Source organism: Pristiophorus japonicus, chromosome 19 (assembly GCF_044704955.1).
Source record: "Pristiophorus japonicus isolate sPriJap1 chromosome 19, sPriJap1.hap1, whole genome shotgun sequence".
NCBI classification, from domain to species: domain Eukaryota; kingdom Metazoa; phylum Chordata; class Chondrichthyes; family Pristiophoridae; genus Pristiophorus; species Pristiophorus japonicus.
In genome coordinates, this window is record NC_091995.1 from 87,085,377 (window position 1) to 87,157,465 (window position 72,089).

The following is a 72,089-nucleotide window of genomic DNA, read 5'->3' on the forward strand; positions in this document are numbered from 1 at the left end:
AATCCATTTGGAGTACACATCTACAACCACTAAGAATATTTTTCCCAAGAATAGTCGACATGGACCCTGGATCACGGTTTGGAGGGCCAGGACCATAAACTTACTGGCGCCTCCCTGGGTGCATTGCTTAACTGTGAACATGTATTACATTTGTGCACACAGGACTCTAAGTCCGCATCGATACTTGGCCACCACACGTGGGGTCTGGCTATTGCTTTCATCATTACAATGCCTGGGTGGGTGCTGTGGAGTTCACTAATGAAAGTGTCACTACCCTTTTTTGTCACCACTACCCGATTACCCCATAGGAGGCAGTCTGCCTGTATAGACATTTCATCTTTGCGCCGTTGGTACAGCTTTATTTCTTCCTGCATCTCTAACGGGACACTAGACCAGCTCCCATGGAGCACACAGTTTTTTACTAAGGACAGTAAGGGGTCCTGGCTCATCCAGGTTCTAATCTGTCGGGCGGTAACGGGTGATTGCTCACTCTCCAATGCTTCCATTACCATGACTAAATCTGCGGGCTGTGCCTTCTCCACCCCCGTGGTGGGCAATGGCAGCCTGCTGAGAGCAGCGGCACAGTTTTCTGTGCCTGGCCTGTGGCGGATAGCGTAGTTGTATGTGGATAACGTGAGCGCCCATCTCTGGATGCGGGCCGATGCATTCGTATTTATCCCCTTGCTTTCAGAAAAGAGGGATATAAGCGGCTTAAGGTCGGTTTCCAATTCAAATTTGAGCCCGAACAGATATTGATGCGTTTTCTTTATCCCATAAAAACACGCTAATGCTTCTTTTTCGATCATACTGTAGGTCCTCTCGGCCTTAGACAGACTTCTGGATGCATAAGCAACCGGTTGCAATTTCCCAAATTCATTGGCTTGTTGCAATACACACCCGACCCCGTACGACGACGCATCGGAGGTGGGAGCTCGAGGTGCGTGGTGAGGCCTATAAAGGCCCAGCGGCTGCGAGAGGCAGCGGCAGATCGGAGGTGGGAGCTCGAGGTGCGTGGTGAGGCCTATAAAGGCCCAGCGGCTGCGAGAGGCAGCGGCAGATCGGAGGTGGGAGCTCGAGGTTTGTGGTGAGGCCTATAAAGGCGGAGCTTGTGCAGCTCCAGCCGGGAGAAAAAGCAAAAAAGAAGTAGAAAGGAATCAAAAGGTGACGTCACAGCCATAGGGGTAAGTGATTGGCTGGTGATTGGTGAGTAGCTTTTCTTTTTCTTTTTTATATCAGTAAGTAACCTGTTAACATTGTTGTCGCCAAATTAAGTGTATCTAAGGGTTAAGTCATGGCAGGAGAGCTCGGTCACGTGATATGCTCCTCCTGTACCATGTGGGAACTCAGGGACACTTCTGGTGTCCCTGACGACTACGTGTGCAGGAAGTGTATCCGCCTCCAGCTCCTGACGGTCCGCGTCACGGAATTGGAGCTGAGGGTGGATTCACTCTGGAACATCCACGATGCTGAGAATGACGTGAGTAGACGTGTAGCGAGTTGGTCTTACCGCAGGAGAAGGGTCCACAGCCAGATAGGGAATGGAAGACCAGCAGGAAGAGCAGTGCAAGGAAAGTAGTGCAGGGGTCACCCTGCAAAACACAGATACACCGCTTTGAGTACTGTTGAGGGGGATGACTCATCAGTGGAGGGCAGCAGCAGCCAAGTTCATGGCACCGTGGCTGGCTCTGTTGCACAGGAGGGCAGGAAAAAGAGTGGGAGAGCGATAGTGATAGGGAATTCGATTGTAAGGGGAATAGATAGGCGTTTCTGCGGCCGCAACTGAGACTCCAGGATGGTATGTTGCCTCCCTGGTGCAAGGGTCAAGGATGTCTAGGAGCGGGCGCAGGACATTCTGAAAAGGGAGGGAGAACAGCCAGTTGTCGTGGTGCACATTGGTACCAACGACATAGGTAAAAAAAAGGATGAGGTCCTACAAGACGAATTTAAGGAGCTAGGAGCTAAATTAAAAAGTAGGACCTCAAAAGTAGTAATCTCGGGATTGCTACCAGTGCCACGTGCTAGTCAGAGTAGGAATCGCAGGATAGCGCAGATGAATACGTGGCTTGAGCGGTGGTGCAGCAGGGAGGGATTCAAATTCCTGGGGCATTGGAACCGGTTCTGGGGGAGGTGGGACCAGTACAAACTGGACGGTCTGCACCTGGGCAGGACCGGAACCAATGTCCTAGGGGGAGTGTTTGCTAGTGCTGTTGGGGAGGAGTTAAACTAATATGGCAGGGGGATGGGAAACAATGCAGGGAGACATAGGGAAACAAATTGGAGACAGAAGCAAAAGACAGAAAGGAGATGAGTAAAAGTGGAGGGCAGAGAAACCCAAGGCAAAAAACAAAAAGGGCCAATGTACAGCAAAATTTTAAAGGGTCAAAGTGTAATAAAAAGGCAAGCCTGAAAGCTCGGTGCCTCAATGCGAGGAGTATTCGGAACCCAGGAGAGGGCTCTGAGCTAGTTAGAGTGAGTGAGAGTGCAGATGAACAGGACCCCAAGAAAGAATGCAAAAGGCAGGAGGCAACAGAACAGAGTAGCACTGGGGTAAGTGTGAACCACAAGGTGATAGGAAGGGGCTGCAGGAGGGGTCAAAACTAAAAATCATGGTTTAAAAACTAGTATTAAAACACTCTACCTAAACGCACGCAGCATTCGAAATAAAGTAAATGAGTTGACGGCACAAATCATTACAAATGGGTAAGATTTGGTGGCCATTACAGAAACGTGGTTGCAGTGTGGCCAAGACTGGGAATTAAACATACAGGGGTATCTGACAATTCGGAAGGATAGACAAGAAGGGAAAGGAGGTGGGGTAGCTCTGTTAATAAAGGAAGATATCAGGGCAGTTGTGAGAGAAGATATTGGCTCGAATGAACAAAATGTTGAATCGTGGTGGGTGGAGATTAGAGATAGTAAGGGGAAAAAGTCACTGGTGGGCGTAGTTTATAGGCCCCCAAATAATAACTTCACGGTGGGGCGGACAATAATCAAGGGAATAATAGAGGCCAGTGAAAAAGGAACGGCAGTAATCAAGGGGGATTTTAACCTACATATTGATTGGTCAAATCAAATCGCACAGGGTAGCCTTGAGGAGGAATTCATAGAATGCATACGGGATTGTTTCTTAGAACAGTATGTTACAGAACCGACAAGGGAGCAAGCTATCTTAGATCTGGTCCTGTAAAATGAGACAGGAATAATAAACGATCTCCTAGTAAAAGATCCTCTCGGAATGAGTGATCACAGTATGGTTGAATTTGTAATACAGATTGAGGGTGAGGAAGTAGTGTCTCAAGCGAGCATACTATGCTTAAACAAAGGGGACTACAGTGGGATGAGGGCAGAGTTAGCTAAAGTAGACTGGGAACACAGACTAAACGGTGGCACAATTGAAGAACAGTGGAGGACTTTTAAGGAGCTCTTTCATAGTGCTCAACACAAATATATTCCAGTGAAAAAGAAGGGCGGTAAGAGAAGGGATAACCAGCCGTGGATAACCAAGGAAATAAAGGAGAGTATCAAATTAAAAACCAATGTGTATAAGGTGGCCAAGGTTAGTGGAAAACTAGAAGATTGAAAAAATTTTAAACGACAGCAAAGAATGACTAAGAAAGCAATAAAGAAAGGAAAGATAGATTACGAAAAATATAAAAGCAGATAGTAAAAGCTTTTACCGATATATAAAACGGAAGAGAGTGACTAAAGTAAATGTTGATCCCTTAGAAGATGAGAAGGGGGATTTAATAATAGGAAATGTGAAAATGGCTGAGACCTTAAACAATTATTTTGCTTCGGTCTTCACAGTGGAAGACATAAAAACCATGCCAAAAATTGCTGGTCACGGGAATGTGGGCAGGGAGGACCTTGAGACAATCACTATCACTAGGGAGGTAGTGCTGGACAGGCTAATGGGACTGAAGGTAGACAAGTCCCCTGGTCCTGATGAAATGCATCCCAGGGTATTAAAAGAAATGGCGGAAGTTATAGCAGATGCATTCGTTATAGTCTACCAAAATTCTCTAGACTCTGGGGAGGTACCAGTGGAATGGAAAGCAGCTAATGTAACGCCTCTGTTTAAAAAAGGGGGCAGACAAAAGGCAGGCAACTATAGGCCGGTTAGTTTAACATCTGTAGTGGGGAAAATGCTTGAAGCTATCATTAAGGAAGAAATAGCGGGACATCTAGATAGGAATAGTGCAATCAAGCAGACGCAACATGGATTCATGAAGGAGAAATCATGTGTAACTAATTTACTGGAATTCTTTGAGGATATAACGAGTATGGTGGATAGAGGTGTACCGATGGATGTGGTGTATTTATATTTCCAAAAGGCATTCGATAAGGTGCCACACAAAAGGCTACTGCAGAAGATAAAGATACGTGGAGTCAGAGGAAATGTATTAGCATGGATCAAGAATTGGCTGGCTAACAGAAAGCAGAGAGTCGGGATAAATGGGTCCTTTTCAAGTTGGAAATCTGTGGTTAGTGGTGTGCCACAGGGATCGGTGCTGGGACCACAACTGTTTACAATATATATAGATGACCTGGAAGAGGGAACAGAGTGTAGTGTAACAAAATTTGCAGATGACACAAAGATTAATGGGAAAGCGGGTTGTGTAGAGGACACAGAGAGGCTGCAAAGAGATTTGGATAGGTTAAGCAAATGGGCTAAGGTTTGGCAGATGGAATACAATGTCGGAAAATGTGAGGTCATCCACCTTGGAAAAAAAAACAGTAAAAGGGAATATTATGTGAATGGGGAGAAATTACAACATGCTGCGGTGCAGAGGGACCTGGGGGATCCTTGTGCATGAATCCCAAAAAGTTAGTTTGCAGGTGCAGCAGGTAATCAGGAAGGCGAATGGAATGTTGGCCTTCATTGCGAGAGGGATGGAGTACAAAAGCAGGGAGGTCCTGCTGCAACTGTACAGGGTATTGGTGAGGCCGCACCTGGAGTACTGCGTGCAGTTTTGGTCACCTTACTTAAGGAAGGATATACTAGCCTTGGAGTGGGTACAGAGACGATTCACTAGGCTGATTCCGGAGATGAGGGGGTTACATTATGATGATAGATTGAGTAGACTGGGTCTTTACTCGTTGGAGTTCAGAAGGATGAGGGGTGATCTTATAGAAACATTTAAAATAATGAAAGGGATAGACAAGATCGAGGCAGAGAGGTTGTTTCCACTGGTCGGGGAGACTAGAACTAGGGGGCACAGCCTCAAAATACGGGGGAGCCAATTTAAAACCGAGTTGAGAAGGAATTTCTTCTCCCAGAGGGTTGTGAATCTGTGGAATTCTCTGCCCAAGGAAGCAGTTGAGGCTAGCTCATTGAATGTATTCAAATCACAGATAGATAGATTTTTAACCAATAAGGGAATTAAGGGTGACGGGGAGCGGGCGGGTAAGTGGAGCTGAGTCCACGGCCAGATCAGCCATGATCTTGTTGAATCAGGCTCGAGGGGCTAGATGGCCTACACCTGTTCCTAATTCTTATGTTCTTATGTTCTTATGTTCTTATCACATGCTAGTACCAAACACTTACATGGATCATACAACACATGCAATTTGTTTGAACATAACAGCTTCCTAGCTTTGTCAAAGGCATTTTCTTGGCTTTTACCATGTAAAGTCCTTACTCTACAGCATGAAACCACACGAGGCCTCTCTGTGACCTTATCTCTTTATTACAGGACTCCAGAAGTGATGACCCTACGTGGGACCTCCCTTTATATACCTGTGTGATCAGGTAAGGAGTGTCTCCCACAAGTTCACCCCCTGTGGTCAAGGTGTGCATCTAAGTTGAGTGTATACAGTAATACAGTGGTGTTACATTGTAGTTACAAACATGAAATCACCTCCCCCCCTCACCCCCCCCCCCCCAAAGTCTTACTGGGATCATAGGTTCAGTCTTTCAGGTGGTCTACACTCCCTCGTGGAGGGCCACAGTTGGGGCTCTGGTTGTTGGACACTGACGTGGGTGTCTGTCACCTGTGGTGATTCCGGCGTGTCTGGACTAACCTCAGGGACTGTGCATTCCTCTGATTGCTTTTGTTGCTCGTTCGCTGGTGGTAGTGTGAGCTCCATCTCATGGTCTTCTTCAGGTTCCTCCGTGTCCATGCTGAACCTTTTTTTTACTTGGTCCAGATGCTTACGGCATATCTGGCCATTGTTGAGTTTTATCACGATGATCCTATTCCCCTCTTTGCCAATTACAGTGCCCTCAAGCCATTTGGGCCCCATGGTGTGATTGAGGACGAATACAGGATCATTTATTTCTATACATCTCCCCCTTGAATTTCGGTCATGGTACTCGTTTTGTGACTTGCGCTTGCCCTCAACTATGTCGGTCAGGACTGGGTGGATGAGGGACAACCGAGTTTTGAGTGTCCATTTCATGAGTAGCTCTGCGGGCGGGACCCCCGTGAGCAAGTGCGGCCGGGATCTATAGGCCAACAGGAGGTGCGATAGGTGGCATTATAGGGAGGGTCCTTGAATCCTGAGCATACCTTGCTTAATGATTTGGACTGCCCGTTCCGCCTGGCAATTGGAGGCCGGCTTGAACAGCGCAGTCCTGACGTGGTTGATGCTATTGCCCGACATAAACTCCCGGAATTCATAGCTCGTGAAACACGGGCCATTGTCACTAAGCAGGATGTCCGGCAAGCCATGGGTTGCAAAGATCACATGCAGGCTTTCCACGGTGGTGGATGATGTGCATGAATTCAGGATGATGCACTCGATCCATTTCGAGTACGCATCTACTATAATGAGGAATATCTTCCCCATGAACGGGCCCGCGTAGTCAATGTGAATGCGTGACCATGGTTTGGTGGGCCAGGACCACGGGCAGAGCGGGGCCTCCCTGGGGGCATTACCCAGCTGGGCACAGGACGTGCACCTGCGAACACAGTGTTCCAGATCTGAATCAATTCCAGGCCACCAAACGTGTGACCGGGCAATGGCCTTCATCATCACAATGCCTGGGTGCTCGCTGTGGAGTTCCCTGATGAATGCCTCCCTACCCTTCTGGGGCATGGCTACCCGGCTGCCCCATAGTAGGCAGTCGGCTTGGATGGAGAGATCATCCATCCGCCTGTGGAATGGTCTGACCTCCTCGGGGCATGCTCCGTGTGCGGACGCCCAATCCCCAGTCAGGACACATTTCTTAATCAAGGATAGGAGGGGATCTCTGTTGGTCCAGATTTTGATCTGGCGGGCTGTGATGGGGGAGCCTGTACTGTCAAAGGCATCGACAGCCATGACCATCTCAGCGCTTTGCTCCGCTGCCCCCTTGGTGGTGGCCAGTGGGAGCCTGCTGAGCGCGTCAGCGCAATTTTCAGTGCCGGGCTGATGCCGGATGGAGTAGTCATAAGCAGCTAGCATGAGGGCCCATCGCTGTATGCGAGCTGATGTGTTGGCATTGACAGCCTTGCTGTCTGACAACAGTGATGTGAGTGGCTTGTGGTCCATCTCGAATTCAAACTTCCTACCGAAGAGATACTGATGCATTTTTTTTTACACCATAGACACATGCAAGCGCTTCCTTCTCGACCATGCCATATCCCCGTTCTGCTTGAGAGAGCGACCTGGAGGCATAAGCCACAGGTTGTAGCTGACCCTCAGCATTACCCTACGCACCCAACCCCATAGGACGATGCATCACATGTCAGAACTAAATGTTTACATGGGTCGTACAGGGTCAACAATTTGTTTGAACAAAGTAGGTTTCGTGCCCGATCAAAAGCCCGTTCCTGACAGTCCCCCAAAACCAATCGTAACCCTTACGCAGAAGCACGTGTAGCGGCTCCAACAACGTGCTCAAGTTCGGCAGAAAGTTCCCGAAATAGTTCAACAGTCCCAGGAATGAACGCAACTCTGATGTAATGCAGGGCCTGGGTGTTTTGGATTCGCTGGGCCGAATCCCATCTGCAGCAACCCTCCTGCCCAGAAACTCAACCTCAGGAGCTAAAAACACACATTTAGACTTCTTGAGTCGCAGGTCTACCCGGTCCAGTCAGCGTAGCACCTCCTCCAGATTGTGGATGTGTTCCTCGGTGTCTCGACTGTGATGAGGATGTCGTCCTGGAATACGATCGTTCCCGGAATGGATTTAAGCAGGCTTTCCATGTTACGTTGAAAAATCGCGGCCGCTGATCGAATGTCAAATGGCACCTGTTATACGCAAACAGTTCCTTGTGCGTGGTGATGGTGGTCAGTAGTTTGGATTCGTCGGCCAGTTCCTGGGTCATGTAGGCTGAAGTGAGGTTTAACTTGGTGAACAGCTTGCCGCCTGCCAGCGTGGCGAAAAGGTCCTCCGCTCTCGGGAGTGGGTATTGATCTTGTTGGGACACCCGATTGATGGTGGCCTTGTAGTCGCCACAGATCCTGACAGAGCCATCCGCTTTTAGAACGGGAACGATGGGGCTCGCCCAGTCGCTGAATTCAACAGGCGAGTTGATGCCCTCTCGCAACAGCCGGTCTAATTCGCTCTCGATTTTTTCCCACATCACATACGGCACTGCTCTGGCTTTGTGGTGCACTGACCTGGCATCCAGGGTGATGTGTATCACTACTTTAGTGCCTTTGAAAGTCCCGATGCCCGGTTGAAATAGTGACTCGAACTGTTGTAGGACTTGTGAGCACGAACTTCGCTCCACCGAGGACATTGCGTGAACATCCCCCCATTTCCAGTTCATCTCGGCTAACCAGCTCCTCCCCAATAGACCGGGACCATTGCCCGAGACAATCCAGAGTGGCAGCCGGTTCACTGATCCATTGTGTGTGACAGCCATCAATGCACTGCCTAGCACCGGAATGATTTCCTTGGTGTAAGTCCATAATTGTGTCTCAAGACGTTCTAATTTGGGTCTACTGGCTTTGAGTGGCCATAGCTTCTCGAATTGTTGAACGCCCATGAGTGACTGGCTGGCCCCAGTGTCCAGCTCCATGTGTACTGGGATGCCGTTCAATAAAACCCTCATCATCATTGGTGGCGTTTTGGTGTATGAACTGTGAATATTCGCCACATGGACCCGCTGAACCTCGGCGTCCATCGATTTGCCCCAACAGTTATCCTGCCTCACAGAACCCTCTTCTGGTCCCTCTATCTCATATATCAGTCTGGTTGCAGGTTTTCTACACATTCAAGCTAAATGGCCACTGAGATGGCAGTTTCTGCAGACAAAATGTTGGAATCTGCAAGATCTGGCTGAGTGTTTTCCCCCACACCTCCAGCATGAGTTAAAGTTTCCATTGTTGGGGACAAAGGGACTATGGCCAGGAATTCCGTGCTGACTGTCCCTTTGACTGCTCTTAAGTACCCTATTAGTGGGTGTCAATGGCCCTATCCCGGGCCGCATTGTCCACTGTGATGGCGTGAATGTCCGTTCAGCCTGCCATTGTCTCTGTTGAGATCCTGCTCTGGGATCTGTTGCTGCCTGGTAAATGTCGGACTGCCCCTGCCTGCCTGCGGGGCTCTGAGTAGCATTGAGGACGTTGACTCCCTGATCCATCGCTGCGTTAGAGACAGAATTGCGCGCGTAAATCATTTTTGTCTCTTCCTCCCCCGCCATGAAAGTCTGAGCTAACAACGCTGCCACTTCCAAGGTCAAGTCCTTGGTCTCAATTAACTTGCGGAAAATTACCGCATGACCGATACCCTTGATGAAGAAGTCCCTTAGCATCTCCCCCCTGCAGGCATCTGTGAACTTACAGAGGCTGGCCTGAGGACCGCTACAAAGTCCGGTATGCTCTGACCTTCACGACGTCGGTGGGTGTAGAATCTGTGTCGAGCCATGTGTATGCTGCTCGCCGGTTTGAGGTGCTCCCTGATTAATTTGCTGAGCTCTTCAAAGGTTTTGTCCGCCAGCTTTTCGGGTGCCAGTAAGTCCTTCATGAGTGCGTAAGTCTTTGGCCCGCAGCTGGTCAGGACACGAGCCCGTCGCTGGTCGGCCGCTGCATCCCCCAGCCAGTCTTTAGTTACGAAGTTTTGCTGAAGCCTCTCGACAAAATCGTCCCAGTCTTCCCCAACACAATACCGTTCCTCTGTGCTACCGGTGGCCATTCTCGTGGGTCATGAATTCCCGTTTCTCGTCGCCAATGTAAAGTCCTTACTCTACAGCATGAAACCACACGAGGCACATTCCAGGGACAAGGCCACTCTGTAACATTAGCTCTTTATTACAGCACTCCAGAAGTGATGACCCTGCGTGGGACCTCCCTTTATATACCTGTGTGATCAGGTAAGGAGTGTCTCCCACAAGTTCACCCCCTGTGGTCAAGGTTTGCATCTAAGTTGAGTGTATACAGTAATACAGTGGTGTTACATTGTAGTTACAAACATGACATACCCCATACCCATTCATCTCCTTTATGCAGTAAAGAGTGCAGGGGTTCTAACAATGTGCTAAGACCCGATAAGAAGTTACCAAAATAGTTCAGGAGTCCTAGAAACGATTGTAGCTCCGTCACGTTCTGTGGTCTCGGTGCGTTCTCGATTGCCTCCGTCTTCGACTCGGAGGAACTGATGCCGTCCGCCGCGATTCTTCTCCCCAGGAACTCCACTTCAGGCGCCAGGAAAACGCACTTCGAGCGTTTTAGCCTGAGCCCCACATGATTAAGCCGACTAAGAACCTCCTCCAGGTTCTGCGGGTGCTCGACGGTGTCCCGACCTGTAACCAAGACGTCGTCCTGGAAGACCACGGTGTGCGGGACCGACTTCAGCAAGCTTTCCATGTTCCTCTGGAATATCGCCGCGGATGATTGAATCCCAAACCGGCATCTGTTGTAAATGAAGATCCCTTTGTGCGTGTTGATGCAGGTGAGGCCTTTCGATGATTCCTCCAGCTCCTGCGTCATGTAGGCCGAGGTCAAGTCCAGCTTTGTGAACATTTTCTCTCCCGCCAGCATCGCAAATTGGTCGTCTGCCTTTGGTAGCGGGTATTGATCCTGCAGCGAGAAACGATTGATAGTTACTTTGTAATCACCACAGATTCTGACGGTGCCGTCTCCCTTGAGGACTGGAACAATCGCACTCATTGAATTCGATCGGCGAAATGATGCCCTCTCATTGCAGCCTGTCCAGCTCGATCTCCACCCTCTCTCTCATCACGTAAGGTACCGCTCTCGCCTTGTGATGGATGGGTCGTGCCCCCGGAATCAAATGGATCTGCACTTTTGCTCCTTGGAACTTTCCGATGCCTGGTTCGAATAGCGAGGGGAACTTGTTTAGGACCTGGGCACATGAGATGTCGTCGACGGACGAAAGCGCTCAGATGTTGTCCCAGTTCCAGCGTATCTTTCCCAGCCAGCTCCTGCCAAACAGCGTGGGGTCATCGCCCAGTATCACCCAGAGTGGTAACTCGTGCACCGCTCCGTCGGAGGAGATCTTTACTGTAGCACTGCCGATTACAGGAATCAGTTCCTTTGTATACGTTCTCAGTTTATTACGAATGGGAGTCAGGACTGGCCTTGAGGCCTTGCTGCACCACAACTTATCGAAAGTCTTTTTGCTCATTATGGACTGGCTTGCGCCCGTGCCCAGCTCCATGGACACCGGGAGTCCATTTAATTCAACCTTCAGCATTATCGGGGGACACTCTGTGGTAAATGTGTGCACCCCATATACCTCTGCCTCCTTGGTCTGAGGCTCTGGTTCGTCATGATCCACCATGGATCTGTCCTCCTCTGCAACATGGTGGTTTGCAGGATTAGCAGGGTTTGTAGCTCGCCTGCACATACGTTGGAGGTGTCCCATTGTTCCACAGCCCTTGCAAACGTATCTTTTGCAGCGGCATGAATGGAAACGATGATCACCCCCGCAGCGCCAACAAGGTGTTAATGGCCTTGTATTCATCACCCTTGATGGTGGACTCGGAGTCATCTGCGGACGTGCAGCTGCAGGTATGTAGGTCCTGCCTGTACATTTCGATTCGAAAACAACATTACTTTGTTCACAGTACTTGCAGCAATGATTGTGTGCTGAGAAATTTGTTTGGTTTTGTCACTGGTGGCGATAAACGCCTGGGCTATCGCTATGGCTTTACTCAAGGTTGGGGTCTCTACAGACAAAAGTTTGCAAAGTATTACTTCATGGCCAATGCCAAGTACAAAGAAGTTCCTGAGCATGTGCTGCAAGTGTCCTTCAAATTCGCAATGTCCTTAGCTCGGCGACGTAGCTCGCCATTTCCTGGCCTTCAGACCTCTTGTACGTGTAGAACCCATATCTCGCCATCAGAACGCTATCCTTCCCGGACCAGTGTGCACAACTCATTGTACAACTTGTCTGTGGGTTTCGCTGGAGCGAGCAGATTTTTCATGAGGCCATACGCTGGTGCCTCGCAAATGGTGAGAAGGTTCGCCCTTCGTTTGGCAGTGTTCGCTTCTCCTTCCAGCTCGTTGGCCACGAAGTATTGGTCGAGTCGCTCCACAAAGGTTTCCCAATCATCTCCCTCTGAAAATTTCTCCAGGATGCCCACGGTTCTCTGCATTGTTGCGGTGGGTTTCGTCATTTGTATCTCGTCGCCAGTTGTTAGGTCTTGAATGAAGAGTCAGACTAGATACTGCGAGCTCAAAGTAAGGTGTGACCATAGTCCTTTATTACAGATCTCAGAGTGCCTCTCCAGCCTGTGAGGCCTCCTTATATACAGGTGCTCCCAAGGATTGTGGCTAGACATGGTATTTACACGTTTACATATATAACACAAATGGTATGTTGGCCTTTATTACAAGAAGATTTGAATATAAGAGTAAAGCTGTTTTACTGCAATTATACAGGGCCCTGGTGACACCACACCTGGAGCAGTGTGCACAGTTCTGGTCTCCTTTCCTAAGGAAGGATATACTTGTCATAGAGAGAGTGCAACGAAGGTTCACCAGACTGATTCCTGGGATGGGGAGATTGTCCTATGAGGAGAGATTGAGCAGACTAGGCTGATATTCTCTAGAGTTTAGAAGAATGAGAGGTGATCTCACTGAAGCATGTAAAATTCTTACAGGGCTTGACAGGGTAGATGCAGGGAGGATGTTTCCCCCGGGCTGGGGAGTCTAGAACCAGGGGTCACAGTCTCAGGATAAGGAGTTGGCCATTTAGGACTGAGATGAGGAGAAATTTCTTCACTCAGAGGGTGGTGAATCTTTGCAATTCTCTACCCAGAGGGCTGTAGAGGCTCAGTCTTTGAGTACGTTCAAGACAGAGATCGATAGATTTTGGATATTAAGGGAATCAAGGGATATGGGGATAGGGAAGGAAATAAATTACTTTTGAACTGTTGGAAACGTGCGCACAGCAAGCTCCCACAAACAGCAAAGTGATAATGACCAGATAATTATGAAAGAAAGACTTACATTGTGTGGGTAAGGCTTGATGGACAGCTAGTCCTTTTGTGCCCCTCAATTTTGTATGTCATATAGAATTATAAAGCACCTTTCTCAACCTCAGAATGTGACAAAGCACTTAACATTGACTGAAGTACTTTTAAGTGTAGTCACAGTTATAACACAGCAGTCAAATTGCGCACAGCAAGCTCCCACAAACAGCAAAGTGATAATGACCAGATAATCTTTGTTATGATGATTGAGGGATAAATATTGGCCAGGACACTGGGGATAACTTCCCTGCTCTTCGAACTAGTGCCCAAGAGAACAGAAGGGGGCCTCGGTTTATCGTCTCATCTGAAAGACGACACCTCCAACAGTGCAGTACTCCCTCAGCACTGCACTGGTGTGTCAGCCTAGATTTTGTGCTCAAGTCTCTGGAGTGGATCTTCAACCCACAACCTTTTGGTTCAGAGACGAGAGTGCTGCCCACTGAGCCACGGTTGACAATGAATAAGTTAAATTCTGTTTTTATTAAAAAGGTTGGAAACATTCGGCAGATCACGCAATGACCACGCATGCACGGGAAACGAAATAGAATGACCTGTAAAGTGTGGAAGTGGAGAACATGATATGGTTAAATGCCAGGTGACTGACCCTGAAATGAGCTCTCGGCCACATATCCACAGCAGAACTAAGACCGCCGATTTCCACCTCGGTAACATCACCCGTCTCCGCCCCTGCCTCAGCTCATCCGCTGCTGAAGCCCTCATATGTGCCTTTGTTACCCCAAGACTTGAATATTCCAACGCACTCCTGGCCGGCCTCCCACATCCTACCCTACGTAAACTAGAGGTGATCCAAAACTCAGCAGCCCGTGTCCTAACTCGCTCCAAGTCCCGCTCACCCATCACCCCCTGTGCTCGCTGACCCGTTAAGCAACGCCTCGATTTCAAAATTCTCCCTCCATGGCCTCGCCCCTCCCTATCTCTGTAATCGCCTCCAGCCCCACAATCCCCCCATGTCTGCGCTCCTCTAATTCTGCCCTCTTGAGCATCCCTGATTATAATCGTTCAACCATCGGTGGCCGTGCCTTCTGTTGCCTGGTCCCCAAGCTCTGGAACTCCCTCCCTAAACCTCTCCGCCTCTCTGCCCTCCTTTAAGATGCTCCTTAAAACTATCTCTTTGACCAAGCTTTTGGTCACCAGCGCTAATATCTCCTTACATGGCTCGGTCTCAAATATCGTTTTATTACGCCCCTGTGAAGCGCCTTGGGATGTTATATAAAGAAGCTATATAAATGCAGGTTGCTGTTGAATCATTGACCTGCGACAGATGCTGCCTGAACTGCCGTGTGTTTGCAGCATTTTCTCTCCCCATGTCGAGTTTCCAGCGCCTGCAGCATTTTGCTTTTGATCCATTTTTATTAAAGCTGATTACGGGGTTTTCCAGGCTGCTTACCGTGTGTTTTAGAGATTGTATTCCTGGAATAGGTGCAACGTTTCCATATAATGCTGGAAAGACCCAGATCTCCCTCTCTGCACCACGACCCATCATCATAGGCAGTCCCTCGGAATCGAGGAAGACTTACTTCCACTCTAAACATGAGTCCGTAGGTGGCTGAACAGTCCAATACGAGAGCCACAGTCCCTGTCACAGGTGGGACAGACAGTGGTTGAGGGAAAGGGTGGGTGGGACTGGTTTGCCGCACGCTCTTTCCGCTGCCTGCGCTTGATTTCTGCATGCTCTCGGCGACGAGACTCGAGGTGCTCAGGGCCCTCCCGGATGCACTTCCTCCACTTAGGGCGGACTGGTCTTTGGCCAGGGACTCCCAGGTGTCGGTGGGGATGTTACACTTTATCAGGGAGGCTTTGAGGGTGTCCTTGTAATGTTTCCTCTGCCCACCTTTGGCTCGTTTGCCGTGAAGGAGCTCCGAGGTAGAGCGCTTGCTTTGGGTCTGGCATGCGGACAATGTGGCCCGCCCAGCACTATCCACAACCACCTCAGCTTGACATTAAATTGCGGCGTGAATATAAGACAATAAATATATTTGGCCCCCGCCAAAACTCCACTTCTTGCCACTGACTCCATCCCTCTTTTTAGTTGGTTTACTTGTCATCCCTCTTATTTGACCCATTGCTAACCTTTAAATCCCATAACCTTGCAACACCATGACCACTAATTTTCACCTCCATAACTTCACCCACCTCCTGCCTAAATCATCCTGCTTTTGTCCCTCCAGTCTTAATGCCTCCACTGCCTCCTCTCCACCCTAATCTCCACCCTAATTAAACTCTCAACGCACCCAAAACTCCTCTGCCTTTACCCTGTCTGGCACTAAACTCCATTTGCTCAACACCCTGCTCCTCACTGCTGAACACAGGCTCTCTCATCCCCAAAGTATAATCCTTGTCCACATCTGCAAATTATTCAACCTACCCACCTCGGCAAGGGTCTCTAATCTGTACATTCCTCTCCCTCGGGACAGAATAGACAGAGGGAAACGGTTCCCACTGGCGGACGGGTGGAGAACCAGAGGACACAGATTCAAGGCGACGGAAGAAGAAACGTGTTTCACGCAGCGAGTGTTTAGGATCTGGAATGCGCTGCCTGAGAGAGTGGTGGAGGCAGACTCAATCGCGGTTTTCAAAAGGGAGTTGGATAAGTAACTGAAGGGCTACGGGGAAAGGGCGGGGGGAGTAGGACTGGCTGAAGTGCTCTTGCAGAGAGCCGGCACGGGCTCGCCGGGCCGAATGGCCTCCTTCTGTGCTGTAACCGTTCTATGAACCTATGATTCTACTCTACCAATTACTGGCATAGCTTCCACACATCTCTACTCTCTGGATCTCCCTCCCTAAACCCCTCCGCCTTGCTATCTTTCAAAGTTTTTTTTTGAACCAACTTTTTTGATCATCTGTCTTTCGGCTGAGGCCCCCACCTGCCCTCTCAGACGGACGTAAACGATCCCACGGCACTATTTGGAAGAAGAGCAGGGGGAGTTATCCCCGGTGTCCTGGGGCCAATATTTATCCCTTAACATCACTAAACAGAACCCAGATTATCTGGTCGTTATCACGTTGCTGCTTGTGGGAGCTTGCTGTGCGTAAACTGGCTGCCGCGTATCCTACATCACCACAGTGACGACACTTCAAAAGTTCTTAATTGGCTGAGAAGCGCTTTGGGACGTCCTGAGGTTGTGAAAGGCGCTATATAAATGCAAGTCTTTCTTTGTTAACTCTCCTGCAAAGGCTCATTGTCCATTCACTTTCGTCCTGTGTTCAGTGTCTCGGGAGTTTTTATGGCAATAAAGGCTCTGTATAAATGCAACTTTGTCCTTGTGTATTGCAAGGCAGTAATCTCTGCCATACTTTCCCCTTCCCCCATCTTCATTGAACTGTCACCACCCTTCCTTTCATAGCATTATGACTCTCTCATGGCCAAGTTAGTTTCCTTCCTATTGCGTGACTATTGGTGGTGAAAGAGACATCCCCCCATGTGGGCATGATCCGAGATCCGATTTCCATTGATAGTCTAAAATCTGCAGAGTGACACTTGCTGTGATCAGCGACATGGGGTGAAGCAGTTCAGATGCAAGAAAGCCTAGGCAAAACCTTCTGCCCATGTTTTTACATGTGCAAAGTAGAAACATTTGCATTTATATAGGGCCTTTCATCATTTCAGGGCGTCCCAAAGCGTTTACAGCCAATGAAGTAGATTTGAAGTGTAGTCACTGTTGTAATGTGGGAAACGCAGCAGCCAATTTGCACACAGCAAGCTCCCACAAACAGCAATGTAATAATCTGTATTTTTTTTTGTGATGTTGATTGAGAGATGAATATTGGCCCAGGACACTGGGGATAACTCCCCCGCTCTTCTCCGAAAGATGGGATCTTTTACGTATATCTGAGCGGGCCTGGGTTTAACGTCTCATCCATCGAAAAATGGTGCTACCGACAGTGCAGCGCTCCTTCAGCATTGCACTGGAGTATCAGCCGGGATTCTCTGGAACGGGACTTGGACCCACAACCTTCTGACTCAGAGGCGAGAGTGCTGCCCACTGAGCCATGACAGGTTGAAACTTGATTGTAACTCTGCAAAATTGGACAGCTGTTGTTCAGTGCCATTCGCAACTCCTCAGAAACTGAAGCAGTCCATGCCCGCATTGGCGCCACACAAGTGCCAGGCAATGACCATCTCCAACAAGCGAGAGTCGAACCACCTCCCCTTGACATTCAACGGCATTACCATCGCCAATCCCTTCACCATCAACATTTCAACATTCTGGGGGTCACCATTGACCAGAAACTTAACTGGACCAGCCACATAAATACTGTGTCAACAAGAGCAGGTCAGAGGCTGGGTATTCTGCGGTGAGTGTTTCACCTCCTGACTCCCCAAAGCCTTCCCACCATCTACAAGGCACAAGTCACGGGTGTGATGGAATACTCTCCACTTGCCTGGATGAGTGCAGCTCCAACAACACTCAAGAAGCTCGACACCATCCAGGACAAAGCAGCCCGCTTGATCGGCCCCCCCATCCACCACCTTCAACATTCACTCCCTCCACCACCGGCGCCCCCTGGCTGCAGTGTGCACCATCTACAAGATGCAACACAGCATCTCCCAAACCACCGACCTCTACCCCCTAGAAGGACGAGGGCAGCAGGCGCATGGGAACACCACCACCTCCACGTTCCCCTCCAAGTCACACACCATCCCGACTTGGAAATATATCGTCCGTTCCTTCATCGTCGCTGGGTCAAAATCCAGGAACTCCCTCCCTAACAGCACTGTGGGAGCACCTTCACCACACGGACTGCAGCGGTTCAAGAAGGCGGCTCACCACCACCTTCTCAAGGGGCGATTAGGGATGGGCAATAAATGCCGGCCTTGCCAGCGACGCCCACATCCCAGAACGAATAAAAAAAATGTACAGAGCACAGGGTAACCGAGAGACTCGAACCTTTAATCACCAAGAATGCAATTTTGAATTGCATAGACATTATACATTATAAATTCCTACATCTGCGCTAATGATGATGCAAACTACCTGTATAAACCTGTCACACTGTAACTGCTCTCCCCTGCCAGTGGAGGTCCTGCAGCTCCACCACTGGTGGGAGGATGCAATTACCAAGGCTGCATTGAGGTCTGGAGCCAAGTGGATCGTGGTAGGGGGAGGGGAACCCAAACAGAGCATCGGTGAGCAGGTTATCGGTGAGTACGTGCCGCTTGATAGCACCGTTGATGATTCTTCGCATCACATTGGTGCTGATTGGGAGTAGGTAGTAATTGGCCAGGTTAGATTTGCGGATCAGCTGTGGCTCAGCGCACAACATGCTCACCTCTGAGTCAGAAGGTTATGAGTTCAAATCCCACTCTGGGGTCTTGAGTACAAAAGTCTAGGCTGACACTTCCAGTGCTGAGGGAGTGCTGCACTGTCGGAGGTACTGTCTTTTGGATGAGATGTTAAACTGAGGCCCTGTTTGCTCTCTCAGTTGGATGTAAAAGATCCCAAGGCCACTATTTCGAAGAAGAGCACGGGAGTTATGTCCTGGGGCCAATATTTATCCCTCAATCAACATAACAAAAACAGATTATCTGATCATATCACATTGTTGTTTGTGGGAGCTTGCTGCGTTTCCCACATTACAACAGTGACGATACTTCATTGGCTGTAAAGTGCTTTGGGACGTTTAGTGGTGGTGAAAGGCGCTATATAAATGCAAGTCATACATTTTGTCCTGCTTTTTTGTTGTGGACAGGACAGAGCTGGGCAGTCTTCCACATTGTCGGGTAGATGATGGATATCATTGCTGCGTGTCACCTGGGAGGGTGGTATAAAGGAATATGAAGGCAACAACACAAATTCACTTTATTTGAATAATCCTTAAATAGAAGTTTTAAAAAAATTACCCGGGACCTTCAATGCCAAACACAAATGATCAACAAAGAAACACATTCTCCGCTGAGGGGGTGAACCCTCAGAGCTTTGACTCTGAACTGAACGCTATTGTGAAATATTCATCCAGTGCTGCAGTTTGAGCCACTAGATGTCGCTAGCGAGTTGGTTCTGGACTCTTTGTAAGTGAGAAACCAAGATGAAAAGCCCATAGCACAGGACATAGCATAGTTCAGAGAAGGTTCACTCGGTTGATTCCGGAGATGAGGGGGTTGACTTATGAGGAAAGGTTGAGTAGGTTGGGCCCAGAGAGTGGTGAACCTGTGGAATTCTCTACCACAGAAAGTAGTTGAGGCCAATTCACTAAATATATTCAAAAGGGAGTTAGATGAAGTCCTTACTACTCGGGGGATCAAGGGTTATGGCGAGAAAGCAGGAAGGGGGTACTGAAGTTTCATGTTCAGCCATGAACTCATTGAATGGCGGTGCAGGCTAGAAGGGCTGAATGGCCTGCTCCTGCACCTATTTTCTATGTTTCTATGTTTCCACTCATTGGAATTCAGAAGAATGAGAGGCGATCTTATCGAAATGTAAAAGATTATGAGGGGGCTTGACAAGGTGGATGCAGGGAGGATGTTTCCACTGATGGGGGAGACTAGAACTAGGGGACATAATCTTAGAATAAGGGGCCGCCCATTTAAGACTGAGATGAGGAGGAATTTCTTCTCTCAGAAGGTTGTAAATCTGTGGAATTCACTAGCTCAGAGAGCTGTGGAAGCCAGGACATTGAATAAATTTAAGGCAGAAATAGACAGTTTCTTAACCGATAAGGGATTAAGGGGTTATGGGGAGGGAAGTGGACCTGAGTCCATGATTGGATCAGCCATGATCGTATTAAATGGCGGAGCAGGCTCGAGGGGCCATATGGCCTACTCCTGCTCCTATTTCTTATGTTCTTATGATCCCAGCAAGGTTCGAAAGAACTCGGGAGAGAAGATGGGAAAGATCAGGAAATAATGGTTAGGTGACAGAAGACTTTAAAAGCCTGTTGACTGAAGCGGAAGGGGAGTTTGAGGGTGTAATATATGCACCGTGTGAGTATGCTCACAGGTTTGTAGAGTTGTTGAAAGCCCGACTGCCTGCCTCTCTTCCGCGGTTACATTCACGCCAGGGTGTCCCTGGAGATGGAGCACGCGGTATCCACCGGTACGCTCACGGCCTTCCATGAGAGATGGGCACCGGAGAGACTGGAGTGCATCATCTCAACATAGAGCAAAAGTTTAATTTAATTTGACAAGGTTCCCTTTAATGGTTTATTGTTAATTTGTGGGTGTTTTGGTGCCCTTAAAAAAAAAGGGGCACGTGAATTAACATTATTTAAAAATAGTTGTAGAGCTGTTGAGTTGGGAGTGGCTTGGACAGTCACGTGACGTTCACAAGACTCAATAAAACCCCGGCCAGTTGGGTTCGGGGGATCCACGATGAGGTTGTGAGCCTGGTGGATGGACTGGTAATGTGCAGTGCGATTGTTAAACCTTTTGCTAATAAACCAACTAGTCCTCAACAGCAATGCGTTGCTATGAATTCTTGAGCCAATGAGATTGGGAGAATAGGAGGAACAAGAGAGGAAAGTTGAGGGGAGCACTGACTTGCCAATAAAGAATTCCTCTCCTTTCATTATCCATCAGTGTCGAGAACAGACAACGAGGAAATAGTTCCGCACATTACATTTTCTTTAAGAGGAAGTGGGATCATGGTTCTGGTTCTCATTCAAACGTGTAAATCCAAGATACAAAGGGCAACACACTAGTACAAAACAAGAATGTCTTTAATCAACATTTATGAAACCATGACAACAATCTTCATGCAAAAAAGGCCTGCTAACATGCTGCTCCAAAGCATAGTTTAAATGCAGGGTGGCCCATCAAGCAATCGCAAGCCAGGTACAGCAAGGGTTAGATGCAGAGTAAAGCTCCCTCTACGCTGCACTGATAAGGTGCCTTAACTCCCCTCAGAAGAGTAACAGAATGACGCTTCCATCTCCCATAGCAGCCATCTTCCAGGTTCCCTGAGCAAGCCCGACATTTAGTTATTTGAGGGCACTTTAAAAATGTGCGACGTTCATTATTCATTTCACTTAGCGGAAGATGTTCACACCTCTGGTCTAAGTTGGATTTAACTCCAGGTCCCAGAAGTGACAGCACTTCAAGCCACACTGACAGCTTTCATCTTCATTTTTTTTTCACTGTATCTGATTTGGAGCTTGGCACCATGCCAGAGTACCATGTGGCATTAGCGGTTAGGTACCCTCTTGGGCACTGTGCCACCCATGGTGACAGCCGTGGCTCAGTGGGCAGCACTCTTGCCTCTGAGGCAGAAAATTGTGGGTTCAAGTTCCACTCCAGGGACTTGAGTATATAAATCCAGGCTGACACTCCCAGTGCAGTGCTGAGGGAGCGCCGCACTGTCGGAGGTGCCGTCTTCGGGATGAGACGTTAAACCGAGGCTCCGTCTACTCTCTCGGGTGGACGTAAAAGATCCCGCGGGCACTATTTGGAGAAGAGCAAGGACGTTCTCCCCGGTGTCCTGGCCAATATTTATCCCTCAATCAAATAAATTGAGGCCCATCTGTCCTCTCAGGTGAATGGTAATGTTTGATGAATTATATTTTAAAGATGTGTCCACTCACAAAACTTTGTGTGCAGAGGGAAATGTGCCATTTTAATTATGCAGTTTTAATACAATCTTCTCTCCTTTTACCTCCTTCCTAGTTTCCGATCCTCAGCCCAGGATGGCAGGTTGCTACAGGCCTCCCGCGTATCTCCTGGCTCCCAGGCATTCCACTGCTTTGAGCTTCAAAGCTAAATTGAGCGTCGGGTGAGGTTGGACAATTGGAACCAGGGCCCTCCGAGTGAGAGGCTGGTACACCCCACCAATAGAGCTACTTGGCCCTCTGAACAACACCCTACTGTTGGAGCTACCCAAGACTGGGGACTGAACACTGGAGATACCAAGGCCTCTAAGTAAGAGCACGTCGTCTCATGCAATTGGTATTTGGCCATTACTCTACACACTTATCCCTATAAACCATGAGAAAACCCTTGTTGTAACAATCCAGCTCCATGACCTTTGATCTAACCTCTGACTGGGAGTCCACCATCTACTGCAACTGTTGGAACCTTCACATTGGAATGCAGTGCTCCACTTGTTAAAGACCTTAAAGGAGAGGCCGCTTATACAGACGCACCACCTAAAATCAGGCCCCACAATAAATAGTTCGGGCTTGGACCTTCCATTAGGAGACCAGAATTTGCCTATCAAGAGTTCCTCCAGACAGTTGTGGTCTTCTTTGTATTGAGTGGTCCTTTCCCTGCCTCTGCTCTACCCCAGTTACAGTGTTTCATATACGAGAGTTTGGCTGCTCAAACTTCACCCGTCGACCCTCAGTAGGAGAGTCCGCCCAAGGGCGATCTTTCCCTTCGCACCGTGATCCGCTTCACTCAGTCTAACCATTGCAGGAGATTCTAGACAAGATGGAGCCTGTGATCTAACCTAATGCTAAATGCAAATAACAGCATCGCTCTGATCATAAGAACATAAGAAATAGGAGCAGGAGTCGGCCATTCGGCCCCTCGAGCCTGCTCTGCCATTCAATAAGATCATGGCTGGTCTGATCTTGGGCTCAACTCTACTTCCCTGCCCGCTCCCCATAACCCTTGACTCCCTTATCGCTCAAAAATCTGTCTATCTCCACCTTAAATATATTCAATGACCCAGCCTCCACTGCTCTCTGAGTCGAGAATTCCAAAGATTCACGACCCTCTGAGAGAAGAAATTCCTCCTCATTTCCATTTTAAATGGGCGACCCCTTATTCTGAAACTATGCCCCCTAGTTCTAGATTCCCCCACGAGGGGAAACAACCTCTCTGCATCTACCCTGTCAAGCCCCCTCAGAATCTTATACGTTTCAATAAGATCACCTCTCATTCTTCTAAACTCCAATAAGTTTAGACCAAACCTGAACTTACACACATTGTCCAGGGATCCCTCAATAATAGACAAACCAGATACACCCCTCCCCCCCCACCCGCTGTATAAAAATGTAAGAAACAAGAAGAGGCCATTAGCCCCATCAAGCCTGTTCCCTCTCAAGACCACGTGCAAGCTAACCTACTGTGGACATCAACCACTGTATTTAATCTCTGGAGGGAGCATACTGCAAAGCTTTCTGCCCAACCCTTCCCTCCACAACACACACACACACACACACACACACACAGTGATCATCTAAACCTCAAGAATATCTATCCACTGCCACCGTTCACTCGTGGCCAATCCACTTGCACACATGACATTCCCATGGTCTTAGCAGCACAGAAACCATTGCGTCCCAAGCAGTATCCCTTGAGTCCACAAATACTCCAATAACCGACCGCAAATCCTTCACTATTAATAAATCCCGAACACCACGATCCTCGATATAACATGGATTAATTGGGAACAGTGCCACCTTGGTCCGAGAAGTAATTTTAGCTTGGCACTGTTTATTTCCCCCCCCCCCTACCCCCTCCAAGAAATTCAGTTCCCAAATTTTAAGTTTTAATTTTGGGGAAAAAAAATAAGATTAGAGGGCCCAATCAGCGAAGTCCATACACGAACCCTTAACGCACGTTCACAATATATATTTTTTTCATCGTTCCGGGATGTGGGCGTCGCTGGCAAGGCCGGCATTTATTGCCCATGCCCGATTGACCCTCGAGAAGGTGGTGGCGAGCCCCCTCCTTGAACCGCTGCAGTCCGCGCGGTGAATCGGATTGGCCGGAGACTGGCGTCCGTGGGGAGGTCGACAAGAGGAGGCCGAGACGGATCTGCCACTCGGGCACTTCTGGCTGAAGATGGTTGTGAACGGTTTTGTCTTTTACACTCGTGCGCTGGGCTCCGCCGCCATTGAGGAAGGGGATGTTCATTGCGTCTCCTCCCCCTCCCCCCGTTAGTTATATTCCCATGTGCACTACGTTTATGCCGGCTTTCTGAGGGTAACTCGCAGTTTTCAGCGGTGGTTTGATCAAAGAATGACCGTGTTATGTATTTAACCCCTTGTGACCGGCATCACACCTGTCCACCAGAGGGCCTACCTGTTGGGAGTCCCAAGCGATCCCAGCATCCCTTGGGACTGCAACAGGTAGGCCCTCTGGTGGGCAGGTGTGATGCAGGTTACAAGGGGTTAAATACATACCTGAAGCCGGGTGGAGTGGCAAAAGGGCCTAAGTGTTCTGGCACGGGGCCTGAGGAACGGGTAACGGGCCTGAGGCCAACTGCAGAGAGCATTGCGTTCAAAGCGAGAGCGAGAGAGAACAAGCCACAACTATTTTAGTTGCTCCTGTAAATCAAGTTCCAATCAAATACCCCCTGATTAAAGGCGGTGAGGGGGGGCACCAAAACCGACAAACTTAAACAAAATAAAGTATATCCTTCCTTAGGTAAGGAGACCAGAACTGTGCACACTACTCCAGGTGTGGTCTCACCAGGGCCCTGTATAATTGCAGTAAGACGGCTTTGCTCTTATACAGGTGCAAGGTCCCCAATCCAGAATTCTGACAACCGCAATTGTCTGAAAACCGGATTTCGACAATAGTGGTTCAAATTAAAATGTGGTTGCCGGGGGGTGACGATGCACTCCAGTCCCTCCGGCGCCCACCTCTCACGGAAGGCCGCCAGCGTACCGGTGGGCAGGAGAACAAGCTACAAAAAGGTCAAAGGCCAGTCCTTTGTCCAGATTATCCTTCCTCTTGAAAAGGAGCCAACTCGGTCCGAACAGATCACCGGGAGGAGGGGGATGCACTTGTTCGTTCTCTCTACGACTTCACCATGTTGTCAGTGTAGAGACCCACGTTCCTGGTGACGTGACTGCCCACGTTCCTGGTGACGTGGCTGGACTTGCAGTCCGCGGCACCGCCGCACGGGCGATCGAAGCGGGGGAACTCTGTCCTCTTGGTGTGCACCGCCATGACGCAGGCGCTGTAGCCGAGCAGCGGCGGCGGCGGCGGCGACGCCGACGAGGGTTGCCTGGCAACGGGCAGGCTCAGCGTCAATCCCGCGGCGGGAAGGCCCGCGACGGCGCGGATGGGGCGCGGTCCCCGGTCGGCGATGACGACGGCGTCGGAGGTGGCGGCGGTGCCGGCCTCGGGGCAGCCGCGTTTGTGCTGGGGCCTCGGCGTTGGCGGGGCCCCCTCGGGCAGGGGGCCGCCGCCGCCGCCCCTCCCGCCGCCCTCCTTCCTGGCGCTGCCGAACAAGAGGGCGAACGGGTTGAAGGGGCCGGCGGCGGCGGCGGCCAACTTGCCCCGCAGGCCCGGCAGCTTGGGCGGGGCGGCCGGCGACAACGACGACGACGACGACGACGACGAGGAGGGGGCCTGGTGGCAGCTGAAGCGCGGTGGGCCCGAGGTGTAGGCCGACTTGACGTCCAGCGAGAAGGAGCGCTTCATGCAGCCGGCGCCCGGCGAGAGGCGGAGCTGGCCCAGCCCGCGGTGCAGGTCTGCCGGCTCCGGCCGGCCCTCCTCCCCTGTGTCGCGGCCGGCTCCGGCACCCGCTCGTTGTCCTGGAAAGCTCGGGCTGGGAAAAGCAGGGGCGAATATTTCGACCTCTTCTTCGCCAGTTTCCGGCTGGGAGGTTCGTTCTTTCATCGAGGCGTTCTCGGGCTGCAGGAGACTTTGCTTCAGGTAGGCCGACGTCCGATGGAGCTGAATGGTCTTTTCATAATCCACCAACTGACCCAGAAAGTTGAAGTTTGGAGATATAGAGGGTCTCCGCTCTTTAACAAATCTGATCGAGACAAACAAAATTATTCTACAATTACAAAAAAGAAAGCATAAGAAGTATCCAACCGTGGTTAGATCACACCTAGAGTACTACCTCTGACACCTGGGAGTCCCTGGCCAAAGACCAGTCCGCCCTAAGTGGAGGAAGTGCATCTGGGAGGACGCTGAGCACCTCGGGTCTTGTCGCCGAGAGCATGCAGAAATCAAGCGCAGGCAGCGGAAGGAGCGTGCGGCAAACCAGTCCCACCCACCCCTTCCCTCAACCACTCTCTGTCCCACCTGTGACATGGACTGTGGCTCTCGTATTGGACTGTTCAGCCAGCTAAGGACTCATTTTAAGAGTGGAAGCAATTCTTCCTCGATTCCGAGGGGCTGCCTATGATGATGGTACCACACCTGGAGTACTGCGTACAGTTCTGGTCGCAATATTATAAAAAGGATATCAAGGCACTGGAGAGGGTGCCGAGAAGATTTCCAAGGACGATACCAGAAATGCGAGGATGCACCCATCAGGAGAGGATGAACAGGCTGGGTCTCTTTTCTCTTGAATAAAGAAGGCTGAGGGGTGACCGTATAGAATTATGAAAGATTTTGATAGAGTGGATACAGAGAGAGTGTTTCCACTTGTGGGGAAGAGCATAACTAGAGGCCATCAATATAAGATAGTCACCAAGAAATCCAATCAGGAATTCAGAAGAAACTTCTTTACCCAGAGAGTGGTGAAAATGTGGAACTCACTACCACAGGGAGGGATTGAAGCGAATAGTATCGATGCATTTATGTGGAGGCTGGACAAGCATATGAGGGAGAAGGGAATAGATCGAGAATTGGCTGGCTAACAGAAAGCAAAGAGTCGGGATAAATGGGTCCTTTTCGGGTTAGAAATCGGTGGTTAGTGGTGTGCCACAGGGATCGGTGCTGGGACCACAACTGTTTACAATATACATAGGTGACCTGGAAGAGGGGACAGAGTGTAGTGTAACAAAATTTGCAGATGACACAAAGATTAGTGGGAAAGCGGGTTGTGTAGAGGACACAGAGAGGCTGCAAAGAGATTTAGATAGGTTAAGCGAATGGGCTAAGGTTTGGCAGATGGAATACAATGTCGGAAAATGTGAGGTCATCCACCTTGGGAAAAAAAACAGTAAAAGGGAATATTATTTGAATGGGGAGAAATTACAACATGCTGCGGTGCAGAGGGGCCTGGGGGTCCTTGTGCATGAAACTCCAAAAAGTTAGTTTGCAGGTGCAGCAGGTAATCAGGAAGGCGAATGGAATGTTGGCCTTCATTGCGAGAGGGATGGAGTACAAAAGCAGGGAGGTCCTGCTGCAACTGTACAGGGTATTGGTGAGGCCACACCTGGAGTACTGCGTGCAGTTTTGGTCACCTTTCTTAAGGAAGGATATACTAACTTTGGAAGGGGTACAGAGACGATTCACTAGGCTGATTCCGGAGATGAGGGGGTTATCTTATGATGATAGATTGAGTAGACTGGGTCTTTACTCCTTGGAGTTCAGAAGGATGAGGGGTGATCTTATAGAAACATTTAAAATAATGAAAGGGATAGACAGGATAGAGGCAGAGAGGTTGTTTCCACGGGTCGGGGAGACTAGAACTAGGGGGCACAGCCTCAAAATACGGGGGAGCCAATTTAAAACCGAGTTGAGAAGGAATTTCTTCTCCCAGAGGGTTGTGAATCTGTGGAATTCTCTGTCCAAGGAAGCAGTTGAGGCTAGCTCATTGAATGTATTCAAATCACAGATAGATAGATTTTTAACCAATAAGGGAATTAAGGGTTACGGGGAGCGGGCGGGTAAGTGGAGCTGAGTCCACGGCCAGATCAGCCATGATCTTATTGAGTGGCGGAGCAGGCTCAAGGGGCTAGATGGCCTACACCTGTTCCTAATTCTTATGTTCTTATGTTCTTATTAATGTTGGGGAAGTCCAGAACCAGGGGTCACAGTCTAAGGATAAGGGGTAAGCCATTTAGGACCGAGATGAGGAGAAACTTCTTCACCCAGAGAGTGGTGAACCTGTGGAATTCTCTACCACAGAAAGTTATTGAGGCCAATTCACTAAATATATTCACTAAATGACTCCACTTTCCTGCCCACTCCCCACCCTCGACTCCCCTCTACTTCAAAATTCAGCCTCTTGGGATCGTGGCTGATCTGCACCTCAGCCTCATTCACCCACCTTTGACCCCTGATACCCTTACCTAACAAAAATCTATCAATCTCCATCGTGACAGCTCCAATTGACCCTGCACCCACAGATGTCAGGGGAGAGAATTCCAGATTTCGACTATTGGAGACATGCTGCCTGATTTCCCTCGTCAAGGGATATGAGGAAAGTGCAGTTGAGGTAGAAGATCAGCCATTATTGAACAGTGGTGCAGGTTAGAGGGGCCGAATGGCTTGCGCCTGCTCCTATTTCTTATGCTCTTATGATTGTCTTTCCATTCCTCTCTCTCCCTCTATCTTTCTCCACCTCTCTCAACTCTATAATCCCCTCTATCTCTTTCTCCCATTCCTCCTCACTATGTATCTCTCCATCTCTCCCTCCATTGTTTCTTTTCTCTGTGTCTCTGTTAATCTTATTTTCTTGTCATAGAATGATAGAGATGTAGAAATTTACAGCACAGAAGGAGGCCATTTCGGCCCATCGTGTCCGAGCCGGCCGACAAAGAGCCATCCAGCCTAATCCCACTTTCCCGCTCTCGGTCCGTAGCCCTGTAGGTTACGGCACTTCAAGTGCACATCCAAGTACTTTTTAAATGTGGTGAGGGTTTCTGCCTCTACCACCCTTTCAGGCAGTGAGTTCTCAGACCTCTGGGTGAAAACATTTCCCCTCAAATCTCCTCTAAACGTTCTACCAATGACTTTAAATCCATGCCCCCTGGTTGTTGACCCCTCTGCCAAGGGAAATAGGTTCTTCCTATCCATTCTATCCAGGCCCCATATAATCTTATACACTTCAATAAGGTCTCTCCTCAGCCTCCGCTGTTCCAAAGAAAGCAACCCCAGCCTATCCAATCTTTCCTCATAGCTAAAATTCTCCAGTCCAGGCAACATCCTCATAAATCTCCTCTGTACCCTCTCCAGTGCGATCACATCTTTCCTGTAATGAGGTGACCAGAACTGCACGCAGTACTCCAGCTGTGACCTAACTAGCATTTTCTACAATTCAAGCATAACCTCCTTGCTCTTGTATTCTAAGCCTCAGCTAATAAAGGCAAGTATCCCATGTGCCTTTTTAACCATCTTATCTACCTGGCCTGCTACCTTCAGGGATCTGTGGACATGCATCTGTCAAGCTATCTGTGTCCCTGTCTCTCTCTCCCTCTTACATCTTTCTCTCTCCCCATCTCTCAGTCTTTATCTCTCTCCATCTCTTTTGGTCGCGCTCCCCCCTCCCCCCCCCCCCCGCTTTTTCTCCTCTCCAGCTCTCCTCTTGAATTGCTTTAGTACAATCTCAGCATTGTGTTTCAGCTGTTTCTCAGTTAACTTTTCCAGAGCAGATCCGACGCAAAACGGGACATGGCACGTGCCCAGCTCTCGGTCCCGAAGCCCTTGTTCTCGTCTCTCAGAACCTACACCCGCGCCCGGCTGCCTCTCTCGTCTCTTTCTCGCGTTCTGTCGTACCTGTACGCGTCGTCCAATGAGAGATCCATTGTCCTCATGACGTAAGCTATCGCGATCGCCGCAGACCGTGAGATCCCCGCCAAGCAGTGGACCAAAACCCGGCACTTCATTACCCGCACCGTGTCTGTGCAAACCAGGAAATAAGAAGAAGATTATCAAGAACTTGCATTTATCGAACAACTTTCGGATGAGACGTTAAACCGAGGCCCCGACTGCTCTCTCAGGTGGACGTAAAAGATCCCATGGCCACTATTTCGAAGAAGAGCAGGGGAGTTATCCCCGTTGGTCCAATATTTATCCCTCAGTCAACGTGACAAAAAAACAGATAATCTGATCATCATCACATTGCTGTTTGTGGGAGCTTGCTGTGCACAAATTGGCTGCCGCGTTTCCCACATTACAACAGCGACTACACTCCAAAAGCACTTCATTGACTGTAATGCGCTTTGAGACGTCCGGCGGTTGTGAAAGGCGCTATATAAATCCAAGGCTTAGTTCGTTCTTTTTTCCTCAAGCCATCCCAAAGTGCTCCATGGCCAATGAAGTACTTTTGAAGTGAAGTCACTGTTCAGGGAAGCACAGCAGCCAATCTGCGCACAGCAAGATCCCACAAACAGCAATGAGACGAAGGGCCAGGCCATCTCGTTCTTTGTGGTGTTGGTTGAGGGAGGAATGTTGGCTGGCACACTGGTATAACTGTCCACTCATCTTGGGGAACGTGCCGTGGGATCTTTTCCATTCGCCAGATGACAGGGCAGACCTGTAAAGTCCTGTGATTGTTCCAGTGTTTATGGATCCTCTGTTGGTTGAGAAGACTCCCTGGTGTCGAGCTGAATCCTGCAGGCCGGACGGTCCCGGGTTTGATTCCCAGCCTGATCTCAGCGGGGGGGGGCAGTGATTGGAACGCTGGAATTGGTGACGTCACTGGTGGGCTAGGGAGTGGGAACATTTCTGCCAGGGTTCCGCTCTGACCTCCTCCATCAACAACAAGAACAACAACTGGTATTTATATAGCACCTTTAACGTAGTAAAACGTCCCAAGGCGCTTCACAGCAGTGTTACAAGACAAAACAGATAAATTTGACACTGAGCCACATAAGAAGAAATTACAGCAGATGATTGGTCAAAGAGGTAGGTTTGAGGGAGAGTCTTGAAGGAGGAAAGAGAGGTAGAGAGGCGGAGAGGTTTAGGGAGGGAGTTCCAGAGCTTGGGGCCCAGGTAACAGAAGGCACGGCCACCGATGGTGGAGCGATTATAATCAGGGATGCTCAAGAGGGCAGGAGTAGAGAAGTGCAGACATCTCGGGGGGATTGTAAGGTTGGAGGAGATTACAGAGATAGGGAGGGGGCGAGGGCCATGGAGGGATTTGAAATCAAGGATGAGAATTTTTAAATCGAAGCGTTGCTGGACCAGGAGCCAATGTAGGTGATGAACAGATAGCTGACACTCACTGTCCATGACCAATCATGAAGAACAGCTACTTGAGGGAGGTAGGTGACGGCAGGTGGCTGGTACCCCAATAAGGGTCGGCTCCTTGAGGGGGGGGGAGGGGGACCAACACAAACAACAACTTGCATTTATATAGCGCCTTTAACGTAGTAAAACATCCCAGGGCGCTTCACAGGAGCGTTATCAAACAAAATATGACGCCCGAGCCAAGTAAGGAAATATCCGGGCAGATGACCAAAAGCTATGTCAAAGAGGTAGGTTTTAAGGAGTGTCTTCCTGGAGGAGAGTTGGAGAGGCGGAGAGATTTAGGGAGTGAGTTCCAGAGCTCGGGGATTAGGCAGCTGAAGGCACGGCGGCCAAATGGTGGTGCGATGGAACGTAGGGATGGGCAAGAGGCCAGAATTGATCTCGGAGGGCTGTGGGGATGGAGGAAGTTACAGAAATAAGGATATGGCACAACCGTGGAGGCATTTGAAGATGATGATGAGACCTTTAAACCTGAGGCAATGCTGGACCGGGAGCCAATGCGGGTCAGCGAGCCCAGGGGGGCGATGGGTGAACGGGAGTTAGGATAGATTCCCAGGGAGGTCCACCTGTCTCTCGGTCTACATTTCACTCACTGAATGCGGAGGCAAACTCCGTACCTATGAATTCCACAGACTTGTTCAGCCAAGGCAAGAGGCTCTCACAGTAGCTGTCGTTGACTGGGATCCGCAGGAAATGGCCGTCGGGGATGAACGAGGGTTTCGGGCAGTTGCTGCTGACGTTCAGGATGTGCGTGATCCTGTTCTCAACCATCAGATCCTGCAAGAGAAAAAAAATCCCACAGCAATCAATCACCGTTTCCCATCCTGCGTGACCTCCTCTCTCTCCTCGCGCCATCACCGCGGCGATGTGAAGATTTATCCCCTGCTGGAAACCCAGGGGCTCAAAACTCCGGAGCTCCTCAGCTCTCTTTGTCTTAGCTTTCTCCTCCAATCTACAAAACAACCTGAGCTCCTCTATCAAAAATATAGGTGCCCTGGAATAGGAAGAGGCCAGTCAGTCCTTCGAGCTCATTACTTCCAATGCCCTGTGCACTGCTCCACTGTCATAGAACCACAGAAATTTACAGCAGGGAAGGAGGCCATTTCGGCCCATTGTGTCCGCGCCGGCCGACAAAGAGCTACCCAGCCTAATCCCACTTTCCAGCTCTAGGTCCGTAGCCCTGTAGGTTACGGCACTTCAAGTGCACATCCAAGTACTTTTTAAATGTGGTGAGGGTTTCTGCCTCTACCACCCTTTCAGGCAGCGAGTTCCAGACCCCCACCACCCTCTGGGTGAAGAAATCTCTCCTCAAATCCCCTCTAAACCTTCTACCAATTACTTTAAATCCATGTCCCCTGGCTGTTGACCCCTCTGCTGAGGGAAATGGGTCCTTTCTATCCAGGCCCCTCATAATTTTATGTACCTCAGCGAGGTCTCTCCTCAGCCTCCTCTGCTTCAAGGAAAACAAACCCAGCCTAGCCAATCTTTCCTCATAGCTAAGGTTCTCCATTCCCGGCAACACCCTCGTAAATCTCCTCGGCACCCTCTCCAGTGCGATCACGTCCTTCCTGAAATGCGGTGACCAGAACTGCACGCAGTACTCCAGCTGTGGCCTAACCAGTGTTTCATGCTGTCGTGGCCTCCACCCCAATCCAAAGGTTCCTGGGGAAGCAACTTAAAGCAAACCATCAGCTATTCTTGCCGTGTGCGAAATAATGTTTTGTAAGTGTTCCGTGAATTATTTATCCATCTGTGCTGACGTCTATCTTTATAACTTTCACACTCATTACTTTCCAGTGAATCACTGAGGGCTCGAGATTGCCCCATTTTGCGATGGGCCGTTAACGCCTCCAGGGGGCGCTAACGGGTCGCAAAGCAGTTGTATCCCAGGGATTGGGTGGGGGAGGGGGGGGAGGCGTGCTATCTGCTATCGAGTTAGCGGAGGTGTTGCCATGGTAGCGTCACGCACCGCCAGGGCGCCGCGCAAACCAGCGATGGCGTCGTCGCCGTGCGCGCCGGCCACCTTCCACCCCAAGGCGGATATTGCCCCGTGAGCGGTGCCAGCCTTGCGGGTCGCGAGCTGGGCCGATCTCCTCTCGCGGGGCGGAGGTTAAAGGGGAGGTCGGGAGCGCCTCCCCCCCCCCCCTCCCCCCCCACGCACCGCCATCTTACCTGTTTGGCCGACTCGCCGGTCGGCCCCTTCTTGATTTCTCTGCCGTGGTCCGGGCTGCCGTCATGCAACCTACGGCTCTCCGTCTCAGGGATGAGCGAGGGCCTCAGTGCCTCTCCGCCCTGGTGGCCCATCAGCGGCCCGGCAGAGTGCGCAGCGGAGGGGAGGGGCCTTGAACTACGTGGAGCGGATGCGTAGCCCTGCCGATCGCGCCCCAGCATGGCCCCGGGACCCGTCCCCCCATCAGGGTGTGGAGCGCGCGAGATTGCGCTCCGACTCCCGTGTGGGGACTGTTAAAAATGTGGACTTGTATTTACTCTGTACAGCCACCAGAGGGCTCATCCCCTGGAGTCCCAAGGATCCCATAATCCCTTGGGAGCACAGGTATTTAAGGAGGCCTCACAGGCTGGAGAGGCACTCTAGAGACCGGCAATAAAAGACTACGGTCACACTTTACTTTGAGCTCACAGTGTTCAGTCTGACTCTTTCTCCATACACAACAGGGACGGTAACCGCAATTCCGCGGGGGTCGGGACAAACGCGCCGGGCGCAGAAAGTCCCCCCCCCCCCAGCTGCTTATCGCCGCCAATCAGGGCGCTGGGAAATTTCTCCCTCTTCTTAAGGCTCACTAACTCCGAGGGAAATCCATTGCACACATCGACAACTCTGCTGGAATAACGCGAGAGGTTTGACCATCTCGAATGTCCTCCAGTCTCACACTCACATCACCCCGTGGTGGCCCCATCTTTGAAAGCCTCCTCAAAACCTATCGCCTTCCACAGACCCTGCACGGACATGGACTCTCCTGCAACAGTTTAATCTCCTCGGGGAAGCTTCTCGATAACTACTCCTTTAATCCCCAAAAAGTAATTCAAACAAAACTCCTAAACCTCCATTATCCAGCTTCAATCCCGTTCCCAACTGGAGCTAGGATTTCTCCAACTGATCTCCCGCGGTAACGTCAGTGGACGATTAGCAGAATCCCTGGAGGAACGGCCGTCTTCGCCCTTTCTCCGAGAATTCCACCAGTCTTCTGCTGAAGTTCCGGGCCAACCCCATGGAAGTGATGAGGGACTTCAGTTACGGGGATAGACTGGAGAAGCTGGGGTTGTTCTCCTTGGAGAGAGAAGGTGGAGAGGAGATTTGATCGAGGTGTTCAAAATCATGAGGGATCCGGACAGAGTAGAGAGAGAGAGAAACTGTTCCCATTGGTGTTAGGGTGGAGAACCAGAGGGCACAGATTTAAGGTGATTGGCAGAAGAACTAAAGGCGCCATGAGGAAAAACATTTTTACGCAGCGAGTGGTTAGGATCTGGAATGCGCTGCCTGAGAGGGCGGTGGAGGCAGACTCAATTGTGGCTTTCAAAAGGGAGTTGGATAAGTACCTGAAGGAAATATCATTGCAGGGCTACGGAGAAAGGGCGGGGGGAGTGGGACTGGCTGAGGTGTTCTTGCAGAGAGCCGGCATGAGCTCGACGGGCCGAATGGCCTCCTTCTGTGCTGTAACCGTTCTGTGATTAAGTTCTATTCCTAAGACACTTTTTGAAAGGGGAGTTTCTCTGGGTCTCTGGGCTCACTTGTAAGCCCGTGCCCTCTGTCTCCGCGCCATACAAACCTTATTTAGAACGTCATTCTGGGAGCCCAGGTAGAAATATGGCAGGATCTGCGTGGGTCCCACATCACACGTGGAGAGACAGGGCTGTGAGATGCTGCTGGTTAGGAAGCTGTGCGACTTCCCCTCACACAGACTCGGGAAGCAAGAGGAAAACTCCACAAAGCCCCCTAGAAAAGAAAAGGAAGACTTGCATTTATATAGCGCCTTTCACGACCACCGGATGTCTCAAAGCACTTTACAGCCAATGAAGTACTTTTTGGAGTGTCGTCACTGTTGTAATGTGGGAAACGCGGCAGCCAATTTGCGCACAGCAAGCTCCCACAAACAGCAATGTGATAATGACCAGGTAATCTGTTTTTGTTATGTTGGTTGAGGGATAAATACTGGACCAACAGGGATAACTCCCCTGCTCTTCTTCGAAATAGTGTCTGTGGGATCTGTTACATCCACCTGAGAGGGCAGACGGGGCCTCAGTTTAATGCCTCATCTGAAAGACGGCACCTCCGACAGTGCGGCGCTCCCTCAGCACTGCACTGGGAGTGTCAGCCTGGATTTTTTGTGTTCCAAGCCCCTGGAGTGGGACTCGAACCCACAACCCTGTGACTCAGAGGCAAGAGCGCTGCCCACTGAGCCACAGATAAAGAGATAAAGGATTATAGAGTTATAGAAAAGGCAGGGTGGAGCCAGGAGGATAGAGAGGCACTGAGCAAGCAACTCAGCACTCCGACTGCACCCCCCCCAATTAAAGCAATACCCCCTAAATCCACGAACCAAGAGCAAACACTACATCTGCCCCAAAGCAAAATGTTACAGTTCCTATTATCCCAAATATGTCCCTCCCCACTCCCTGGAGGTGTTGGGCTCCTTACTGCGGTGAAGTTCAACAGGTGCCATGTATAAAAAGTCAGATCGGTAGGTGGTGAAGTATAGAGCACTCGAGCCTAGTCTTTAGTTACTTACAAGCCTTTATAGAGATACACGTCACCTACTGTGCACCGTGCACCACCCCCCCCCTCTCCCCACCCCTGCCCCATTCTTGTTGTTTGAGCCGAGACAACAAGTTTCCGAAGGCTATTCGACCACGGTGGGCATCACAGCCTAGGCCGATCCTATCCCCTGTGCTGAACTGGTGTCTACACACTTTCCAGTGGGCCATCACTGGGTAAAGATCAGGAGAGAGGAATCCCACTTGGGTTTTATTCTCCTCTCGCCCGAAAGCAGCGAGACCAATTGGGGAAGCTTCGCATAAAATGATTGGGGCGCGAGACTGTTCTCCGCCCGATAACGGGGCGCGCCGACCGATTTGGAAGGGTGGTGTCCTCCCCGATGCATGGGGCGGACGGCCCGGGGAAATTCAGGTCTTTGGGTTTTTAATTGGAGCGGGGCGGAAGTGCGGGCGTTTCCCAAATCGCTCCCCTTCAGTTAAAGGGGAGGGCCGTTGTGAACCCTGCAGACGCTTCAGTGGCAAACACTGGGCCACCAGGGAGGGTTACGGGCCGGGCCAGCAGCCTGGCACCCAAGGAAGGGAATGCCAGGCGGCCTGGCCGAACCCGCGGCAGCCGACCGGCCGACAATGAAAATAAAATGGCGGCCGCCGCAGTGCGCCCTCCCCTTTAAGGGCAGACGCACAGCCCAGCTGCAAGAAGGTTTCGCGCCGGGATAAGCTGTCGGGGGCAATGACTGGTGGTCACTGGTGGGTCGGCGCATGCCCACGCAGCAGGAAAATGGGCAAGGCTGACCCACAGCCGCTGCTTTCATCGCTCTCATAGAAAGAGGCAGTTTCGGCCCCTCGAAGTTTTATCATACTGGGGTGGTGTGACAGTTGGGTTTAACACCCCTGGGCGACATGGTGAAGGGGAAATTCAACCATCGTCCCAGCTCCTGCGCGCTATCCAGTGAGCCCTGCTGGAAAATATGTGTGTTTAGACGCCGGGCGAAGGCAGGCTGTGAAGCTCCCCATGCCCGAATAGCCTGCTGATCCTCATTCGCTGGGCTCACATCTGGAGAATGGCCAAGGTATTGTGGACACCACTTGCAGCCTAGTCAGCGCCTTCAGGGGAGGAAGAGAGAACAAGTGAAGGGAGAGTAACGAAAGAACACAAGTAGATCGTTTGTAATTGTTCATTAAAAAAGGAGGCTTTCCCTTTAAGTCGTACGCCGTACCTTTAAGAAAATATACATTGCTGAACTGTTTCTCCAGCTGCCTCAAGAGGATGGAGATGATGTCGCTGGCTGGAGGACCCTGTGTGTCCTTTGTTTCTTGGTCGTACAACACCAGTGCTTTAGCCTCTAGGCCTTCCATCTGGGAAAAAGAAAGACTTGCATTTATATAGCGCCTTTCACGACCACGTCACAAAAACCTTTACAGCCAATGAAGTAGTTTTGGGACTGTAGACACTGTTGTAATGTAGGAAACGTGGCAGCCAATTTGCGCACAGCAAGCTCCCACAAACAGCAATGCGATAATGACCCAGATAATCTGTTTTTGTTATGTTGATTGAGGGATAAATATTGGCCAGGATACCTCCCTGCTCTTCTTCAAAATAGTGCAACGTGATCTTTTTGCATCCATCTGAGAGGGCAGACGGGGCCTCGGTTTAACGTCTCATCTGAAAGACGGCACCTCCGGCAGTGCAGCGCTCCCTCAGCACTGCACTGGGAGTGTCGGCCTCGATTTATGCGCTCATGTCCCTGGAATGGGACTTAAACCCGCACAGCCTTCTGACTCAGAGAGTGCTGCCCACTGAGCCACGGCTGAGGAACTTGACAGACTATTAATAGGGCTCAAGCTAACATTTTTCAATGGTTTCCCCGATTAACTTACTCTGATTCTCTCCTCTCCCACACAGGTCACCAACTCTGTTGGCCGTATTAGAAACATAGAAACATAGAAAATAGGTGCAGGAGTAGGCCATTCGGCCCTTCGAGCCTGCACCACCATTCAATATGATCATGGCTGATCATGCAACTTCAGGACCCCATTCCTGCTTTCTCTCCCTACCCCTTGATCCTTTTAGCCGTAAAGGCCATATCTAACTCCCTCTTGAATATATCCAATGAACTGGCATCAACAACTTTCTGTGGTAGAGAATTTCACAGGTTCACAACTCTCTGAGTGAAGAAGTTTCTCCTCCTCTCGGTCCTAAATGGCTTACCCCTTATCCTTAGACTGTGACCCCTGCTTCTGGACTTCCCCAACATCAGGAACATTCTTCCTGCATCTAACCTGTTCAATCCCGTCAGAATTTTATATGTTTCTGAGATCCCCTCTCATTCTTCTAAACTCCAGTGAATACAGGCTCAGTCGATCCAGTCTCTCCTCATATAAGAACATAAGAACGTAAGAATTAGGAACAGGAGTAGGCCATCTAGCCCCTCGAGCCTGCTCCACCATTCAACAAGATCATGGCTGATCTGGCCGTGGACTCAGCTCCACTTACCCGCCCGCTCCCCGTAACCCTTAATTCCCTTATTGGTTAAAAATCTATCTATCTGTGACTTGAATACATTCAATGAGCTAGCCTCAACTGCTTCCTTGGGCAGAGAATTCCACAGATTCACAACCCTCTGGGAGAAGAAATTCCTTCTCAACTCGGTTTTAAATTGGCTCCCCCGTATTTTGAGGCTGTGCCCCCTAGTTCTAGTCTCCCCGACCAGTGGAAACAACCTCTCTGCCTCTATCTTGTCTATCCCTTTCATTATGTCAGTCCTGCCATCCTGGGAATCAGTCTGGTGAACCTTCGCTGCACTTCCTCAATAGCAAGAATGTCCTTCCTCAGATTAGGAGACCAAAACTGAACACAATATTCCAGGTGAGGCCTCACCAAAGCCCTGTACAACTGCAATAAGACCTTCCTGATTCTAGACTCAAATCCCCGAGCTATGAAGACCAACACACCATTTGCCTTCTTCACCGCCTGTTGTACCTGCTTGCCAACTTTCAATGACTGATGTACCATGACACTCAGGTCTCGTTGAACCTCCCCTTTTCCTAATCTGTCACCATTCAGATAATATTCTGCCTTCGTGTTTTTGCCCCTAAAGTGGATAACCTCACATTTATCCACATTATACTGCATCTGCCATGCATTTGCCCACTCACCTAACCTGTCCAAGTCACCCTGCAGCCTCTTAGCATCCTCCTCACAGCTCACAGCACCACCCAGCTTAGTGTCATCTGCAAACTTGGAGATATTACACTCAATTCCTTAATCTAAATCATTGATGTATATTGTAAATAGCTGTGGTCCCAACACTGAGCCCTGCAGCACCCCACTAATCACTGCCTGCCATTCTGAAAAGGACCCGTTTATCCCTACTCTCTGCTTCCTGTCTGCCAACCAGTTCTCTTCCACGTTAGTATATTACCTCCAATACCATGTGCTTTAATTTTGCACACCAATCTCTTGTGTGGGACCTTGTCAAAAGTCTTTTGAAAGTCCAAATACATCACATCCATTGGCTCTCCCTTGTCCACTCTACTAGTTACATCCTCAAAAAATTCTAGAAGATTTGTCAAGCATGATTTCCCTTTCATATATCCATGCTGACTTGGACCGATCCTGTCACTGCTTTCCAAATGCGCTGCTATTTCATCTTTAATAATTGATTCCAACATTTTCCCCACGACTGATGTCAGGCTAACTGGTCTATAATTACCCATTTTCTCTCTCCCTCCTTTTTAAAAAAGTGGTTTTACATTAGCTACCCTCCAATCCATGGGAACTGATCCAGAGTCGATAGACTGTTGGAAAATGATCACCAATGCATCCACTATTTCTAGGGCCATTTCCTTAAGTACTCTGGGATGCAGACTATCAGGCCCTATGGATTTATCGACCTTCAATCCCATCAATTTCCCTAATATAATTGCCTGACCAATAAGGATTTCCTTCAGTTCCTCCTTCTCGCTAGACCCTCGGTCCCCTAGTATTTCTGGAAGGTTATTTGTGTCCTCCTTCGTGAAGACAGAACCAAAGTATTTGTTCAATTGGTCTGCCATTTCTTTGTTCCCCATTATAAATTCACCTGAATCCGACTGCAAGAGACCTACATTTGTCTTCACTAAATCTTTTTCTCTTCACATAGCTATAGAAGCTTTTGCAGTCAGTTTTTATGTTCCCAGCAAGCTTCCTCTCATACTCTATTTTACCCCTTCTAATTAAACCCTTTGTCCTCCTCTGCTGAATTCTAAATTTCTCCCAGTCCTCAGGTTTGCTGCTTTTTCTGGCCAATTTATATGCCTCTTCCTTGGATTTAAACTATCCTTAATTTCCCTTGTTAGCCACGGTTGAGCCACCTTCCCCGTTTTTTTTATTCCAGACAGGGACGTACAATTGTTGAAGTTCATGCATGTGATCTTTAAATGTCTGCCATTGCCTATCCACCATCAACCCTTTAAGTATCATTCACCAGTCTATTCTAGCTAATTCACGTCTCATATCATCGAAGTTACCTTTCCTTAAGTTCAGGACCCTCGTCTCTGAATTAACTGTGTCACTCTCCATCTTAATAAAGAATTCTACCATGTTATAGTCACTCTTCCCCAAGGGGCCTCGCACAACAAGATTGCTGATTAGTCCTTTCTCATTACACATCACCCAGTCTAGGATGGCCAGCTCTCTAGTTGGTTCCTCGACATATTGGTCGAGAAAACGATCCCTAATACACTCCAGGAAATCCTCCTCCACCGCATTGCTACCAGTTAGGTTAGCCCAATCTATAGGTAGATTAAAGTCGCCCATGTTAACTACTGAACCTTTATTGCATGCATCCCTAATTTCTTGTTTGATGCTGTCCCCAACCTCACTACTACTGTTTGGTAGTCTGTACACAACTCCCACTAGCGTTTTCTGCCCTTTGGTATTCCGTAGCTCCACCCATACCGATTCCACATCATCCAAGCTAATGTCCTTCCTTACTATTGCGTTAATTTCCTCTTTAACCAGCAACGCTACCCCACCTCCTTTTCCTTTCTGTCTATCCTTCCTGAATGCTGAATACCCCTGGACGTTGAGTTCCCAACCTTGGTCACCCTGGAGCTATGTCTCCGTAATCCCAATTATATCATATTCGTTAATAGCTGCCTGTGCAGTTAATTCGTCCACCTTATTACGAATACTCCTCGCATTGAGGCACAGAGCCTTCATCACATGACCCTCCCTGCCTCCAATGGCCCCACCCCCAATACTCCACCCATTGGTCGCCCGACTCGCCTATCATCGCGAGGCCCTGCCTTCCCTCGGCCAATTGGAAAGCGAACAGACTTCTTCATCGCGCGATTGGATGATTCGTGACTGTCAGTCAAACAATCTTTTCCCTCCCGCGTCCAATATTTTTTATACCTAATAAACAATTGTGTTCAAAGAAAATAGGGAAAACCACCACATTTTGTTAATGCCTCTTTGATTTCACTCCAGAGGTGCCGGAGGCACAGCCCAAGGAGATTCATCCACAATTCCTGAATACTCCAGGACAATCCTGGATCGGCAACCCTAACAACAACAACTTGTATTTATAATGCGCCTTTAATGTATTGAAACGTCCTAAGGTGCCTCACAGGGGTGTTATGTGGTAGAAATTTGACACCAAGCCACATAAATAGAAATTAGCGCAAGAGGTCAGTTTTAAGGAGCGTCTTGAAGGAGGAGAGAGAGGTAGAGAGGCGGAGAGGTTTAGGCAGGGAGTTCCAGAGCTTGGGGCCCAGGCAACAGAAGGCACGGCCACCGATGGTGGAGCGATTATAATCAGGGATGCTCAGGAGGGCAGAATTATTGGAGCGCAGACATCTCGGGGGGTTGTGGGGCTGGGGGGATTACAGAGATAGGGAGGGGTGAGGGTCATGGAGGGATCTGAAAATAAGGATGAGAATTTTGAAATCGAGGCGTTGTTTAACCGGGAGCCAATGTAGGTCGGCGAGCACAAGGGGTGATGGGTGAGCGGGACTTGGTGCGAGTTAGGACACGGGAAAGCCAAGTTTTGGATCACCTCTAGTTTACATAGGGTAGAATGTGGGAGGCCAGCCAGGAGTGTGTTGGAATAGTCAAGTCTAGAGGTAACAAAGGCTGAGGGCTTCAGCAGCGGAAGAGCTGAGGCAAGGACAGAGACGGTTACGTAATAGTTACTTAACCGTGAATCGTACTAAACCCATTTAAGCTCTTCCCCCGTGCATCAGGAATGAATGAGAAAACAAATTGGAAAGAGACAAAAATCCCAAACCCGCGATCTCTACCCCCTAGAAGGACAATGGCAGCAGGCGCTTGGGAACACCACCACCTCCACGTTCCCCTCCAAGTCACACAACGTCCTGATTTGGAAATATATCGGCCGTTCCTTCATCGTCGCTGGAATGGAACTCCCTCCCTAACAGCACTGTGGGAGCACCTTCACCACACGGACTGCAGCGGTTCAAGAAGGCGGCTCACCACCACCTTCTCAAGGGACAATTAGGGATGGGCAATAAATGCTGACTGTAATGTATTTGCTTCAAGGGTTCTTTGTTTAAGAATTCTTAGCAACACATTGCCATTAAACTAGTTAGTTTATTAACAAAGGATTAACAATCACACTACACATTACCAGTTCATCCACATGCATACCTCATCGTGGTTGACTTAAACCCAACTGACTGGGGTTTTATTGAGTCTTGTGAACATCACATGACTGGCTAAGCCACTCACAATGCAACAGCTCTGCAGCTATTTTAAAGTAAACTTTAAATCAGGTGCCACCTTTTGGTAAGGACACTAGAACCCATAAATTTAGAAATTAACTGGGTACTTTTGCCAATCAAATTAAAATTCTGTTCCCGGGGGTGATGATGCACTCCAGTCCCTCCGGCGCCCACCTCTCGCGGAAGGCCGCGAGCGTACCGGTGGACACCGCGTGCTCCATCTCCACGGACACCTTGGCCTCGGATGTAACCGCGGAAAAGAGGCAGGCAGTCGGGCTGAACAACCCCCTCGACCGCCTGCTGCCTGGACCAGCTGATGGCCTCCTTGGCCGTGCCCAGGAGCAGTCCTATGAGGAGGCCTTCTGATCTGTCCGCTCCCCTCCGCACAGGGTGCCCAAAGATCAGGAGTGTGGGACTGAAGTGCAACCAGAATTTGAAGAGCAGCCCCTTTAAATAATGGAACAGGGGCTGCAACCTCACAGACTGTACATAAACATGGAACACGGACTCCTCCAGACCGCAGAAATTGCAGGCGGCCTGGAAGTCCGTGAATCGACTTAAAAACTTAGTGCACAGGACTGCTTCGTGCAACACCCTCCAGGCCAAGTCCCCAATAAATAAGCTCAACAACTATTTTTACGTAAAACTTGAAATTAACAAATTAAACGTTGGGAAAGCTACAGTCAAATTAAAATTTGGTTGCCGGGGGTGATGATGCACTCCAGTCCCTCCGGTGCCCACCTCTCGCGGAAGGCCGCGAGCGTACCGGTGGACACCGCGTGCTCCATCTCCAGGGACACCCTGGCCTCGGATGTAACCGCGGAAGGGAGGCAGGCAGTCGGGCTGAACTGCAACGGCTCTACAAACCTGTGAGCATACTCGCAGGCGCATACATTACCCTGGCCTAGCCAGCCAAAGCCCACCTCCCATGAATGAATGAAAAAAAAAGGGAGAGAGGGAAAAGGCCGCGACAAACCATTCCTGTCGGGCTAGGCTGCAGGAGTTCAGCGAGTGGCTCTCGATCACTCGTGATCTTCGAGCAGCAGGCGTTGACTGCGGTGAGCACGTGCAGGATGCTGTAGTCAGCAACAGGCCGGCAGTCAATGACCAGTGCCTTCTCCTTCCGGCCCTGTAACATGGCCGCCAGCTGATCGGCCTCAATGGCTCTCACCGGCTTCTTGTCTCCTGCCATTAGATTCTGGAGAAGAAGAACAACAAAAAAAATCACGTTTTATTCAGTTTAACCCCCTCTAATTGTCCCTGACACTGTGCCAGAGTGCATCTCATTACACTAGGCTCACAACCGCATGCCTCGTCGTGGATGACCTAGACCCAACTGGCTGGGGTTTTATTGAGTCTCTCTCCCTAACAGCACCGTGGGAGCACCTTCACCACACGGACTGCAGCAGTTCAAGAAGGGGATTCACCACCACCTTCTCAAGGGGCAATTAGGGATGGGCAATAAATGCCGACTGTAATGTATTTGCTTCATGGGTTCTTTGCTTAAGAATTCATAGCCACACATTGCTATTAACAACTAGTTGGTTTATTACCAAAGATTATCAATCACACTACACCAGTTCATCCACTAGGCTCACAACTGCATACCTCATCGTGGATGACCCAGACCCAACTGGCTGGGGTTTTATTGAGCCTTGTGAACATCACGTGACTGGCTAAGCCGCTCACAATACAATAGCTCGACAACTCTTTGAAATTATAACTTTGAGCCAAGCGCCCCCTTTTGGTAGAGCAGATCATGGTACTGTTGGAGGTGACATTTTTCCCCTTCCCCACGCTGGCCGTTCTGTGGGCGAGATCGCCAATCAGTGCCGAATGAACACCAGCCTGGCGCTGTGGGTCCACGGCCAACCGGAATTGGATCAAGACTGACCCAACTTAATCCACGTGGGATGAGGCGTCACTATTCACCATGTGCGCGACTAGACAATAGAATCATGGAACGGTTACGGCACAGAAGGAGGCCATTCGGCCCGTCGAGCCCGTGCCGGCTCTCTGCAAGAGCACCTCAGCCAGTCCCAGCCCCCCGCCCTTTCCCCGTAGCCCGGCAATTTTTATTTCTTTCAGGTACTTATCCAATTCCCTTTTGAAAGCCACGATTGAGTCTGCCTCCACCAACCTCTCAGGCAGCGCATTCCAGATCCTAACCACTCGCTGCTTAAAAAAATGTTCCCCCCATGTCACCTCTGGTCCTTCTGCCAATCACCTTAAGTCCGTGTCCTCTGGTTCGCGACCCTTCCGCCAACGGGAACAGTTTCCCTCTATCAAGACACCTCGTGATTTTGAATACAATCGGCTATTTGACTGTGCAGGGCATCACCAGCAAGGTCGCTGCTGTCCTCACGGGAGCAGAGTGACTGAGCCGGAGCCCTGCCCACCATTGCTAACCAGCGACACCTACTGGAAGGTGTGCTTCCCTGTTCTCTGCAGCTAAGTGGATGGGGCAGGTGTGTCCAGCTGCCTCACGTTTGCCATTTTCTTCCTGCTGTTTGAGGCAGGGGGGAGGCGCCATCAATGGAGTCTGCACGCGCACCACGTGGCCTTGGATTGGGGGGCAAGGGCTGACTCTCCCCTTCAGCCGTGGCTCAGTGGGCAGCACTCTCGCCTCTGAGTCAGAAGGTTGTGGGTTCAAGCCCCCACTCCAGGAACTAGAGCACAAAAATCTAGGTAGGCACTCCCAGTGCGGTGCTGGGGGAGCGCTGCACTGTCGGAGGTGCCGTCTTTCGGATGAAACGTTAAACCGAGGCCCCGTCTGCCCTCTCAGGTGGATGGAAAAGATCCCAAGGCACTATTTCGAAGAAGAGCAAGGGGAGTTATCCCCAGTGTCCTGGGGCCAATATTTATCCCTCAATCAACATAACAAAAAACGGATTATCTGGTCATTATCACATTGCTGTTTGTGGGAGCTTGCTGTGCGCAAGTTGGTTGCCGCGTTTCCCGCATTACAACAGTGACTACACTGCAAAAGTATTCCATTGGCTGCAAAGCGCTTTGAGACGTCCGGTGGTTGTGAAAGGCGCTATATAAATGCAAGTCTTTCTTTCTTCCAGTCTGGTTTTGGGTCGAGGGGCAGTGGACAAACCAACCATCCCTCTGCATTGTATGCAAGTTTTCCCCTTGAAGATTCAGTGACTCCCCTGCTGAAGTTACGTCGCGTAAAAAGCCAGCCAGGTTGCTGTGCCGTCGCCGAGGGAACGCAGCCAGCTGGGATGGTGGCAAAGACGGTTTTTGATTGACAATCCAATGTTACACCTGAGACACCGCTGTCACCGGCATTTCTCAGAGGGAGTCCCAACACTAACCTCCCTCGTACACATCTCATGGTGACCTGAAAGCAGAGCGTGGGGAGTAACTCTCACGTTATTTCGCCTCCCCTTGGAGAATCGCAAGAGCTGACAACGCTTCACACCCACTCCTCTGCTCTGGTCAGAGCAGATCATGGTACTGTTGGAGGTGACATGTCTCTTATTCGCCAATCAGTGCCGAATGAACACCAGTCTGGCGCTGTGGGTCCATGGCCAATAGGAATTGGATCGCGACTGACCCAACTTAATCCCTGTAGGATGAGACATCAGTCATCATCATAGGTGGTCCCTCGGGATCGAGGAAGACTTGCTTCCACTCTTAAAATGAGTCCTTAGGTGGCTGAACAGTCCAATACGAGAGCCACAGTCCCTGTCACAGGTGGGACAGATAGTCGTTGAGGGAATGGATGGGTGGGACTGGTTTGCCGCACGCTCCTTCCGCTGCCTGCGCTTGTTTCTGCAAGCTCTCGGCAATGAGACATCAGTCAACCACCGGCAACCTATCACCCTGGGCTGAAACTGAACCCAGGAGTTGAAAGGTCAACGTCCAACCCAATTCAAAAATCCAGTCGCCCATAAATCAAGACTTGCATTTCGATAGCGCCTTTGATGACCTCAGGATGTCCCAAAGGATTTTACAGCCAACGGAGTACTTTTTGGAGTGTAGTCACTGTTGTAATGTGGGAAACGCGACTGCCAATTTGCGCACAGCAAGCTCCCACAAACAGCAATGTGATCCTGATCAGATAATCTGCTTTTGTGATGTTAGTTGAAGGATAAATATTGGCCCCAGGACACCGGGGAGAACTCCCCCTGCTCTTCTTCGAAATAGTGACCGTGGGATCTGAGAGAGCAGATGGGGCCTCGGTTTAACGTCTAATCCGAGAAGCAGCACCTCCGACAGTGCAGCGCTCCCTCAAGCACTGCACCAAAGTGTCAGCTTGGATTTTGTGCTAGGTCTCTGGAGTAAGATTGTTTGCATTAAAAATTATTCTAACCTCCCCTCTTTGTGTTTATAATACTAATTTTAAATTTATGTGCACTTGCCACCCATGCACCAGTTACCTCCGCGAAACCCTTCGTGATTTAGAACACTTTGAATAAATTAGCCCCTAACCTGCTCTACTCCAGCGAATACAGCTCTTGTTTTTCCAAACCTGGCATCTTAACGATATATCCTCTTGTCCCTGATAGCGTCTGTGATATGCCTTTTCCTGCATCCTTTTTTGCACAGTGGGGTCCTCAACTCTGCAGGCAGTATCCCAACTGTGGTCAATCCCAATACCTTGCACAGATGCACCATCACCTTTTGTTTTCAGTCACCCCAATAAATCAAAGCCACTCTCCCACTGCCTGTCAATCGCTTGTTCCACCTGCACTTCCGAATTTAAAACCATTTCGAATGATGTGTTTGGACTAAATCCTGAATCCTGCCTTAAATGCATTCGTGCAACAAAAATAAATCTTACAGCAAATCTTTAAAAAAATCTAGCTCTCACCTATATCCCAAGGCTCCTGAGAGAGGTATAGGGAAACGACATCGAATTGATTCAATATTTTAAACACAGCTGAGTTCACAATAACGAATAAGTTTGATGATTTGACTGATTTTTTTTAAGTTGCCATAACAATAGATAATGCATAACATTAAAATCAGCTAAACCCTGCAAAATGCGTGCCTTCTTCTGACTGACAGAATTTGCTTGCATCTCACATAGTTTGCATGCTGTAGTCCTAATATTATTATTTTTTGCATCGGGTTACAATAACTCGGCCAAAAGAAACAGAATCCTATTTTTCTACTAATGCATTTGCACATGTGTCATCACAACACAAGCAATTTTTCTGTAACCTTTTTGTAAATATAAACTCACCTGTGGTTATACTTTCACCCCCTTCCCCTTTCTCTATCGTTGCTCGGTTAACACACACACAAAAAAACCTTGTTAAAGGCAGCAGCTGCTTTGATGTGTATCCCAAGCGGTGTTTGCAGGTGAGAGCTGGTACCTGCACCGTGTATGCAAGATACACACACACACACACTCTCTCGCTCTGTGTCTCTGTAACTCACACTGCTGTGAAATAGCCTGGAACTCCCTCCCTCCTCCCTCCTCAACCCTATGAGGTAATGCGGTTAAAAATAGCCCAGGTACAGCAAATATGTCATCTCCAGCCAATCGCAGGCTCTCCCCCTTGTGTTGTTTTTTTCTGACTGATGTCAGGGTTTTTTTTTCTGTGTCGAATCCTCTCTCTCTCTCCATAGAGACATGGATTTAAAACGCAATCCATCTGAAGGGCAGATAAATGTTTAACACAGATTCGCAAATGAATCTATTTCTCTGCATTTATTTGTTGTCAATCTTTCTGCTGGCTGGCCTATTTTTCCATTGTTTTTTCTGAATTACCAAAGGCTCTTCCTAGCTCTCATTGCCTTCAATAAGGAATTGGATAACTGCTTGAAGGAGGAGAGATTGCAGGGATATGGAGAAAGAGCAGGGGGGGGTCGAGTGGGACTGACTAGATTGCTTTTCGAAAGAGCTGGCACGGACTAGATGGGCCGAATAGCCTCCTTCTGTGCCACATTGTTCCATGATTCTATTGTCCCTGTTAACAAATTGTCTGTCATTTAAAATAGTGATAACAGACCCTATATATAGCGTCTTTCACGACCACCGGATGTCTCAAAGCCCTTTACAGCCAATGAAGTACTTTTGAAACGCAGTCACTGTTGTAATGTGGGAAACGCGGCAGCCAGTTTGAGCATAGCAAGCTCCCACAAACAGCAATGTGACAATGACCCAGATAATCTGTTTTAGTGATGTTGATTGAGGGATAAATATTGGCCCCAGGATACCTCCCCTCCTCTTCTTCGAAATAGTGCCGTGGGATCTTTTATGTCCACCTGAGAGGGCAGATGGGGCCTCGGTTTAACGTCTCATCCGAATGATGGCACCTCCGACAGTGCGGCGCTCCCTCAGCACTGCACCGGGAGTGTTGGCTTAGATTTTGTGCTCAGGTTTCTGGAGTGGGACTACACTTCAAAAGTACTTCGTTGGCTGTGAGGCACAGTGGGGGTGGGAAAGGTGCTATATAATTGTACGTTCTCTCTCCTTCCTTATCAAAAAGCAGTAGGAAATGGCCGGCCTTCTTTTTGTTTTCTATCCTTTCGACATCTGAAATACGACGTGTAAAATTTGCCGGGGCAGAGCAGCGGGTGTCGATTGGATAACGGATTAGATCGCTCTCTCAAAGAGCCGGGACAAGCATGATGGGCCGAGCGGCTTCCTTCTGAGATTCATGAATCTACGAGCTTTTGCCTGGCTCCGAGCTTACAAGGTGTCATCAGCCTTCCGCGACCTCGAATCTCTTCAGCTGCCAGGCTGGGCGCGAGTTCTATCAGTCCCTGCCGTGCGTGCGATGAGGGCAATCTGATTCTGTCCTCGCCACGTGTCTGCATGTGGCAGCAGACCATCAGGAGTGAGAGCGTTGGCTGGTACTCCCCCCCATCCCCCTCACCCCGCGACCCCCAACTCCCCGGCAGAGGGGCTATGTGTAATACAGCTCCGCCTAGTGGACAGTTAATGCAACTGCTGCTGTAAACAGTCACATGATGTATTGGAGCCACCTTATGCAGTGTGTGTGTGCTTGCGATGTCGTAAAGAATACGTCACATTGGCGACAAGGAATAGGAGAATGGGATACCCTAGCTGAAAGTTGGTGGATAATTTCTGCCAAACAATAGAAGCAGCCCAATTGCTGCTCAGGCCAAAATCATAAGAACATAAAGAGTTCAGCTATTGGGTCCCTCGAGCCTGCTCCGCCATTCAATAAGATCATGGCTGATCTTCTGCCTCAACTCCACCTTCCTGCACTATCCCCATATCCCTTAATCGCATTCGCTCCCAAAACATTATCGACCTCTGTCTTGAATATACTCAACGACTGAGCCTCCACAGCCCCCTGGGTTAGAGAATTCCAAAGATTCACCACCCTCTGAGTGAAGAAATTTCTCCTCATCTCAGTCCTAGATGGCCGACCCCTTATCCTGAGACTGTGACCCCCTGGTTCTAGCCTCCCCAGTCCGGGGAATAAGAGCATCACAGGGCAAATTAAGAACGCGAACTCGGCAGCGGAGGGGCAATTTGTAACCTAACCCTCCCCTCAGGAAACTGACGACATGAAGTACAACATGTTGGTTTTATACCCCCGCCTGCAGTCAGTGGCGAGCAATATTGGGCGGGTTTTAAAAGCGGATTCTACCCGCCAAATTAAAATGTTCTCCCTCATCTGTGTGGCAGACTGTTCCCAACCTTGACCCTGAAATTAGCTGTTGGCCACATGCCCGCAGCATAACTACGACCGCCTATTTCCACCTCCGTAACATCGCCCGTCTCCGCCCCTGCCTCAGCTCATCCGCTGCTGAAGCCCTCATCTGTGCCTTTGTTACCTCCAGACTTGACTATTCCAACGCACTCCTGGCTGGCCTCCCACATTCTACCTTACGTAAACTAGAGTTGATCCAAAACTTGGCTGCCCCATGTCCTAACTCACACCCATCACCCCCTGTGCTCGCTGACCTACACAGGCTTCCGGTTAAGCAACGCCTCGATTTCAAAATTTTCATCCTTGTTTTCAAATCCCTCCATGGTCTCGCCCCTCCCTATCTCTGTAATCTCCTCCAGCCCCACAACCCCACCCCCGAGATGTCTGCGCTCCTCTAATTCTGCCCTCTAATTGAGCATCCCTGAACCATCGCTCAACCATCGGTGGCCGTGCCTTCTGTTGCCTGGGTCCCAAGCTCTGGAACTCCCTCCCTAAACCTCTCCGCCTCTCTACCCCTCTTTCCTCCTTCAAGACGCTCCTTAAAACCTACCTCTTTGAACTGCCCTAATTTCTACTTTTGCGGCTCGGTGTCAAATTTTTTATCTCGTAACACTCCAGTGAAGCGCCTTGGGACGTTTCACTATGTTAAAGGCGCTATATAGATACAAGTTGTTGTTGTTGTTTAGTACAAGGGAATGGCACCTTTACCCAATGGTCCTTTGGGGGAGTGTTTATGGAGTGATTCCTTTGTTGATGTTGTACAATTTACTATGAAAAGTATCCTGCTAATACTTTACGCATCTGATGGCCTCAAGTCCCAAACTCATGAAGTGTTGTCTCGATAACAGAACTAACTAGGTCACTGAATAAATTACCAGCTCACAACTAGCAGGCTGTTTTCATAAGACATATTCTGTAGCAAACGGGCCAAGTGATGTCAGATCCCTCAGGCTGTTTATATGAAGCAGGGTGGATTATAATTGCAATGTATTTGCTTCATGGGTTATTTGCTTAAGAATTCATAGCAACACACTGCTATTAAGAACTAGTTGGTTTATTAACAAAGGTTTAACAATCACACTACACATTACCAGTTCATCCACCAGGCTCACAACCACCTGCCTCACCATGGATTCCCCGAACCCAACTGGCTGGGGTTTTATTGAGTCTTGTGAACATCACGTGACTGGCTAAGCCACTCACAATGCAATAGCTGTATAAACCTGTGAGCATCCTCAGTGTTGCATACATTACAATAATCTCTGGGCAAATATGGAACCTCCCCCAGCCCGATTGGAGACATCGCTCCGCGCTTGGATCCATAACCTTCACTCCACTTTCCTGCACTGTCCCCATATTCCTTGATTCCCTTAATATCCAAAAATCTATCGATCTCTGTCTTCAATATACTCAAAGACTGAGCCCCCTCATCCCTCTGGGGCAGAGAATCCCGAAGGTTCACCACCCTCTGAGTGAAGAAGTTTCTCCTCATCTCAGTCCTAAATGGCCGACCCCTTATTCTGAAACTGTGACCCCTGGTTCTAGACTCCCCAGCCCGGGGGGAAACATCCTCCCTGCATCTACCCTGTCAAGCTCTGTAAGAATTGTGTATGTTTCAATGAGATCACCTCTCATTCTTCGAAACACTGGAGAATATCGGCCTAGTCTGCTCAATCTCTCCTCATAGGACAATCCCCCCATCCCAGGAATCAGTCTGGTGAACCTTCGTTGCACTCCCTCTATGGCAAGTATATCCTTCCTTGGGTAAGGAGACCAGAACTGTGCACACTACTCCAGGTGTGGTCTCACCAGGGCCCTGTATAATTGCAATAAGACGTCTTTACTCTTATACACAAACCCTCTTGTAATAAACGCCAACATACCTGTATGTTAACTTGTACTGTGCTGGGATTAGAAAAGTGGCTAAATGCAGAGATCATGGAGCTATTACTGTGGACGGATTGGGAAGTGACTGTTCAGGAATTGGGAAGAACATTTGTTCAATTTTGATCTGACATTGCAAAAAAAGGACATGTAAAGGAACGAGCCCCGGGAAGAATTAGAAGGCTGATTCCTGAACATGGAGCGCTGAATTATGAGGAGTGATTGTCTACATGGAATTGGAGATGGAGGATGTCAAGGACCCGATTGAGGCTTATGGAGAATATAGATCCAGGGGATAAAGTATTTTCGTTAGGCACAGGATTCAAGGAGAGTTTAAAATTAAGGGTGTCAAAAGGAAATAGCAAAGAACTTGCATTTATATAGCGCCTTTCACGACCACCGGACGTCTCAAGGCACTTTACAGCCACTGAAGTACTCTTGAAGTGTCGTCACTGTTGTCATGTAGGAAACGCGGTGGCCAATTTGTGCACAGCAAGTTCCCACAAACTTGTTATGTTGATTGAGGAATAAATATTGGCCCCAGGCACCAGGGATAACTCCCCTGCTATTCGAAATAGTGCCGTGGGATCTTTTACATTCACCTGAGAGAGCAGACGGGGCCTCGGTTTAACCAAAAACCCTTTGACAGTGCAGCACCCCCGCAGCACTGCACTGGGGGTGTCAGCCTGGATTTTTGTGCTCAAGTTCCTGGAGTGGGACTTGAACCCATGACCTTCTGACTCAGAGGTGAGAGTGCACCCCACCGAGCCACAGCTGACAGTATGCTTTGGAGTGCAGTAACTGTTGGAATATAGGAAACATGGTAGATAGTTTGCACACAGCAAGTTCCCACAAACAGCAATGTGATAATGACCAGATAATGTGATGTTATTATATTGATTGAGGGATAAATATTGGCCTTGGACACCGTGGGATAAATCCCCCTGCTCTTCTTCGAAATAGTGGCTGTGGGATCTTTTATGTCCCACCTGAGAGAGCAGACGGGGCCTCGGTTTAACGTCTCATCTGAAAGACGGCACCTCCGACAGTGCAGCGCTCCCTCAGCACTGTACCGGGAGTGTCAGACTAGATTTATGTGCTCAAGTCCCTGGAGCGGGATTTGAACCCACAACCTTCTGACAAAGCAGCGCGAGTACTGAGAGGGTGATAGATTAGTCGGAGGGTTTCAGGACCGTGGTATAAGCTGCGGCAGGAACTCCTGACAGGAAATGGGAGACGTGGCTATGAATTCTGGGGTCAAAGGAATGTGATGGGGGATTTGGAAGCGTGGGCTGAATGGACCCAATGTTCGTCTGCCCAAAACATGACTATGTTACATAAGAACATAAGAAATAGGAGCCGGAGTTGGCCATATGGCCCCTCGAGCCTTCTCCACCATTCAATATGATCATGGCTGATCATTGACCTCAACTCCACTTTCCCGCCCGATCCCCACAATCCTTCGATTTTCACCAGACTCCAAAAATCTATTGATCTCAGCCTTGAATATATTCAGAGACTGAGCCTCCACAGCCCACTGGGACAGAGAATTCCACAAAGATTCACAACCTTCTGAGTGAAGAAATTTCTCTTCATCTCTGTCTTAAATGGCCGACCCCTTATCCTGAGACTCTGCCCCCTGGTCCTAGACTCTTCAACCAGGGGGGAAACAACCTCTCAGCATCTACCCTGTCAATCCCCCTCAGAATCTTGTATGTTTCAATGAGATCACCTCAGGGAATTCCCTGCCGCAGAGAGTTGTTGATGCCAGTTCACTGGATATATTCCAGAGGGAGTTAGATATGGCTCCTACGGTTGAGGGGATCAAGGGGTATGGAGAGAAAGCAGGAAACGGGCACTGAAGGAATGATCAGCCATGATCTTATTGAATGGCAGTGCAGGCTCGAAGGGCCAAATGGCCTACTCCTGCACCTATTTTTCTATGTTTCTATGTTTCTATTCTTCTAAACTCCAGAGAGTATAGGCCCAGTCTGCACAATCTCTCATCATAAGACAGCCCTGTTATCCTAGGAATCAATCTAATGAACCTCCATTGCACTGCCTCCAAGGCAAGTATATCCTTCCTTAGATAAAGAGACCAAAACTGTGCGCAGTACCCCAGGTGTGGTCTCACCAAGGCCCTGTATCACATAACTCATCTATGTTGGTCACATGGACCCAGGTCCCAATGCATTGTGGTACCTATCACAGCTTCCTCTTCCCCATCCTCCCCTTTTGCATGTGCTGGGTGTTGCTAGGTAAAGGTCCCAAAGGTATCAGGTGCCCCTCCAGTCTCTCATCCAAGTGTTCTAGGCAGTGAGTGTTGCCAGGCTTTTCAACCATGGGGGGAACAACAGAGCTGAGTCCTATATCATGCCGTAGGTGCCAAATTGTGCTCAACATGGTGGCCCAAATTTAAGTTGTATAGGACTAGATCTAGGTTCGATGTCAGGAGGTGGTTCTTTTCCCAGAGAACAGTCGACCTCTGGTTCCATGTGGTGGATGCAGACTCGCTGAATTCCTTCAAGCGAGAGCTGGATTTGTTTCTGTCTGCGGCGGAGATCACAGAAGGTAGGTACTGCAGGGAATTTAATGGCCAGGGTGATCTCCTGGACTACTTTCGGTCGCCTAGATGGGTCGACGAGGAATTTCCCAGATATGTGCCCCCAAATTGGCTGGTGTTTTTTACCTGTTTTTTTGCCTCTTCCAGGGGATCACATGGTTTCGGGTGGGGCGGAGTGTATATGTTGTGATACACAAGGTATTGCAATTGTGTGGGACAGGCTCGATGGACCAGAGGGTCTTTACCTGTCCGTCATTGTCCGTATGTAACACTGCAGGGAGGGCAGGTAACTTATATCGGGAGCTAGTCTGTAAGATCTCCACTCCTGATAAATGGATAAAAAATATCTTGTTGCCAAATTGACTGAGTGACAGGTTATTCCGGTACTTTCAAAGGGTATTTTGTTGTGGTCAGTAGTGTTTTTATAACACACCCAAGTCTTAACAGTCCTTAAAAGTTATACTACTGCAGGGATGTTTCATCTGCACACATGAGCGAGTTTACTGTTTGCTCATATTCTGTTTGTACTCTGACGTTCTCGATCCCGCACTGTCCCGCAAACCTTCAACCTTCTGCGTGTTAGATTGCCGAGCTGCTGGTTAGAATCATAGAACTCTCTTCTTCTTCTTCTCAGGCCGTCCCCGGAGTTGAGGATGACTTGCTTCCACACTAACATGAGTTCTCAGGTGACGGATGAGACCAATGTGGGACCTGCAGTCACTGTCACAGGAGGGACGGGTGGGTGGGGTGGTGGGTGGGGGGTTGCTTGGGTTGTCGTGCGCTCCTTCCGCTGTTTGAGCTTGGGTCTCCGCGTGCTCCCGGCGATGAGACTCGAGGTGTTCGGCGCCTGGGGTACTGAAGTTGAATGTTCAGCCATGAACTCATTGAATGGTGGTGCAGGCTTGAAGGGCCGAATGGCCTACTCCTGCACCTATTTTCTATGTTTCTATGTTTCTATGTTTCCCGGATGCTCTTGGGCCAGGGATTCCAAGGAGTCGGTGGGGATGTTGCATTTTTTCAAGGAGGCTTTGAGTGTGCCCTGGAAGCGTTTTTCTCTGCCCTTCTGGGGCTCGCCTGCCGTGACGTAGCTCCGAGTAGAGCGCCTGTTTCGGGAGCCTAGCATCGGGCGTGCGGACGATGTGGCCTGCCCGCCGGAGCTGGTCGAGCGCGGTCAATGCCTCAATGCTGGGGATGTTGGCCTGAGGGAGAACGTTGACATCAGTGCACCTGACCTGCAGAAGGAGGCCATTCGGCCCATCGTGCCTGTGTCGGCTTAGTGGGAAAAAGCAGTCGGGATTAGTCCCACACTCCCACCCCTCCCTGCCCCCGCTTTTGTTTCCTGTAACCCTGTAAGTTCCTGATCCTTAAGTACCGGTCCCGCTCCCTTTTTAAATTATTAATGGGATCGGCTCCCGACAGCTTTTCAGGACGAGCGCTCCAGATCCCGACAACTCTCTGAGTGAAAACATTCTCATCTCTCTTCTACATCTTTCGCCAATGGTTTAAAATCTGTGACCTCTGATTATTAGCCCACTCGCCAGAGGGTTTGGTTGTGTGCCTTGCTTTGTGTAGGATGTCACAAAGTAGCCGGGGGTACAGTAGTGTTGTGGTTAGGTTCCTGCACCAGCAACCCAGAGGTCTGGACTATTAAAGCACATGGTATTGGGGGTAATGTACTGATGTGGATAGAGAACTGGTTGGCAGACAGGAAGCAAAGAGTAGGAATAAATGGATCCTTTTCAGAATGGCAGGCAGTGATTAGTGGGGTACCGCAGGGTTCAGTGCTGGGACCCCAGCTATTTACAATATACACAAAGGAATTGAATGTAATATCTCCAAGTTTGCAGATGAGACTAAGCTGGGTGGTGGTGTGAGCTGTGAGGAGGACGCTAAGAGGCTGCAGGGTGACTTGGACAGGTTAGGTGAGTGGGCAAATGCATGGCAGATGCAGTATAATGTAGATAAATGTGAGGTTATCCACTTTGGTGGCAAAAACAGGAAGGCAGAATATTATCTGAATGGTGACAGATTAGGAAAAGGGGAGGTGCAACGAGACCTGGGTGTCATGGTACATCAGTCATTGAAAGTTGGCATGCAGGTACAGTAGGTGGTGAAAAAACTAAATAGCATGTTGGCCTTCATAGCGAGGGGATTTGAGTATAGGAGCAGGAAGGTCTTACTGCAGTTGTACAGGGCCTTGGTGAGGCCTCACCTGGAATATTGTGTTCAGTTTTGGTCTCCTAATCTGACATTCTTGCTCTTGAGGGAGTGCAGCGAAGGTTCACCAGACTGATTCCCGGGATGGCAGGACTGACATATGAAGAAAGACTGGATCGACTCGGCTTATATTCACTGGAATTGAGAAGAATGAGAGGGGATCTCATAGAAACATATAAAATTCTGGTGGGATTGGACGCAGGAAGAATGTTCCCGATGTTGGGGAAGTCCAGAACCAGGGGTCACAGTCTAAGGATGTTAGATCTCTTAATTTCAAATGAAATACGAACTCCGATTGTAGTTTTAACTTTTTAATCTTGGCAGAGAGCAACAATCTGCTGGCTGATTGCCAGTTCCTTTGTCTTACTGGGACCACATGGTCAAAATGGCTGTATTTATACCGGGTTCAATTTACAGAAAAGAACTCGCCTTCTTTGACCTTATTGGCTCAATTAATAGTCTTTTAACGTTTTAATTGGCTCGCTACCCAAGGTCTGAAAATGTCAAGTTGATTGATGACTTAATGCAATGTGGCCTGTGTTTTTTCACAGCCTGTCTAAATGCAGCCTGGCTGCAGAGCTTGAATTCTCTATCAATCCCCCCTTTGATTCTTTCACAAACTGAATCATAAAACTTCAGGTATCACTGGTTAAACATTCTACAAAATAATTTCATACATGTTAATAGAGTTTCCTTCTAAAATTTGTTGATGTGTTTCGCCACATGTCCGGACTAGTAGCTTCCACACAAATTTACACCAACCCGAGTTCCATCGTGGCCACAATGGAAGTCTGGTTTTAGTAGGTTAATTAACCTTATTCCAATTTAATCCAAATCAATATCTTAATTCAACCAGTAAACAATCTTCCCTTAAGCATAACATACCCCTGTGCCACGTACAGACGGTCTGCTGGGACCTGCAAGGTGTCTCACCTGCGGGACGGCAGCTACAGCCGCCTGGTCGCAACAACATTTAATCAACATAAACAAACAATATAAAAGTAAAATAATTACAACAAATAGAATTAAACCTTCCACCAATGAAGTTCCTATTGAACCTAGCCATTCAGTGGCTCCACTCCACAAAGTGAATGATGAGGGTTGCTTAAGTTTTTCTACCTCCTTTTGGATATGCTCCGCTAAGTGGGTAATTTCTTCGGAGCTATCTGGGATATATGTGCAACACTCAGTTCCGAGTAGGGCGCAAGTACCTCCCTTTTCAGCCAGGATGTAATCAAGGGCCAGTCTATTCTGTAGGGCTACTGTGCGGATTGCTACCATTTCTGCATTGATTTTAACTAGGGCCTCTGAGGTATCATTGGCTACCCGTTCCACAACGGATGCCATGTAATGGATTCCCTTGCCAGTTTGGCGGTCCCATACCTGGGGATCAGAATGGCAAAGAACCTCTCTGTTTCTGTGATAGCTCTCTTAGGACGGTGTAAATGTTCCGACAGTGACTTTATATGAGACATATAAGGCACAATGTAGGCTAAATAGCAGGATCCCATCCAATTCTGGGGCAGCCAAGGGTAGGCCTTGTGGCCACACACCCAATAGGTGCCATTATATGCAATGAATGCTAGCTGTTTCTTTGTCAGCAACACTCCGGGGCCTGTCCAGGCTTTTCCATCTGTTTTATTCAGAATCCCCGTTACGTTAAAAACTCCCACATCAGCCCAGTTTGGACGGTTCCGTGGCTTGATTATATTATAATTCCGGGAGCAGTTACTATACCCCATATTTTGGCCTCCTTTGATGTTTCTAATCAGACAGTCCGATTCCCCCGGTCTTCCTATTCCCGTTGTATTAGTGACAACAAAAAATGGGGGCCGTTTGGAATTATTGTCGCACAGTTGGTATCTCCCTTCAAAGGTAGTCAGATTGTAACCTGCTGACTTCCATTTACGTGCCCAGTTTTCCATATCCTGAAACGCATTGACTGTTTTGTTTTGATTAATTATCCACTCAGCCATTTCCGAGATATTCAAGGGAACTGGCCTCAAGGGAATCCCTCCCTTTGAGTGAATAGGAATATGCGCACACACCCAACAACTAGAAATGTTACCTTGTTTGGCATAAATGTATGACATATATAAAAAGGTATTTACATGTAATTCCCTTGCTACCCTACTATTTCCCTTTGGTGCAGAGGGTCGGTTAGTAAGAAGTAGGCCTATGCCTATAATACCTACAATCAATAATACAGTAAATTTATAAATTTTCGCAAAAAGTAATTGTCCTTATTAGATTTCAGCATCAGTTATGGGTGCTCGTTTAACGTGTGAAGCGTGGATCCAGGCTTTCTTTCCTTGAACTTTAACAGCTGCCTGGGTGGTCAATAACACTTGATAAGGTCCCTCCCACTTTGCACCCAAAGGTTCTTTGTGCAACTTTTTTACATACACCCAGACTCCCGGGATGATGTCGTGTCCTCCTTTGGGTGGATTACCCCAAGCTGCCGATACCTGTCGAGAAACAGAACTAATAGCATTGGTTAGGTTCTGACAGTATGATAACAAAGTGTCACTCATTAAGTGAACATCAGCTTTCCGTAAATCGATAGTTCCTGGCAGCGACATGGGTCTTCCTGTTATAATTTCAAATAGGCTTAGACCTGTAGTTCTGTTCGGCTGCATAGCACTATTGGTAGTGCCTGGGGCCATGGTGTTCCTTCTTGGTGATATTTGGCAAGCTGTTGTTTCAGAGTTCGATTCATTCGCTCTACTTGTCCTGATGATTGTGGATGATAAGGACAGTGTAAATCCCACGTAATGTAAATGACGCAGGCTCCATCTGGAGTAGGCCACAATCGTTCTTATCTTTAGCCCATATCGGGTGTTCCTTCAATTCTTCTTTCTTCAAAGTTCTAATTGACCATGTCACCCGACCATCCTCGAAATGCAACGATGAATCTACTTGGATTAGAATGTCCATTCCCAAAAGGGGTTGATCTACTGGACCTATCCAGACCGGCGTGGTTAGTTCATGTGGACCCAGCCCTATAAGTACCGGTGTTGTCCTTTTAATTTCCATTTTATGGCCCCCAACTCCATAGGCTGTACGTGCCCTACCATCCAACGGCAAAAAGTCTCCATATTGTAGGGGTAAGCATGTTAATTCCGCCCCTGTGTCTAAAAGACAGTCCACTTCCTTATCGCCCACCCTCACAGTTATACATAGCCCATCTCCCCCTCTGTTGTATTAGTGCGAGGAGGGGGGCCAGGGTGGGCTCTAATCGTTTTTTGCTATCCCAAGTAACTCCTTCTGTTGTTGTATTGTCAGTCGCTTAAATGCTTCTATGAGGTCGTTATCTTGTGACAAGCCTGGCTTGTTGGCTGAATTGTATCCCTGGCTGCGTCCTCTTCCTCAGCCACGACCTTTCTGTTTTGCCCTGCACGTCTTGGCCCAGTGACCTTCTTTCCCACAATAATGACATTTTCCGAGTAATTTTCCTAATAACTGTTTATCGGAATCCTGGGATTTCCATCCCATAGCCGGTACAGCTCGGACTTTAGCTCCCATATCCCGATCTAATTGGTTACATCGATCCACCAATGCTGCAAAGGTAGTTCCTCTACCTTCCCAGTCCGGTAACACTACCTTAAGCATTTTGGACAGTTCTGGCTTTAGACCTGCCACGAAAACTGCTTCAGGGGTCCAAACACTTGTTCATCCATTTCCTCATCCGTATTATTCATACCCGAATGTTCTAGCCACGTGCATCTAAACCGCTCGTCATACTCCAGGACCTCCTCTGTTCCTTTCTGTTGGCAGGCTGCAATTTTTCCCCAGTCTGTATTAGCTGGACTGAGGGCTTGCAGCCAGTGTTTAATCGCCTCCCATCCTGCGACTAATTCTTGCTCATTCTGCCCCAAAGCTTCATCTACCTTGTCGTGCAATTTTCTTCCCTGTGTTTTTGGCACCATTATGGTCAAAATTTGCACTCTGTCCCAGGGATGAAGTTGATATATATTTCTTAAGCGGTCCAATTGGTCCCACGTTTTTACTCCCCCTTTCTTTGGATTGGGCAATTCCTTGGACCATTTATCAATTTTCTCTGGGTCTGCCGGAGCATGAATTAAGTATTCTGCATACACCCTTCTCTTTGTTTTTTTGGTTCCGCCCTCATCCGCAGTCTCTTCTGATTTGACTACAACTCGTCTTTTTTTAAACGGAGCAAAGCGCACCCCTAATTCATCATCCTCCGACACTGTATTGTCGGAGGATTCAGAATCCGTATCTATTCCTCGGTCGTGTCTTCGAGTTTGCGCTTTTAATTTATCCAAACATGGGTACCCTGGGAATTGATCAATACATTTTCCTTTTCCTATTACTGTCTCTTGACCTCATGATTTTTTCCATTCTTTAATTTCACCTTTAAGATCTTTAACTTCCGCTTCCAGCTTTTCAAGTTCAAGCTTTTTCTGTCGCAGCTGTGCACAAACAGCTTGCAATTGATCCTTTGTACTGGTCAGTTCTCGATCATGTTGGGAACACATTATAATTTCATTCCGCTTTCAAATCTGGCCCATAACCACTAGGGACCATCTAGTTCGCTCTTTATTTTTCATACGGGTCATTTTTCCCCAGACCCTTTTAATCTCGTCCAAGGACCATTGTCCTTTGGAGGTTCCGTACTTTTGTTCGATCTTAATACAGGTTTTAGATAAGTTGAATTGTTGCTCTATGTATTCTTTCAACTGTTCGAGAATGTTATCTATTGAAACTTCAGGTGGTGCCTGCCCACCTTTAACAGTTGTAGGCAATTCTTTGCTCTTATCTCCTGCTGCCATTTCTTTACTGGGGTCTCGAGTCGTAGGCTCTCTCGCCGATCAATAGGTCGGTGATTAATTAACTAACACACCGCCGAAGTTTAGACGTCTATGGGACCTCGAGCCGACTACCAACCGGAGGGTTCGCAAACCGGAGGCTTTTGGAATCGCGTAGAAGGAGAGGCGAATTTAGACTTTTGACCAAGGACTTTTTAAAAAGAGGAGTCCTTACCTCAATCTATAGGTCCGATGTCCAAAATTCAGTTTCTTTCCTCAGCGACCCTGCTCGCAGCGCCAAAATTGTTAGATCTCTTAATTTCCAATGAAATACGAACTCCGATTGTAGTTTTAACTTTTTAATCTTGACAGAGAGCAACAGGCTGCTGGCTGATTGCCAGTTCCTTTGTCTTACTGGGACCACATGGTCAAAATGGCTGTATTTATACCGGGTTCAATTTACAGAAAAGAACTCGCCTTCTTTGACCTTATTGGCTCAATTAATAGTCTTTTAACGTTTTAATTGGCTCGCTACCCAAGGTCCGAAAATGTCAAGTTGATTGATGACTTAATGCAATGTGGCCTGTGTTTTTTCACAGCCTGTCTAAATGCAACCTGGCTGCAGAGCTTGAATTCTCTATCAAAGGATAAGGGGTAAGCCATTTAGGACCGAGATGAGGAGAAACTTCTTCACTCAGAGAATTGTGAACCTGTGGAATTCTCTACCACAGAAAGTTGTTGAGGCCAGTTCGTTAAATATATTCAAAAGGGAATTAGATGTGGCCCTTACGGCTAAAGGGATCAGGGCTTATGGAGAGAAAGCAGGAATGGGGTACTAAAGTTGCATGATCAGCCATGATCATATAGAATGGTGGTGCAGGCTCGAAGAGCTGAATGGCCTACTCCTGCATCTATTTTCTATGTTTCTATGTTTCTATAACTAATGATCCTAGTATTGGAGTAATGTGCACAGTTTTGGTCTCCTTACCTAAGGAAGGATATACTTGCCATAGAGGGAGTGCAATGAAGGTTCACCAGACTGATTCCTGGGATGGGGGGATTGTCCTATGAGGAGAGATTGAGTAGACTAGGCCGATATTCTCTAGAGTTTAGCAGAATGAGAGGTGATCTCATTGAAACATACACAAGTCTTACAGGACTTAACAGGGTAGATGCAGGGAGGATGTTTCCCCCTGGGCTGGGGAGTCTAGAACCAGGGGTCACAGTCTCAGAATAAGGGGTCGGCCATTTAGGACTGAGATGAGGAGAAACTTCTTCACTCAGAGGGTGGTGAATCTTTGGAATTCTCTACCCCAGAGGGCTGTGGAGGCTCAGTCATTGAGTATATTCAAGGCTGAGATCAATAGATTTTTGGATATTCAGGGAATCAAAGGATATGAGGATAGAGCAGGAAAGTGGAGTTGAGGTCGAAGATCAGCCATGATCTTATTGAATGGCGGAGCAGGCTCGAGGGGCTGAATGGCCGACTCCTGCTCTGAATTCTTATGTTCTTATGTTATGTAGACCCAAGTTCAAATCCCACTGTGGCAGCTGGGGAATTTAAATTCAAATAATGAAAGACAACTGGAATTTAAAAAACTAATATCAGTAACCATGGAACTACCAAATCATTGTAACAAACCCATCTGGTTCACTAATGTCCCTTTAGGGAAGGAAATCTGCCGTCCTTACCCGGTCTGGCCTATATATGTGACTCCAGACCCACAGCAACGTGGTTAACTCTTAACTTTTTTTTTTGTTCATTCATAGGATATAGGCATCGCTGGCAAGACCGGCATTTATTGACCATCCCTAATTGCCCCTTGAGAAGGTGGTGGTGAGCCGCCTTCTTGAACCGCTGCAGTCCGTGTGGTGAAGGTGCTCTCACAGTGCTGTTAGGGAGGGAGTTCCAGGATTCTGACCCAGCGATGATGAAGGAACGGCCGATATATTTCCAAGTCAGGATGGTGTGTGACTGGGAGGGGAACGTGGAGGTGGTGGTGTTCCCGTGCGCCTACTGCCCTTGTCCTTCTAGGTGGTAGAGGTCGCGTGTTTGGGAGGTGCTGCCGAAGAAGCCTTGGCGAGTTGCAGTGCCCTCTGTAATGGCCTAGCGAGCCACTCCGTTGTATTCAAGAAGGCGGCTCACCACCACTTCTCGAGGGCAATTAGGGATAGGCAATAAATGTGGCCTAGTCGGTGACACCCACATCCATGAATGAATGAAGAAAAGGTTTAGATGAGTGAGGCCCCTTCAACCTACATTAAATCTGCTTTTACGCAAATAAAGAAAGAAAGACTTGGATTTATAGAGCGCCTTTCATGACCACCGGACGTCTCAAAGCGCTTTACAGCCAATGAAGTACTTTTGGAGTGTAGTCACTGTTGTAATGTGGAAAACACGGCAGTCAATTTGCGCACAGCAAGCTCCCACAAACAGCAATGTGATAATGACCAGAAAATCTGTTTTTTGTTATGTTGACTGAGGGATAAATATTGGACCAACGGGGATAACTCCCCGGCTCTTCTTCGAAATAGTGGCCGTGGGATCTTTTACGTCCACCTGAGAGAGCAGACAGGGCCTCGGTTTAATGTCTCATCTGAAAGACGGCACCCCCAACAGTGCAGCGTTCCCTCAGCCCTGCACTGGGAGTGTCAGCCTGGATTTATGTGCTCAGGTCCCTGGGGTAGGATTTGAACCTGCGACCTTCAAAGGCTCCTTTAGTTTGGATTCCGAGAGATGGGCATCCGTGAGCCAGCAGCCTGATCCCAGCACGTGGATACTACATCCTGAGGGAACCTGATAAACTTTTCCTCGTCCACGTTTGTCCCAGCTGCTTCTGCTCTGGCTCCGGAATCAGGAAGATTGTGGGTTCAAGCCTCATCCCGGGACTTGAATGCAGAGTCCGTGGTGACGTGTCAGTGCAGTGCCAGGGGAGTGCTGCATTGTTGGTGTAGTACCGAAGGAGTGCTGCATTGTTGGAGGGGCAGTACTGATGGGGCGCTGCATTGTTGGAGGGGCAGTACCGAGGGGGGTGCTGCTTTGTTGGAGGTGCAGTACCGAGGGAGTGCTGCACTGTTGGAGGGGCAGTACCGAGGGGGGTGCTGCTTTGTTGGAGGTGCAGTACCGAGGGAGTGCTGCACTGTTGGAGGGGCAGTACCAAGGGGAGTGCTGCATTGTTAGGGGGGCAGTACCGAGGGAGTGCTGCACTGTTGGAGGGGCAGTACTGAAGGAGTGCTGCATTGTTGGAGGGGCAGTACTGAAGGAGTGCTGCATTGTTGGAGGGGCAGTACTGAAGGAGTGCTGCACTGTTGGAGGGGCAGTGCCGAGAGGAATGCTGCACTGTTGGAGGGGCAGTACTGAAGGAGTGCTGCATTGTTGGAGGGGCAGTACTGAAGGAGTGCTGCATTGTTGGAGGGGCAGTACTGAAGGAGTGCTGCACTGTTGGAGGGGCAGTACTGAAGGAGTGCTGCATTGTTGGAGGGGCAGTACTGAAGGAGTGCTGCACTGTTGGAGGGGCAGTACTGAAGGAGTGCTGCACTGTTGGAGGGGCAGTACCGAAGGAGTGCTGCACTGTTGGAGGGGCAGTGCCGAGAGGAATGCTGCATTGTTAGAGGGGCAGTACCGAGGGGATTGATGCACTGTTGGAGGTGCAGTACCGAGGGAGTGCTGCACTGTTGGAGGTGCAGTACCGAGGGAGTGCTGCACTGTTGGAGGGGCAGTGCCGAGGGGAATGCTGCACTGTTAGAGGGGCAGTACCGAGGGGAGTGCTGCGTTGTTGGAGGTGCCGTGCTCCAGGTGCGAGGCAGGCGAGAATCACATGGGATGAATTCATGACCCAATGTCACTATATTGGAAGAACTGGTCAATGCTCCTCCCTACAGCCAACACCATCGGGAACAGATTCAGGAGACACTCACCGCACTGCGAGGCAGAACATGGTGCTTCCTTCCCTTACATAACAACTTCCAAGTTAATCATGAGATCAGGAGGCGGCCATTCTGCCCCGCGAACCTGCTCTGCCATTCAATGAGATTGTGACTGACCTGCGACCTAACTCCATATATCCATCTTTGGCCCATATCCCTTAATACCTGAGAAAGCCATCAATCTCAGATTAAAATTAACAATTAACCCAGCATCAATTGCCGTTTGCGGAGGTGAGTTCCAAACTTCTCCCACTCTTTGTGTGTAGAAGTGTTTCCTAGTTTCACCCCTGAAAGGTCTGGCTCTGATTTTTAGACTATGTCCCTAGTCCTAGACTCCCCAACTACCGGAAATAATTTCTCTCCACCTACCCTAACTGTTCCCCTTAATACCTTGAAAACCTGGATCAAATTGCCCTTTAACCTTCTAAATTCTAGAGAATCCAACCCTGGTTTGTGTAATCTCGCCTCTAATTTAACCCTTGAAACCTGGGTATCATTCTGATAAACCTACGTTGCGTTCCCTCCAAGGCCAGTATATCTTTCCTAAGGTGTGGTGCCAGAACTGCTCGCGGTGCTCCAGGTGTGGTCTAACCAGGGCTTTGTACAGCTGCAGCATAACTTCTACCCCTCTTGTACTCGAATCCTCTCGATATAAAGGCCAGCATTCCATTAGTATTTTGATTATTTTCTGTATCTGTTTATGACATTTTATGTACATGAGCCCCCAATTCTCTTTGTACCTCCACTGTTTCTAGCTTTTTACCATTTAGAACGCACCCTGTTCTAAAGTGGATGACCTCACATTTGCCGACATTGAAATCCATTCACCACAATGTTGCCCACGCACTTAATCCATTAATATCCTGTAAGGCTCGGAGACATGGACCATATACAGTAGACAGATCAAATCGCTGGAGAAATACCACCAATGATGTCTCCGCAAGATCCTGCAAATCCCCTGGGAGGACAGACGCACCAACGTCAGTCTTCTCGATCAGGCCAACATCCCCAGCATCGAAGCACTGACCACACTCGACCAGCTCCGTTGGGCGGGCCACATTGCCCGCATGCCCGACACGAGACTCCCAAAGCAAGCGCTCTACTCGGAACTCCTTCACGGCAAACGAGCCAAAGGTGGGCAGAGGAAACGTTACAAGGACACCCTCAAAACCTCCCTGATAAAGAGCAACATCCCCACCAACACCTGGGAGACCCTGGCCAAAGACCAGTCCGCCCTAAGTGGAGGAAGCGCATCCGGGAGGGCGCTGAGCACCTCGAGTCTCGTCGCCGAGAGCATGCGGAAATCAAGCGCAGGCAGCGGAAGGAGTGTGCGGCAAACCAGTCCCACCCACCCTTTCCCTCAACCACTGTCTGTCCCACCTGTGACAGAGACTGTAATTCCCATATTGGACTGTTCAGCCACCTGAGAACTCACTTTTAGAGTGGAAGCAAGTCTTCCTCGATTCCGAGGGACTGCCTATGATGATGATAATATCCCATTGTAATTTTATGCCACCTATCTTTGTGTTACGGCGAGCTTGGATTTCTGGCTTTCTAGCCCATTATCTAATACACAGGGTGCTGTGATGCATCTCTGAGAGACCCCTTTGTTCCTGCAAGCCTTTGTGATTTTAAACAGTGTGAAATTGCAGCTTAATCAAGGAGTTCATATTTGTACATCTCTCTCAAGTTTTGTGACCCTATTTTGACTCCCAAGAATAAATCCCTGTCCTTTCTCCCCTCCTCCTCCCCTGAAAGTGCCGGGATATAGCTCACAGGGACATCAGTCACTCTTCAGTAACTTACCCAAGTGACTAGTGTGTGAGCCGAGACAGTGAATGTCATGGGACTATTCTACCATGATGGGCACAGGACATTGTGTGTCAGCTGTGGCTCAGTGGGCAGCACCCTCGCCTCTGCGTCAGGAGGCTGTGGGTTCAAGTTCACACTCCAGTGACTGGAAATCCAGGCTGACACTCGCAGTGCAGTGCTGAGGGAGTGCCGCACTGTCGGAGGTGCCGTCTTCTGGATGAGACGTTAAACCGAGGTCACGTCTGCCCTCTCAGGTGAAAGTAAAAGATCCCACGGCACTATTTTGGAGAAGAGCAGGGGAGTTTTCCCGGGTGTCCTAGGGCCAATATTTATCCCTCAGTCAACATCATTCAAACAGATTATCTGGTCATTATCGCACTGCTGTTTGTGGGAGCTTGCTGTGCGCAATTTGGCTGCTGCGTTTCCCACATTACAACAGTGACTACACTTTGAAAAAGTACTTCATTGGCTGTAAAGCACTTTTGGACATCCAGTGGTCTTGAAAGGTGCTATATAAATGCAAGTCTGTCTGTTCATTCATGTACAGAATCGCCTCTCTGCCTCTCTACCTCTCTTTCCTCCTTTAAGACGTTCCTTAAAACCTACCTCTTTGACCAAGATCGGCCATAATTTCTTCTTATGCGGCTTGGTGTCAAATGTATTTGTTTTGGCTTATAACACTGCTGTGAAGGGCCTTGGGACATTTTTTCTACATTAAAGGCACTATATAAATAAAAGTTGTTGTTGTTGTTCGCAGGAAATCAGTGGCTGATTATTTCCGTAACTCAGGATTTCAGAAGCCAATTGTTACACATCGTTTCTTAGCCGTCCTGAGGCACCCTACTATTTTTATCAACTGGGTATATTAATACTCATGCCCAACCTGTGATCTGCAACCCTGCAGCCACAACCTTGCTGCGGTACAGTAGACAGCTCAAGTCGCTGGAGAAATACCACCAGCGATGTCTCCGCAAGATCCCGCAAATCCCCTGGGAGGACAGACGCACCAACGTTAGCGTCCTCGACCAGGCCAACATCCCCAGCATCGAAGCACTGACCACACTCGATCAGCTCCGCTGGGCAGGCCACGTAGTTCGCATGCCAGACACGAGACTCCCAAAGCAAGCGCTCTACTCGGAACTCCTTCACGGCAAACGAGCCAAAGGTGGGCAGAGGAAACGTTACAAGGACACCCTCAAAGCCTCCCTGATAAAGAGCAACATCCCCACCGACACCTGGGAGTCCCTGGCCAAAGACCAGTCCGCCCTAAGTGGAGGAAGCGCATCCGGGAGGGCGCTGAGCACCTCGAGTCTTGTCGCTGAGAGCATGCAGAAAACAAGCGCAGACAGCGGAAGGAGCGTGCGGCAAACCAGTCCCACCCACCCTTTCCCTCAACCACTGTCTGTCCCACCTGTGACAGGGACTGTGGTTCTCGTATTGGACTGTTCAGTCACCTAAGGACTCATGCTAAGAGTGGAAGCAAGTCTTCCTCGATCCGGAGGGACTGCCTATGATGATGGCGGTACTTTTCCAGTTGGCCAGCAAGTGTCAGAGTTACCGCACAGTGCAGTTCAGCCACCTCCCGTGATGGCCAGCAGGGGGCGCTACCCCACCACTTTTGGCTTCATGCTTGCTCAGGAGAAAAAAGGATTGCTGATTTTTCAAAGATATTAATAGCCCTCCAGACACTAATTGCAAACAAATTATCTCGCAACACAGAGACTGGAAGTAAATGTGCTTTTACTTTAAAGCAGTGCATCAGACGGCAGGCATGTGGCCCTCTCACCAATCAGTTCCACTAATTACACACAGAATGACTTGCAGAGAATTACAACAACAACTATAACTTGCATTTATATAGCCCCCTTAATGTAGTGAAACGTTCCAAGGCGCTTCACAGGAGCATTATGCTGTAAAAAAATTTGACACCTAGCCGTATAAGTAGAAATTAGCGCAGGTGACCAAAAGCTTGGTCCAAGAGGTAGGTTTTAAGGAGCGTCTTGAAGGAGGAAAGAGAGGTAGAGAGTTGGAGAGGTTTGGCGAGGGAGTTCGAGAGCTTGGGGCCCAGGCAACAGAAGGCACGGCCACCGATGGTTGAGTGCTTATAATCGGGGATGCTCAGGAGGGCAGAATTAGAGGAGTACAGACATCTCGGGAGAGTTGTGGGGCTGGAGGAGATTACAGAGATAGGGAGCGGGCGTGGGCCATGGAGGGATTTGAAAACAGGAGGAGAATTTTGAAATCGAGGCGTTGCTTAACTGGAAGCCAATGTAGGTCGGCGAGCACAGGGGGTGATGGGTGAGCGGGACTTGGTGCGAGTTAGGACACGGGGCAGCCTAGTTTTGGATCACCTCTAGTTTACGTCGGGTAGAATGTGGGAGGCCAGCCAGGAGTGCGTTGGAATAGTCAAGTCTGGAGGTAACAAAGGCATGGATGAGGGCTTCAGCAGCGGATGAGCCGAGACAAGGGGCGGAGACGGGCGATGTTATGGAGATGGAAATAGGTGGTCTTAGTTATACTGCAGATATGTGGCTGAAAGCTCGAGTTTACAGCATAGGCCTTTCAGCCCAACTGGTCTATGCTGGAGTTTTTACACTGCACTCGAACCTCCTCCCACCCTGCTCCATCTCACCCTATCAGCGTAACCTTGTACAGGGATTCCTTTCTCCCTCATGTGCTTGTCCAGCTGCCCTTCAATGCACCCCATGATTTATGAATAGCTGTCATGGTTGGCACCAAACTATACACACTGAGCCAGGCCCATGTGTCGCTATGCTTCTGTCATGACACAAGGACACAGATGCACATGCATGTCAAAAACCCCATCGTTTTTGAGGAAGAGCAGGGGGATTCTCCCCAGTGTGCTGGAGCCTATATTTATCCCTCAGTGGGTAGCACAGTCGCCTCTCAGAGGTGATCTTATAGAAACATATACGATAATGAGGGGGCCCGACAAGGTGGATGCAGAGAGGATGTTTCCACTCATATGGGAAACTAGAACTAGGGGACATAGTCTCAGAATAAGGGGCCGCCCATTTAAACCTGAGATGAGGAGGAATTTCTTCTCTCAGAGGGCCGTGAATCTGTGGAATTCTCTGCCCCAGAGAGCTGTGGAGGCGGGGTCATTGAATATATTTAAGGTGGAGATAGACAGATTTTTGAGCGATAAGGTGAAATAAAGGGTTTTGGAGAGTGTGCAGGGAAGTGGAGCTGAGTCCATGATCAGATCATGGTCTTATTGAATGGTGGAGCAGGCTCGAGGGGCCAAATGGCCCACTCTTGCTCCTATTTCTTATGTTCTTATGAGTCAGAAGGTTGTGGGTTCAAGTCCCACTCAGGGACTTGAGCACATAAATCTAGGCTGACACTCCCAGGGCAGTGCCGAGGGAGCGACGCACTGTCGGAGGTGCTGTCTTTCGGATGAGACGTTAAACCGAGGCCCTATCTGCTCTCTCAAGTGGATGTAAAAGATCCCATGGTGTTATTTCGAAGAAGAGCAGGGGAGTTATCCCCGGTATCCTGGGGCCAATATTTATCCCTCAATCAACATAACAAAAAACAGATTATCTGGTCATTATCACATTGCTGTTTGTGGGAGCTTGCTGTGCGCAGGTTGGCTGCCACATTTCCCACATTACAACAGTGACTGCACGCTGAAAGCACTTCATTGATTGTAAAGCGTCTGTAAAACTGTAAAGCGCTGTTCGTGAAAGGTGCTATATAAATGCAAGTCTTTCTGTTCACTATTCTATGATTCGATAAAGGGAGGTGCCAAAACCTGGATTGCTGCCTAACTAATGATTGGTCACCTCTTTTGTACAGAATTTGCATCATCGCTTCATTACTTTGAAATGTTATCCAAGCAAATGAGTTGAAATTGTTTAAAACAAACTGTGAACTGGCATGACCTGGGAAAGGGTTAAAGACCAAACACTCAACGATCAGGGAGTTATATTACACACAGGGTGGCAGTGGGTCTGCAAAGGTCAGTGCCTGGTGTGATGTAAACTGTAGATGTAAATTGCATTTATATAGCGCCTTTCACGACCACCGGAAGTCTCAAAGCGCTTTACAGCCAATGAAGTACTTTTTGAAATGTAGTCACTGTTGCATTGTAGGAAACGCGGCAGCCAACATGCGCACAGCAAGCTCCCACAAACAGCAATGTGATAATGACCAGATAATCTGTTTTGGTTTTGTGTTGATTGAGGGCGAAATATTGGCCCCAGGATAACTCCCCTTGCTTTTCTTCGAAATAGTGCCCGTGGGATCTTTTACATCCACTTGAGAGGGCAGACGGGGCCTCGGTTTAACGTCTCATCTGAAAGACGTCACCTCCGACAGTGCGGCGCTCCCTCAGCACTGCACTGGGAGTGTCGGCCTAGATTTATGTGCTCAGGTTCCGAGGGTGGGACTTGAACCCACGACCTTCTGACTCAGAGGCGAGAGTGCGACCCACTGAGCTGACCCCGAATACACCTGGGAGTGGACGACAAACACAAATCAGGCGAAATTGGGCTCGCTCACCCCTCCCCACCAACCCCCCGCCCCCCGCCAAACCCCCCCCTCCCCCGATCTTCCTGGGATGGGGGGATTGTCCTACAAGGAGAGAGTGAGTAGATTTGGAGTTTAGAAGAATGAGAGGTG

At 49.1% G+C, this 72,089-nt stretch overlaps 1 protein-coding gene across 1 annotated transcript; it reads right to left on the bottom strand.

Moving 5' to 3' along the window:
* Positions 1 to 25,077: 25,077 nt before the first annotated feature.
* On the bottom strand, positions 25,078 to 43,810 carry LOC139230284 (dual specificity protein phosphatase 8-like). The gene is made up of 6 exons (XM_070862113.1): positions 43,595 to 43,810; positions 37,110 to 37,248; positions 34,947 to 35,113; positions 31,779 to 31,938; positions 29,686 to 29,809; positions 25,078 to 26,044 (listed from the first exon to the last, which is right to left on the bottom strand). Exons 1-6 carry the CDS (start codon positions 43,808 to 43,810, stop codon positions 25,078 to 25,080), a joined length of 1,773 nt encoding a protein of 590 aa, XP_070718214.1.
* Positions 43,811 to 72,089: the final 28,279 nt, after the last annotated feature.

Excerpts from the sequence above, each read along its gene's own strand:
- LOC139230284 (XM_070862113.1), bottom strand. The coding sequence starts at position 43,810 with ATGGCAGGAGACAAGAAGCCGGTGAGAGCCATTGAGGCCGATCAGCTG. Across the intron at positions 37,249-43,594 it reads AGCCTAGCCCGACAGGAATG|ATGGAAGGCCTAGAGGCTAA; the intron begins GTTTGTCGCGGC and ends TCTTTTTCCCAG. Across the intron at positions 31,939-34,946 it reads AGAATGACGTTCTAAATAAG|GATCTGATGGTTGAGAACAG; the intron begins GTTTGTATGGCG and ends TTTCTCTTGCAG.